Here is a 72,089-nt window from a genome sequence, read left to right as displayed (position 1 = left end):
TTAAAATCGATCGAGTTTTTGAAGCAACATATGCAACACATTTGATCGAAGAAGAGTTAATATTTACAATATCTATAACATCTTTATCTTGCATTTTCTTTTTCTTTTTTTCTTTTTAAAAAATAAGTCCGATTTTAAATAGGTCAACCTAATAATGAGTCAAAGTTGTTTTTCTGAAACCAATGGCGGATAAAATCCCACTAGACAAGATATTAGTACATCTTCCATGCTTATCTAAACGGGGTGGGGCTTCACATTTTTTTTAGTCCTAATAAATTTGTAGTTAAGAGCTCATAATATTTAAATTTCAACAAAATTATATAATTTGAATTAAAATTTATAATTGATTTAATTTAGTCAACCCTGTATCAAAACATATAGTTACCTCTAATAAAAAGTTTGCATGAGTAGTGCACCATTTGATAAGATTTATATTAGTTTTTTTTTTTTTTTTTTTTGACAAAAGAAGATTTATATTAGATTTAGGAGGATTAGTTTTGACATTATTGGAGGCTTAATAAAAATATATTAAATAATTAATTTATATCTCTTCTATAAAAAGTGTGTAGATAACGTAAATTTTTTATTTTAATGGTTTTTTTTATTTTTGTTCGCTAATTTTAATAGAATATTCTTATATTTAACAGAATATTATTATATTTAACAGTACATTGTAAACATGACTTAAAAATAAATGAATAAATAATTAAAAAAAATTAAAATATGATATTTTTTAGATATTTTACAATAATAATTATTTAAAACTAATAAAATCATACATTTTTAACTTAAATAAAATTTAATTAAACTTAAACTTAATATTATATTAAACATATAATATATCTTTTTTTGTCACTGTCAAATTAAAAAACTAGAACAAACATAAACTTAAACAAAAATAAATTAAATAATTAAAATATGATATTTTAAAGATATTTTATGATAATTTAAATAATTAAATCATATTTATTTAAAAATAATAATGACATACATATTATTATTTTATCTTATAAATTTGTGTCATAGTATGTATTTTATGAAGTGATTAGAGCTCTTTTTTTTCATCAAAGTACATTGCGGAATATATTAAAAACTAAAAATAGATGCATATATATTATTATCTATACTATGACTTTTTCTATTCCTATTTTATTTCTATTATTAATTTCTTTTTAAATATTATTGTATTTTATACATATGTCATGTAGTCATGTAAATATATATCTATGTCAATATTATATTTATATATCATATATGTAGAGATTATTTATATATACTATAGAACTATAATTTATTTTATCATAAATATTTTAAAAAAATAGTGAACCAGTATTTATTAAAATTATAGACAATGTTTACAATTTTAAAACTAAACAAGTACATTATTATTATTATTATTATTATTATTATTATTATATATATGCCTGCGTAAATATTTCAACTATATGGTTAATAATAGACACCGTTGAGCTCATCTATATACCATTATATATTGAGACATTTTATTTTAATTAAGTTTTACACTATAAGATATGAGAATTCTGCGTTTAAGTCGTTATTGGACACAACTTGCAAATGAAGTCCCACAAATTAATTTGACCTTTCTTATCCTTGTTTCACATTACTTAGCCTAATCAGACCGTTATTCATAAACTTGTACCTAATCTGACCGTTATTTATAAATTTGTTATATATAGCAATATATAAACAAATCAGTATATAAGAAAAAAAAGAAAGAAAATTGACATGGCAAGTTGGAAAATTATAATATTGTTCAACGAGTGTGCAGTAAAAGTCCAAATAATGTGTTTATTTTACATTATAAACAAATTCATGCATGCATCATTTTCCCAATCTGAAATTATTAAATAATCCAAAAAAATTACCAAAATTTGAAGAAAAATTAATTGCCAGACGTATAATTCCAAAAGTGTACCTTTCGTACGACGGCCCCTATAGGCGGTGGTATATATTTGGGCTCATGTTAAATTTATATATTTTAATGAAACGTTTTCAAGTTAATGTGTCAATCATTAGACATAATATGATTATTAATATACTGGATTTCACTCATAATTTTATATTATATTAAGTCAACTTGGTTAACTAATTTCCCTTGAAAAAGTTTGTTAACTAAGTTTATATGTATTTTAATTTATTTACATAAAAAAATATTTATGATATATTTTAACAAGAAAATTGAATTAATCTGATCAGTTTTTGAGTTAATCAAACATTGTGATTATATTATAGTCATTTTATTGTATTAGTATTTTTTTGTATTGATTTGTTAAATATATTTTAATAGTTTAGTATTTATTAAAGGAGAAATAAACTTTTATTGTAAATATGAAGATAGTAAAGTAGCATAATAAGTTCAATCAAATTTATAATACTATTAATTTTAAATAGGTGTGAAACTTTGGTAGAGCTGTGGCCTAATTCCACTAGAATAATGGTGTGTATATTTATGAGATTAGGGGATAAAAATAGAGAATGGGTTTAAATCTTTTTTTTTTAATAATAAATAACAAAACCTTATTTCCTCATTTACTCACTTTCTCTTCAAAATTAATCCTTTGGAATCTTAATTACTCTCTCTTCCAATTTCCTTAATCTCTCTTTCTCCCTTTAAGCCCTGTCACTATATTATTATATCTCTTCTATATAAAAAGTTTGTAGATAACGATTTTTTTTTTATTGTAACAGTTTTTTATTTTTTTCGTTAACTTTAACAGAATATTATTATATCTAACGGTAGATTGTAAACATAATTTAAACTTAAATAAAAGTAAACAAATTAAAATATGATATTTTTGAGATATTTTACAATTATAATTATTTAAAAATAATACACTATACGTTTTATAACCTAACTAAAATTCAATTAAACTTGGAAAAAGTTGAGAACTACCCACTTTTAGGAGTAGTTAAGTCAAAACTAGACACTAAATATATTTACTTGAACTTTATTATCATGAGACTTCCCAAATTACACTTATTTGAGCACATGGTTCTGAGTATTTTTTTAGTGTGTATTATATGTGTCATATTATAGTTAAATTAGAAATGCATTCTAATTATAGTATGTCATATAAATGTGTGACAGCTATATTTATAGGATTGTATTCAATCTATGAAAAATTATTCTTTAAAATGTAAAAATCAAGGCTTAAAATGTAAACCATAAATCTTAAAATGTAAACAACAATCATTTAAAATATAAACTTCAAGACATAAAATATAAACTACGACCATTTAAAAGTTTAACATCAAGGCTTAAAATCTAAATCACAACTCTTCAAAATGTAAATCACAAAACTTAAAATATAAATCATCACTCTTTAAAATTTAAACCACTAGCCTTAAAATTTAAAACTGTGACTTTTGAAAATTTAAATCATAAGGTTTAAAGTTAAACCACTAGACTTAAAATCTAAACCACGACCATATAAAATAGGGTTTATACCTTTTTGGACCCTGTGTTTTTTCTCATTACCTATTTGGACCTTGTGTTTTGACAAATTACTTTTTGGACCCTATGTTTTGTAAAATGGTTAAAATAGAACCCTAAATCCAATTTTGATAAATGTTTTTTCAACTAAAATCACAAATAATTCACCAAACTAACAATTCAGAACAAAAATAAAATCATTCTGCTTAAATACTGTGTTGTTATATTCAATTTTTTCTTCATCAAAATTGAGTTTAGGGTTCTATTTTAACTATTTTACAAAACATAGGGTCCAAAAAGTAATTTGTCAAAACACAGGGTCCAAACAAGTAATGGGAAAAAACACAGGATCCAAAAAGGTATAAACCCTATAAAATATAAATCATAATCCTTTAAAATCTAAGTCACGACTCTTTAAAATTTAAACCACATAGCTTAAAATTTAAACAATGTCTCTTTAAAATTTAAACCACAAAACTTAAAATTTAAATCACAACTCTTTAAAATTTAAACCACAGCTCTTTAAAATTTAAACCACGACTCTTTAAAATTTAAACCACAATGCTTAAAAGTTAAACTAATGGGCTTAAATATAAACCACGACCATATAAAATGTAAATCATGATTATTTAAAATCTAAATCACGACTCTTTAAAATTTAAACCACTAGTCTTTAAAATTTAAAGTACGACTCTTTAACTTAAATCTTAAACCACAAGGCTTAAAATTTAAACTACGACTCTTTAAAATTTTAAACCACGATGTTTGAATTTAAACTACGACTCTTTAAATTTTAAACCACAAGACTTAAAAGTTAAACTACTAGGCTTAAAATTTAAACCACAACTATATAACATATAAATCATGATCATTTAAAATCTAAATCACGACTCTTTAAAATTTAAACCACGACTCTTTAAAATTTAAACCACGACTTTTTTAAAATTAAACCACAATGCTTAAAAGTTAAACCACTAGGCTTAAAATCTAAACCATGATCGTATAAAATATAAAACATGACTTTTAAAATCTAAACCACGACTCTTTAAAATTTAAATCACTAAATTTAAACCACAAGACTTAAAATTTAAACTACGACTCTTTAAAATGTAAACCACAAGACTTAAAATTTAAATTACAACTCTTTAAAATGTAAACCACAAGACTTAAAATTTAAACCACGACTCTTTAAAATTTAAACCACAAGACTTAAAAGTTAAACTACACGATTAAAATCTAAATCGCGACCATATAAAATATAAATCATGATCCTTTAAAATCTAAGCCACTGCTCCTTAAAATTTAAACCACTAGTCTTTAAATTTTAAACTACAATACTTAAAATTTAAACCACAACTTTTTAAAATTTAAACCACAAGGCTTAAAATTTAAATCACGACTCTTTAAAATTTAAACTACTAGGCTTAACAAAATAAAATGTATAGATTTTTAGTTATTAATTTAACTTTATATTTGTTATGCTTATTTGCTATCAAGTATTATTCAAAGCTATTAATTAACAGTAAAAAGTGTTGGATATGATAGTTGTGTTGCTTCTTATGTTACCTTAAGGTCGTGTATTCGACCCTTGGGAGCAGTTTTCTTCAAAGACAAAGAGGATTATTTGTTTCTCTCTGCCGCCAAACACTATTTTGGTCCTCCATTGTTAAGATTATTTGTTGTATACCCTAATAATCTAGCTATTTCTTTTAAATTTAGTTTGTTTATGATTATTTGTGTGTATTTTGTATGTTATTATTGCAATGAGTTTGTTAAATTTTTTGTTGTTTTTTCAGATTGCAATGGAGTACTCTTTGGATATCATCTCTAGCTTTTGGGTATTGTTTCTAATTTTTTTTGTTTTTTTTTTGTTGTGATTATTGGTGTATTGATAAATAATGATAGTTAATTTGTATACATAAATAGTTTTTAAATTAAATTTGTATGTTTGTTAATTTTATAGTTAATTTGATATTAAGTTATGAAAAATTGTTAGGTTAGATTAATTTTATGTTTTCAATTGTATATATGTTAGGTTAAATAAAATTTGCGATTTGAATTATATATATGTTAGGTTAGATAAATAATATGTTGATTTGAGAATATGTTTATAATATGTTTTTATTGTTTATTTGTGAATTTAAATGATTGTATTAAATTTTATATATGTTCTGGGACTGATTTATATGTTTTTACTCAGTCAAAGTGGTTTAAACAAATTCAAGTGTGTTGAAAGTGTGCAAAAATGTGTTTAAAATATCACCGTATGTTGATATATCGCAGTTATAGGGGCCGATATATCGCCTATGATTGATACGGAAAACACGTCGACTTCGCACGAATGAAACCACGGACCCTCGGGGCATAGGTGGGAGCGATATATCGCCTACCCTAGGCGATATATCGGCTCCAGTAGCTATTTTTGAATTTTCATAGAATTCTGAACTAGAAACAACCCTCAACAACTTAGACTCATTCTTGAATGTCTTTGGCCGAGTTTTGGGCATCTGTTGAACAATTAATTCAAATTTTTTCAATTTTTAATCATTTATTTATTCATTTTAAAAGGAGTTAGTTTCACTCCTTGAACTCTATAAATAGGATCCTTCACTCAGCTATTCTATTCATAATTCAAGCACAGTGCAGAGCCTCCAAGCTGCTAAGTTCATTCTAGAGAGAAACACTAGAGTTTTGGGGTTAAAGTTTTCAAATCTAAAGCTTTTATAAACACTTGGGAAGTAAGTTTTTGTGTGATTTCCGTGTTCGAGGTATAGATTGAAGTTTTAAGCTATCTAAGGTATCGTTCATCTTCAGGTTTAGTCCATTTCCATCTTTTCTTATTCTTTCCTTTTCTTCAAATACTAATTCGTTATGATGACTTATGGTTAGATGTTTGAGTTTCTTGAAACTAAAGGTCTTCGGTTGTTATTATCTTGATGGTTTAGATTTTCTATTCATCTTCTTTTCTCTAGAGGACTTATGGTTTCTTATGTTTGGTTTTAGGAGTTTCCAATCCTGCTCTTGTCTTCAATATTTCGGTTTTTGGTAAGGAAAATTAGGTAGTTTAGTATTATGACCTAGTTTAAGTAGTTTATGATATAGTTTATATTTGTATGACCTAACATTTCAGGTACAATAAAGAGGTAAGTGTGTCTGGACCTAAGGTGCCCAATGATGTATGACGGACTTATGTCCGGTAGGCTCAGTTGCCAAAACTTTATGACGGACTGAAGTGATGTTATGACGGACTTATGTCCGGGGCTTAATTGCCACCCTTGTATAAACACTTATCTTTTTATTATATATGACTTGTTATTATGACCTATGACCTATAGTTATGATTATGACTTATTGTTAGGAAAAATAGTTTTGCCTCAATGGAAATGGTAAGATAATTTCAACTCTAAACAAAATATTACAAATAAATATTGATTAATTAAATAAAGTTACAACTCTATGACTGAAAATACAAATAAATAAAAGAAGAAGTGGAAGAAGAGAAATACAACTTTATGCAAAATAATACAAATAAAGTGAAGTGTTTGAAACAAAAAGAAAAGAAGATTACAACTCAAAACAAGAAATACAAATAAACAAAAGAGAATAATATGAAGATGAAGAGAAATAAAATAAAAAGAAAGAACAAGAAAACAAAATAGAAACAACTCTCACTCACACTACCAAAGTGAAGAGTGTTGGGGATCACCAACTTGAACAATGTTTAAAACATTTGTCCAAAAGCTTATTTCCCCCTAACTCAAGCACTAAGGGATCTCTCACTGATTTTTGGAAATGCTTTCTGGAATAATCAAGCCGCAAGGTGTTTCTAGCCAAGTGCTCTAATGGATATAAATGTTGTGTCTTACAAGTGAGCATTAGGCTTCTATTTATAGAGTTTTGAGACACCCTTTGAATTTCAAATTCCACCAACCCCCATGGCTATTACCAATGATTAATTGGATGTTTTATGGAATTAAAATAGAGATTTGGGAGTTATTTGGCTGTTGGAAACGTTCAAAATTGGATAAAACCGAAACTTGGAATATGCTGCCAGCCACTTGGGCCGAGGCCTGACAAACAGGCGACGCGGCCCTCAGAGCGATCCTGTCACTTAGGCCGCAGCCTGACAAACAGGCGTCGCGGCTCTAGGCCTTTTCCAACAACCAATTTTTCAATTTTTCCAAAACGTTCCAAATTTATTCCCAATTGATTTTGTAACTTCCATACACAATATGGGAGTTAAAATCACATCTCTATCAGCCATTTCTCATATGACTTTAAGAAATTCATCGCAATATTGTGTAACAACAAATCTACACAATAATGGGTGATATTTGGAAGTTACAAATTTGTAACACCAAATATGTTACATATTTGGATATATCTCATATATCTAAATATTGTAACTCTCTATTATATGCTACAATATGTGACACTCTTTGTCACATTTATTTAATCTAAAACATTATATTATAACATAATATAATATTACATTATATTATAAAATAATATAACATTCCCCCACTAGATTAAATAGTTATCTATTGTAACACTTATTTAATCAATCATTATATTTTAAAATATAACATATCCCCCACTTGATTAAATAAGAACTCTCTCTTATAGGAGTCATTGCATTAGTGCATAAAGTAAAGTATTTTTCAACTTGAACTTTACTATAGTGTAATTATCACAAAATTTGTCAAAAATTTGGTTGCACTGGGTTGAATCATCTTTTCATGATAACAAATCGGTGATAACACACACACATTTGCGATGTTCACTTGAGACCTCTATGTCTCGCTTTGCACCGTTAATGGCCATGTGCACTTTCCATTCATGGACGTTCTCGAGAATACTCCCAATTCTCATGAGAGGCGGCACCACCCCTAGGTCCATATAGGTAGAATTCTTACAGTATTTTGTTACAAAAAATACTTGTCTTCACAATACTGAATTATATTAAAAGACCTTTCGGTTTTAACCCTCAACTTGGTAACTCACTAGTACTCAATATCTCAGATGGGACTTGTTTTGAGTACAACTAATATTCACTTGATTGACTTGTTGTTACCTATTGAACCTAACACTAGTTGAATAAATAGTGTTAAGATAGGTTACCATCAATCGTGAATCTCTTTAGGGAGTTTAAGTCCCATCCCTCGAGATGATGTAGCCACTAAATCCCTCATTAGTGGCTTAGTGAAAGGATCCGCTAGATTTTCACTTGTTCTCACATAGGATATTGAGATGACTCCTCTTTGAATCAATTCTCTTACATATCCATGTCTTAGACTAATATGTCTAGACTTCCCATTATACACACCGTTGTATGCTCTAGCCAACATCGCTTGGCTATCACAATGTATCGATATTGTGGATACATTCTCTTTGATTAGGGGTATCTCTATCAGCAGATCCCTTAATCATTCGGCCTCTTTTCCGATGGCAGCTAGAGCTATAAACTCTCCTTCCATAGTGGAATGAGATATACAGGTTTGTTTCTTGGAACCCCAAGAAATTGCACCTCCACCAAGTGTAAATACCCAACCAATTATGAACAAGTTGTCCCCAAGATTGGATATCCAACTTGCATCTGTATATCCTTCTAAGATTGAAGGAAATTTGGAGTAGTGAAGGCTTAGTCCTTTGGTTTTCTTGAGATAACCTAGAACTCTTCCAATCGCCTTTCAGTGATCCACACTTGGATTACTTGTAAACCTACTAAGTTTACTCACCGCAAATTGTAATGCCCCGAAATCCCTAATGCAGTTTAATGGCTGGATTAGTAGGCCGAGAGGGCCATAACTGCTTAATTATGCCATTAAATGAATATATGCATGTTTATGTGAATTATATTATAATATGATGTTATATGCATGCATGTGGGTCCACATTTGAATATTAGGGTGTTTTGATAATTTGGCCCTTTAAGGGTATATTTGTATATTTGGGTGCATATTGTGATTTGTGAATGAGATTCCATTATTATGGAGACATATTCGAGCTATTCGACATGAGACAGTCCTATATAATGGATTAGTGGTTTTGTCATAACAAGGTCAATTATTGGGTAATAAGAATGTTTATTCGATGATAAATTGGGAGTTATTGAGATCAGGATGAAATTCTGGAAGTTTTGACTATAATACCCCCGGGAGTGTTTTTGGGACCCCGAGCACTAGGTTTTATTTGAGGTTACTTAAGCTTGAAGTAGCTTTTCAGATAGAACGTACGTTAGAAAACCTCTCGTTCTTTCCCATTAGTTCATTTTTACCGTTCGAAGCCTTTTCGAAGAAATCTCGAGTTCTAGCAGTCGGAATCAAGCGAGGATCGAGGCATAGCGATCCTAGGAAAAATGAGAAGCTTCTTAATCAAAGGATTTGACTAAAAACAACCCAATCGAAGGTAATATAAGTTTAAGTTTTGAGTTTTTAGAGTTTCTAAGCTTTGAATTGGATTTTGTGAATCGTTGAGTTTTTGGTTCGATTGAGCCTTGGGTTTTGATGGTTTTGGACCATTGGGAAACTTTGGAACTTTAATTTGATGATTTGGAAGTGTTAGGTATGTTTTTGGAGGGTTTGGAATGAAGAAAAACGAGTTTGGGCGTGTTCTGGGTTGGGGGTCGCGACCTTGTTCTTGGGGTGCTGCGACCCTAACTCAAAGAAGCAGATGGGAGGATTTGTGCTTGCTGGGCGTCGCGGCCCTTGCTTTAGGAATGGCTGGGGGTCATGGCACAAGGTGCCAGGGCCGCAGCCCTTGGGCAGGTTTGAGCCCGTTTGTGTGTTTTGACCCCGGGAACATAGTTTTAGGCCTCGGGATTGTTCCTACTACTTGGATTAGTTTGGATTGATGTCCCGGAGGCTAGATATTGGTTTGGAAACCTATGTTGATCATTCTTATTGATGATGTCCCGTATTTGGTTATGACTAGATGACCGCTAAAGGACTAAAAGTTGATCGTTCTCAAGGGTCGTTCTTTTATATATTCTAACTCGATTCTGAGGTAAGAAAATTGCACCCTGTGTATATATGACATGCGTGATAGTTATTGAGGCATGTTGATTGATAAATGTGGACATGGTTTGCATATTAAATGCTAGTGAATGTTGTTTACCTATATATGGTACTGACTAGTCAGGGACACTGACCTAAGAGTCAAAAACGACATAAGCATCCTGAACGCAGGGCCAGATGAAGATTAGATCTAATCGATATCAGCGTTGAATGGCCCTAAGGCATTAACATTGGACCGACCCTAAGGTCGATGAACCTATAAGCGCTTGGCTAGTCTAAGACTAGTAACTCAGAGTCAGGGCCTAAGGCCCAGGTGACCGTTTGTCACATGGCTAGGGAATGATGTTTCGGGGTTATGACTCTATGGTCATGAGGAAGGTTATGTTGGTGACCAGTCACCATGCACCTATCCTGTTTTAAGCTAGTGAAAGGTTGACTTATCTGTTAAGCCTCAGTGACCCTATCGTCACAAGGCTAAAGGGAGCTATACCCAACTTAGTGACTTTTGCGATTGCCACTTATCTGTTTTGGACTGATAGTCCTGAACGGTTATTATGATCATTGTTGACATTATATCATGCTATATTGTGTTTTCTTGCTGGGCCTTGGCTCATGAATGCTATGTGGTGCAGGTAAAGGGAAAGAAAAACTCACCCAGCCTTGAGTGGAGAGCTTAGATGGGGATGTGTACATATGCGGCCACTTGACCACCACGGCCAAGGAGTTCTCAGATGAACTAGGGGGTTTACCCTATTTTGCTGCTTAGGTCGGCGGGTTTGTAATTTGAACAGTAGTGATCATTTTGAGTTGTAAATATTTTGTGAATGTTTTGATAAGCTCATGAGCAGTTATATACTTAATAAAATATATCCTTTCCCCTTTGTTGGTTTTCCACTTTAACCTGTTAATAACACTTAGAGCACATTTTTAACCAAAGGACTCGGGTAGCGGGTCAAATTTCTGGTTCACCGTTCACCGTAACTGTTTTGGGGTAAATCAGGAGTTACAACTTGGTATCAGAGCATGCCAAGGTTAGGGTTCCTGCAGACTGGCTGGGTATGTACACACATCACTGAAGTCAAGCTCGACTCATGGTTTGGTAACTATTTATGTAGTTATATGTATAACTGCTTAAATATAGTATATATGCTTTACCTGTATGCATGAGACACCATGTTAAACCTGTGCCCTGAAATATTATATCCTGAGCAAATGTGTGCTAATTAGTACTGAGATTGCTGGAACATACTTATTAGTATGGTTGATTATGGATTATTATGTGATACATGCTAAGTTCTAAATGCTATAAACATGTATCTGCTTGTATAATTGTATGACTGTGGAGTATGATAATTGTCTGCTTGTTCTTGGACCGTAAGGTGGCAAGAGGTTTAGTTATTACTACCTGACTGGTCGTATTGATCATTATTTCATCAAGGTATAACAGATAAGAATGAATCCAGGGCAGATAGATACTTCAGTTGGCCAAAGTGATCAGGGCCAGAATAATAATAGTCAGGGTCAGGAAAATGACCAGTCGTAGATTCCACAGCCAGCTCCTGTAAACTGGCAGCGGATAATCAGTGATCTGCAGGCAACAATGTTAAGACAGGGAGAGGAGCTTCGTCTCCTGAAACAGCAGCAAGTGCCTGCAGTGGCCAGTGTATCAGAGGCACCTCCTGTGTCGGTGCCAGTAGCAGAGCATCTGCCTGAGGTTGGAAATAAATGGGAGCCTCTTTATGAAAGGTTCAGGAAGCAACAACCTCAAGTATTTGAGGGCAGTGTGGATCCTGCCAAGGCAGAGCAGTGGATGAGTATGATTACCACTATCCTTGATTTCATGAGGGTAACTGGTAATGAGAGGGTGGCTTGTGCCACTTATATGTTTTGGGAGAATGCCCGGATTTAGTGGGAGGTTATTACCCAGACCAAGAATGTAAATGCCTTGAGTTGGGAGGAGTTTCAAACTCTGTTTAACGAAAAATATTATAATGATGCTATCAGGGCGGCGAAGGCCGAGGAGTTCATTAGGATACTTCAGGGAAGTTTGTCAGTCACTGAGTATGCCTTAAAGTTTGATTGTTTGGCGAAATTTACCATGGAGCTGATGCCCACTGATGGGACCAGGAGAGAGAGATTCTTGCAAGGGATATAGCCCAGATTAGCCCGTGATGTACGTATCACCCCTGTGGCTGGGGTTACTACCTATGCGCAGGTGGTTGAGAAGGCACTCACAGCTGGGAGTGCAGAGAACAGGATCTGGCGTGACAGTGCAGCCAGAAAGGATTTCAGGAGGACAGGTCCTCCATTTGTGGGTTCTGGTAGGGGTATAGGCCACAGTGAGCAGAAGAGGAAGTTTCCTGACACCTTCCCAGTTCCAGGTCCTGATAGGCAGCCCCGTGGTATTTCTATGGGTCGTCCAGGTGGTAGTGAAGCCTGGAAGTCTTATCCTGAGTGCCCTAAATGCAAGAGGCATCACTTGGGAGAGTGTAGGGCAAGGGCCTACTTCTCATGTGGAGCAGTGGGTCATCTTAAAAAGGATTTCCCTAAGGCAAGGAAAGAAGAACCCAGAAAGAAGGACAGCTCGGCCCCAGCTCGAGTGTTCGCATTGACATAAGCAGAAGCTGAGGCTTCTCCCTCAGTTGTTACAGGTCAGCTTCTTAGTGCTGGAACCCCTTATAATGTGTTGATTGATTCTGGTGCTACACATTCTTTTGTTGCTAGTAGTATTATTGATAGAATGTGTAGACCTTTTGATTTCTATGCTGTGGGGTTTGGAACTTTGTTACCCACTAGAGAGTTAGTGGTATCCAGGAGATGGGTCAGATCTTTGCCAGTGACAGTGGAGGGCAGAGAGTTATCAGTGGATTTGATAGAGTTGGTTATGATTGACTTTGATATGATATTGGGTGTGGATTGGTTAGCAAAGTATGGGGCAACCATTGATTGCAGAAGGAAGAGAGTCACCTTTGAGCCTGAAGGTGAGGATCCTTTTGTGTTTGTTGGTACTGTGCATGGACCTCGTGTACCTATGATTTCTATATTGAGGGCTAGGGATTTATTGCAAGGAGGTTGCATTGGATTCTTAGCCAGTGTGATTAATACCACTCAGGTCGTGCCAATGAGACCAGACTTGTTTGTGAGTTTTTGGATGTGTTTCCAGAAGATTTGCCAGGGTTGCCATCGCACAAAGAAATTGAGTTCATTATAGAACTGGCACCAGGGACGGAGCCAGTGTCTAGAGCACCTTACAGAATGGCCCCAGCTGAGTTGAAAGAATTAAAAGTACAGTTGCAAGAGCTGTTGGATTTGGGTTTTATCAGACCTAGCTTCTCACCTTGGGGTGCGCCAGTTCTGTTTGTAAAGAAGAAAGATGGTTCTCTGAGGATGTGTATTGATTACAGAGAACTGAATAAGCTAGCAATTAAGAATAAGTATCATTTGCCAAGGATAGATGATATGTTTGATCAGTTACAAGGTAAGAAGGTATTCTCAAAGATCGACCTTCGTTCTAGTTATCATCAGTTGAGGGTCAAGGAGGGAGATATACCGAAGACTGCTTTTCGTACCAGGTATGGCCATTATGAGTTCCTAGTTATGTCATTTGGATTGACTAATGCCCCTACTGCTTTTATGGATCTGATGAACAGAGTGTTCAAGGATTATCTGGACTAGTTTGTGATCGTCTTCATCGATGATATTCTGGTATATTCTCAGATTGAGTCAGAGCATGAGCAGCATCTGAGGCTGGTTCTACAGAGACTGAGGGAACACAGACTGTTTGCAAAGTTCAAGAAATTTGAGTTATGGTTATCTCAGGTATCCTTTCTTGGGCACATTGTCAGTAAGGAGGGGATTAAAGTAGATCTGGTGAAGATTGAAGTGGTCAGAGATTGGCCAAGGCCAAAGAATGCTTCTGAGGTTAGAAGTTTCCTTGGATTGGCAGGTTATTATAGGCGTTTCGTGGAAGGGTTCTCAAAGATTGCTACTGCATTGACTGAGCTGACACACAAGAGCCAGAAATTTGTGTGGTCAGATAGATGTGAGAACAACTTCCAGGAACTGAAGCAGAGATTGATTACAGCTCCGATTTTGAGTCTTCCAACAGGTCAGGAGAAGTTTGTGATTTATTGCGATGCTTCTCATCAGGGTTTGGGTTGTGTTTTGATGCAATAAGAGAAGGAAATTTCTTATGCCTCTCGTCAGTTGAAGGAGTATGAAAAGAGATATCCCATTCATGATTTAGAGTTGGCGGCTGTGGTCTTTGCTTTAAAGATATGGATGTATTATCTCTATGGGGAGAAATGTGAGATCTATACAGACCACAAGAGCCTGAAATACTTCTTCACTCAGAAAGACTTAAATATGAGACAAAGGCGTTGGGTAAAGTTAGTAAAAGATTATGATTGTGAGATTTTGTATCATCCAGGAAAAGCCAACGTGGTAGCTGATGCTTTAAGCCGGAAGGGTCCGGGACAGATTTATGATATGAGGCTGATAGCCAGAGAGTTAGCAAATGATATGACCAGAGCTGGTATAGAGTTGCTAGTGGGCCAGTTGGCTAATATTACGCTGCAGTCTACGCTTTTGGAGAGAATCAAGGAGGGTCAGTTGAGTGATCCACAAATGATCAAGATTAGAGAGGATGTTCTGGCTGGAGCATCCAGAGATTATACAGTGTCTGAGTTAGGTTTGTTGAGATACAAGGGGCGGATATGTGTTCCGTTAGACACTGCTTTGAGGCGAGAGATTCTGGATGAATCTCATACTACACCTTACTCTTTGCATCCATGCACCACGAAGATGTATCAGGATGTGAGATCGTTGTATTGGTGGCCAGGGATGAAGAGAGATGTAGTAAAGTATGTGGCTAAGTGCTTGACATGTCAGCAGGTCAAGGCTGAGCATCAGAGGCCGGTGGGGTTATTGTAGCCTCTGGATATCCCAGAGTGGAAGTTGGAAGACATCACGATGGATTTCGTGGTGGGCTTACCCAGGACCGTTGGTCAACATGATTCTATTTGGGTGATAGTGGATCACTACGCCAAGTTAGCTCACTTTCTGCCAGTAAGGATTATTTATACAATTGACCAGTATGTATATCTCTATGCGAGAGAGATCGTGCGCCTCCCTGGAGCGCCTAGGTCGATCGTGTCAGATCGGGACCCTGCTTTTACTTCCAAGTTCTGGGGAAGTTTGTAGAAGGCCATGGGAACACAGTTGAAGTTCAGTACTGCTTATCATCCTCAGAAAGATGGGCAATCTGAGAGGATGATCCAGATATTAGAAGACATGCTGAGAGCATGTGTACTGGACTTTGGTGGATCTTGGAGTAAGTATCTACCTTTGGTAGAATTCTCCTACAACAACAGTTATCAGTCTACCATTAAAGTTGCACCTTATGAGATGCTGTATGGTAGGAAGTGCAGATCACCCATTCATTGGGATGAGATGGGTGAAAGGAGATACTTGGGTCCTGAGGCAGTTCAGAGGACCAGTGAGGCCATTAAGAAGATTAGAGCTCAGATGCTCGCTTCTCATAGTAGGAAGAAGAGCTATGCAGATCCCAAGTGTAGGAACGTGGAGTTCCAAGTGGGAGACTATGTCTTCCTTAGAGTCTCGCCATGGAAAGGGGTGAGAAGGTTTGGGAAGAAGGGCAAGCTGAGCCCTAGATTTGTAGGTCCATTTGAGATCCTGGAGAGGATTGGTTAGGTGGCTTACAGGTTGGCCATGCCTCCATTGTTGTCAGCCGTGCATAATGTGTTTCATGTTCCAGCTCTTCGGAGGTATGTATCTAATGCGAATCATATTTTGAGTTATGAATATCTGGAGCTTGAGCTAGATCTCTCCTTTGAGGAATAGCCAGTTCAGATACTTGAAAGAAAAGATAAGGTCCTTAGGAATAAGATGATACCTTTGGTTAAGGTATTGTGGAGGAACATCAAGGTCGAGGAAGCAACCTGGGAGCTGGAGTCAAATATGCAGAGTCAGTATCTCGAGCTGTTCAGGTAAATTTCGAGGACGAAATTTCTGTAAGGAGGGGATAGTTGTAATGCCCCGAAATCCCTAATGCGGTTTAATGGCTGGATTAGTAGGCCGGGAGGGCCATAACTACTTAATTATGTCATTAAATGAATATATGCATGTTTATGTGAATTATATTATAATATGATGTTATATGCATGCATGTGGGTCCACATTTGAATATTAGGGTGTTTTGATAATTTGTCCCGTTAAGGGTATATTTGTATATTTTGGTGCATATTGTGATTTGTGAATGAGATTCCATTATTATGGAGACATATTCGAGCTATTCGGCATGAGACGGTCCTATATAATGGATTAGCGGTTTTGTCATAACAAGGTCAACTATTGGGTAATAAGAATGTTTATTTGATGATAAATTCAGAGTTATAGAGATCATGATGAAATTCTGGAAGTTTTGACTATAATACCCCCGGGAGTGTTTTTGGGACCCCGAGCACTAGGTTTTATTTGAGGTTACTTAAGCTTGAAGTAACTTGTCAGATAGAACGTACGTTAGAAAACCTCTCGTTCTTTCCCATTAGTTCATTTTTACCGTTCGAAGCCTTTTCGAAGAAATCTCGAGTTCTAGCAGTCGGAATCAAGCGAGGATCGAGGCATAGCGATCCTAGGAAAAATTAGAAGTTTCTTAACCAAAGGATTTGACGGAAAACAACCCAATCAAAGGTAATCTAAGTTTAAGTTTTGAGTTTTTAGAGTTTCTAAGCTTTGAATTGGATTTTGTGAATTGTTGAGTTTTTGGTTCGATTGAGCCTTAGGTTTTGATGGTTTTGGACCATTGGGAAGCTTTGGAACTTTAATTTGATGATTTGGAAGTGTTAGGTATGCTTTTGGAGGGTTTGGAATGAAGAGAAACGAATTTGGGCGTGTGCTGGGTTGGGGGCCGCGGCCCTAACTCGAAGAAGCAGGTGGGAGGATTTGTGCTTGCTTGGCGCCGCGACCCTTGCTTCAGGAATGGCTGGGGGTCGCGGCACAAGGTGCCAGGGCTGCAGCCCTTGGGCAGGTTTGAGCCCGTTTGTGTGTTTTGACCTCGGGAACATAGTTTTAGGCCTCGGGATTGTTCCTACTACTTGGATTAGTTTGGATTGATGTCCCAGAGGCAAGATATTGGTTTGGAAACCTATGTTGATCATTCTTATTGATGATGTCCTGTATTTGGTTATGACTAGGTGACCGCTAAAGGACTAAAAGTTGATCGTTCTCAAGGGTCGTTCTTTTATTCATTCTAACTCGAATCTGAGGTAAGAAAATTATACCCTGTGTATATATGACATGTGTGATTGTTATTGAGGCATGTTGGTTGATAAATGTTGACATGGATTGCATTTTAAATGCTAGTGAATGTTTTTTACTTGTATATGGTACTGACTAGAGAGGGACACTAACCTAAGAGTCAGAAACGGCATAAGCGTCCTGAACGCAGGGTCGAACGAAGATTATATCTAATCGATATCAGCGTTGAATGGCCCTAAGGCATTAACGCTAGACTGACCCTAAGGTCGGTGAACCTATAAGCGCTTGGCTAGTCTAAGACTAGTTACTCAGAGTCAGGGCCTAAGGCCCAGGTGACTGTTTGTCACATGGCTAGGGAATGATGTTCCAAGGTTATGACTCTATGGTCATGAGGAAGGTTATGTTGGTGACCAGTCACCATGCACCTATCCTGTTTTAAGCTAGTGAAAGGTTGACTTATCTGTTAAGCCTCGGTGACCCTATCGTCACAAGGCTAAAGGGAGCTATACCCAACTTAGTGACTTTTGCGACTATCACCTATCTGTTTTGGACTGATAGTCCTGAATGATTATTATGATTATTTTTTACATTATATCATGCTATATTGTGTTTTCTTACTGGGCCTTGGCTCATGGGTGATATGTGGTGCAGGTAAAGGGAAAGAAAAGCTCACCCAACCTTGAGTGGAGAGCTTAGGTGGTGATGTGTATATATGCGGCCGCTTGACCACCATGGCCAAGGAGTTCTCAGAGGAACTAGGGGGTTTACCCTATTTTGTCGCTTAGGTCGGCGGGTTTGTAAATTTGAAACAGTAGTGACCATTTTGAGTTGTAAATATATTGTGAATGTTTTGATAAGCTCATGAGCAGTTATATACTTAATAAAATATATCATTTCCTCTTTGTTGGTTTTCCATCTTAACCTGTTAATAACACTTAGAGCACGTTTTTAACCAAAGGACTCGGGTAGCGGGTCAAATTTCTGGTTCACCGTTCACCGTAACTGTTCTGGGGTAACCAGGGCATTACACAAATGCTATATTAGGTCTAGTACATTGAGCAGCGTACATTAGACTCCCTATATCACTAGCGTATTCCAATTGAGCCATCGCTCTTCCTTCATTCTTTTCTAGTTTTACACTATGATCGAATGGAGTATTGGCATCTTTAACCTTGAGATGATTAAATTTGTTCAATACTTTCTCAACATAGTGGGCTTGACCCAACGCAAAACCCCTACTATGTTTCTTTACTTTGATACCAAGTATGGTGTCAACTTCTCCAAGATCTTTCATCTTGAAAGTTGATGATAGAAACCTCTTCGTTTCTTCTATCCCTTTCATGCTATCACTTAGAATAAGCATGTCATCCACATATAAGCAAACAATGATCACATATCCCTTACAAGTTTTGGAATACAAACACTTGTCTCCATTGTTATATCTAAATCCATTAGACATGATGGCTTGATCAAATTCTCATGCCATTGCTTAGGAGCTTGTTTCAATCCATATAAGGATTTTACAAGTCTACTTACTTTATGTTCATATTTTGGTAAGACAAACCCTTCGGGTTGTTCCATATAGACCTCCTCATTGAGGTCACCATTAAGGAATGTCGTTTTGACATCCATTTGATGAACATACAAGTTGTGTATAAAAGCTAAAGCGAACAAAATTCTTATAGAAGTTGTTCTTGCAATAGGCGCATAGGTATCAAAATAATTGATACCCTCTTTTTTCCTAAACCCTTTAGCTACTAATCTAGCTTTAAAGGTTTGGATAGTGCCGTCAGTGTGGTATTTTCTCCTAAATACCCACTTACACCCAATTGGTTTAGACCCCGGTGGGAGATCTACCAATTCCCAAGTGTTGTTGGAAAGAATGGAATCTATCTCATCATTGATGGCTTCTTTCCAAAATGCACTATCTCTTGATTGCATAGCTTCTCTATAAGTCTTAGGATCATCCTAAACGAAGTACAATAGGAATTTTTCTAATGACTTCCTCTCTATTTCCTTCTACCATGTAGAATGAAATTCGTTGAGAATCAATCTCATCCACTACTAGACTTTTATGATTTTTAAGCTTTTGACTTCTTCTAAGTTCAAAGGGTTGCTTTACATCCTTTTGAGAATTCTCCTCTTGAGAATCAACTTTGGATGTAGAAGCTTGAGAATTGTTCTCATATAACAAATTCTCCTTTAGAGATGTTGAAGCCTGAGAATTATTGTCACATAACATGTTCTCAAAGAATTCAACTTCTCTAGATTCAATCACAATATTAGACTCTAAGTCTAATAGCCTATAAGCTTTACTATTGTTGGCATAACCAACAAAAGCACACTTTATGGCTCTTGAACCTAACTTTGTTCTATTAGATTCATTTTTCTTGCAATATGCAAGACACCCCCACACTTTGAAGTACCATATGTTGGGTTTTCTTCCTTTCCATAACTCATATGGAGATATCTCATTTTTCTTCATCGGTATTCAATTAAGAATGTGACAAGCGATTAAAAGCGCTTCACCCCATAAGTTGAAGTTCAACTTAGAAAACACCAACATAGAATTTATCATCTCTAGATAAGTCCTATTTTTCCTTTTGGCAACACCATTGTGCTGTGGTGCATAAGGTGCAGTGCACTCATGAATTATACCATTTTCTTCACAAAATTTATTGAATTCATTAGAGAAGTACTCTCCTCCTCTATCACTTCTTAGCACCTTAATCTTTTTATTTAGTTGACTTTCAACTTCTAATTTATATAATTTAAAATCATAAAAAGTTTCATCTTTATGCTTTAAAAGAAACACATAGGTATATCTACTAAAATCATCTATAAAAGTAAGAAAATACATTTTACCACCTCTAGTTAAAACACCATTTAATTCACAAAGATCACTATGGATTAAATCTAGTAAATTAGATGATCTTTCTACACTAGGAAATGGTTTCTTAATCATTTTTTCCTTAACACATGTTTCACATTTACCATAGTTTTTAATATTGCATGCAATCATACCACATTTTACTACTCTTTTCATGGTTTAAAAACCTATATGCGATAGTCTAAGATGCCACAAATATAAAGAATCATACTCAACAATATAGGCGGAATTAACATTTTTATTGATAATATTGAAAGTTACATCATTGGTGCACATTTTAACCATACCCTCACAAGAGTACCATTTTCCCAAAAATATATTTTATTTGGTAAGTATAAGTTTACCGGACTCAAAAACAACTTTAATGTCGGGCTTGCCAAGCAAATCACCACTTACCAAGTTTCTACTCATTTTGGGAACATAAAGTACATTCACTAATGTAACTTTCTTGCCGGAGGTGAAAAAGACTTCAATGGTACATTTGCCAAGTACCTTGGATTTTCCCTCATTGCCCATATGAATCTCATGGTTGCCCTTTGACTCTTCAAAGTTCTTGAACAATGGTTTGTCATAGGTGACATGGACGATGGCATGTATCATACCACCACCCTTTCACCTTGCCTTAGACCGCATTCACCTTACTATGGGTAACAACTATGTTTTCCTCTTGAGTTGCATTTACCTTAGGTCCTTGTTGGTCTTTTCTATGCCTACACTCTCTAGCATAGTGACCCTTTTTCCCACACACAAAGCAAGGACCTTTCTCACCCTTAAACTTGTTTGGGTTGGTTTTTGGACCCAAAGGTTTCTCGTTACCCTTTTTCCCTTTGTTTTTGGGATGTTTTGGTTGTGGTACCACATTTTCTTTGGAAGTCTCTTCATTAGACCCCTCCACAAGTTTATCTCTACATATCGATTCCTCTTCGATTTGAATATGTTTTTGAATTTCCTCCAAAGAATAATCCTCATTTTTATGAAGGATTCCTTTCCTATAGCTCTTCCAAGTTGATGGTAATTTAGTCATTATAGCACCAACTTGAAAGGCCTCGGGAAGCTCAATCTTTAGCACATTTAATTTGTTAAAAATAATTTGCAATTCATGTATTTGAGGAAGCATGGGTTTATTACCAAAAAATTTGAAATCAAAATATTGTGATATCAAAAAAAATTTGGTACCTTCCTCTTCCGCCTTGAATTTTGTTTCAAGTGCATCTCATATCTCCTTTGCCGATTTGGTCTCGATGTAGGGGTCATAGAGCCTATTGGAAAGGGTGTGGAGGATATGACCCCTATAAAGGAGATTTTCCTCTCCCTCTTCCTTCTTTTTTCCACCACCTCAGGAGTGTCTTTGTCGGATGGTGTTGGGAGAGATTCTAGAGTGGATTCTAGAATGTAGGTGATTTTGAGAGTGGTTAAAAGAAACCTCACCTTATCTTGCCATCTAGTTAAAATGGACCCATCAAACCTATCCAATCTCACTAGGTCTTGATTCATAATAGTTTTGCCTCAATGGAAATGGTAAGATAATTACAACTCTAAACAAAATATTACAAATAAATATTGATTGATTAAATAAAGTTACAACTCTATGACTGAAAATACAAATAAATAAAAGAAGAAGTAGAATAAGAGAAATAGAGAAATACAACTCTATGCAAAATAATACAAATAAAGTGAAGTGTTTGAAACAAAAAGAAAAGAAGATTACAACTCAAAACAAGAAATAAAAATACACAAAAGAGAAGAATATGAAGATGAAGAGAAATAGAATAGAAAGAAAGAACAAGAAAATAAAATAGAAACAACTCTCACTCACACTACAAAAGTGAAGAGTGTTGGGGATCACCAACTTGAACAAAGTTTGAAACCTTTGTCCAAAAGCTTATTTCCCCTAACTCAAGCACTAAGGGATCTCTCACAGATTTTTGGAAATACTTTCTGGAATAATCAAGCCTCAAGGTGTTTCTAGCCAAGTGCTCTAATGGATAGAAATGTTGTGTCTTACAAGTGAGCATTAGGCTCCTATTTATAGAGTTTTGAGACACTTTTTGAATTTCAAATTCCACCAACCCCCATGGATGTTACCAATGATTAATTAGATGTTTTATGGAATTAAAATAGAGATTTGGGAGTTATTTGGCTGTTGGAAACGTTCAAATTAGATAAAACCGAAACTTGGAACATGCTACCAGCCATTTGGGCCGCGACCTGACAAGCAGGCGCCGTGACCCTCAGAGCGATCCGGCCACTTGGGCCACAGCCTGAAAAATAGGCTCCACGGCCCTAGGCCTTTTCCAGCAACCAATTTTTCAATTTTTCCAAAACATTCCAAATTTATTCCCAATTGATTTTGTAACTTCCATACACAATATGAGAGTTAAAATCACATCTCTACCAACCATTTCTCATATGGATTTAAGAAATTTATCTCAATATTGTGTAACAACAAATCTACACAATGATGGGTGATATTTGGAAGTTACAAATTTGTAACACCAAATATGTTACATATTTGGATATATCTAATATATCTAAATATTGTAACTCTCTATTATATGTTACAATATGTGACACTCTTTGTCACATTTATTTAATCTAAAATATTAAATTATAACATAATATAATATTACATTATATTATAAAATAATATAACACTTATGACTTATGACTTATGATTTATGATCTATGACTTATGATTTATGGCTATGACTTAGATTATGATTTAGGTTATGATATGACTTAGGTTATGATATGACTAGGGTTTATTGTTGTATGATTATTATTAATAAGTTTTGGTATGACTTTTGTGAAATTTATGATATGTTTGATTATATGACTAACTTTTATTTGTATTTTCCTTACTGGGCTTAGAAGCTCACTCCTTATGATGTTGTTATTTCAGGCAATTAAGGATAGAAAGGCCGGTGGCGAGTTGGACCTAGGAGCTTCGTGATGTACTCGTGGGGACCATATAGTCAAGGAAGATCAAGCGGGCCTATTTTTATTAAAGCATGTTTATTTTAAAAGTTTTATTTAAATGTTGCTCATTTTTATGTTAATGACAATTATTTTATTTTTGTAAAACCATGGATCCATGTATTTATTTTCAAGTTTCATTTCAATTAAAGAGCAATATTTATGAATTATGATCCAACGCTGTGTTCTCGGTAATCTATGAGAAATTAGGACGTTACATATATATATATATAAAGGAGAGTTTCAAGGAGATTATATGGCACTCTAAAATCTCTTCAAAATATTATTTCTATTTTCTCCTTTAATCTAATTTTTTAATTCATCTACAAAATCAAAACATATAAGGGCTTGTTTGGGATAACTTTTACTTTTACTTTTGGACACTAGAAGAAGAGAAGTAAAAGTTTGAGCTTTTGAATTAGTGTTTGGATTTATGTTTTAAAAGAGCTTTTTTTTCCATCAAAGAGCTTTTCAAAGTGTTTGGTAAGTACAATATAAAAGCTCTTAGAAAATAATATATGTTGATTTTGTCCATGAAAATAACAACAATAATTTTTTTTTTGCAATCATAAAAAATAAAAATAATAATATAAGCAAAATTAACCATGTGAATAAAACTAAATCTTTGATTTATTACATAATCATAAAAAAAAATTAATAATCATGTTTATCTAAGCATGAGTTCAGCTGCGATTTTATCACGAATAACTCCCATTTCACTCTCATCTCTTGCTAAGCTAATATTTGGTTCATCGTTATTTACAAAATCATCATTTGCATCACAAGATGGGAACTCTATGTCATTAATGGTCTCCCCCCTGATAAAATTATGCGAAGCCATTGAAGCGTTAACAATAGTTACTTGTTTATCAAACTTATAATTTAGCATTCAATGCAAAATTTCCCATCGTGCTTTCCATACACCAAAACAACGTTCGATAACACTACGCAATGATGAATGAGCTTGGTTAAATACTTCTTTAGAGCCACTAGGTTGACTACCTTGTTGAAATTGAGGAAGATGGTATCTTTGCCCTTTATATGGAGCTAAATAACCTTTCATATTTGGATATCCTGCATCAACTAAGTAATACTTACCTGCAATAAATTTTTTTTGTTATTTTAAAAAAAATTTAAATCATATTCACAAAAATAATATAAATGATTACATCATACCATTGGGTGGTTTAGGAAAATTAAGATGTGTAACTCTTTCTTCCAATGTATGGTATTTGTTTATCTACTAGAAGTGAAACTCGAACATGTGTTCCGTCTATTGCTCCAATACAATCCTATTAATAATAATTTGATAAAAATTATAAAATAAAAAAACTACATAGGGAGTTAATATATATATATATATATACATATGAAGATGACGTATTCATACCTTAAAGTATGACCAATATCTAGGATTGTTTCATATATAATATGGGACTTCGTCAAAATTTTCATGTAGTCTAATTTCATCCAAAGCAAGCATACTCATTTTTTCCAATACATTTGAAAATTGTCTACTAACAGTTTCACCTGAATGCTGAAAATGCTCTTGAATCATTCTATTTCCTGCACCATGTCCTAAAATCAACATAAACATACCAACTAATTGTTCTAGTCTCACACCTTTACTAGATTTTAGCCCATAACTTCTCATTCTATCACACAGTTTACAAAAAACATGTTTTTCCATTCTAAACATCTCATGACATCGTCGACCATTTCCATCAAGTATTTTTATCATAAATTTCCAGCCAGTGTGAGGTGAATTTCTACATGGTTCCTTAACCAAAAAATTATTATGATAATATACTGAGGTTCTTGCAACAACAATGAAAAGTTCATCAATTTTCATTTCTTCTGCTATAGCTTGTTGTATATATTCTTCATTCATGTCTTCTGAATTTGTGTCACTATCCATTCTGTATTTGAAAAAATGCACATAATTTTTATTTATAAGATAAATGAGTGTGATACACTTTAAAAAAGATAAATATTTAAACATATAATATAAAGTTGTATAATTGTGGATTATATCAAATAAAAAAAGATAATTAAACAAAATTTAAAAAAACATATCGTGTCTTTCATAAATATTAAATTCAAGAAACAAAACAAACCACATTGTTCAAGAAATAAACAAACCACAATGTTTGAAAAGAAAAAAAAAACAAATAAAATCTAACTTAGAAATCGAACTCTTGTTCTTTCAACCATTCAATTTGATATTCAGGTTCCTTCAAAGCTACAAAAATTTCCCTATTTGCTTTCTTTGTGAACAAAGAAGTACCAACTTTGAAAAGAGGGCTCATTGGTTCACAACTTGGAAGTGTAACTAACTTATCAATCACTTCTTGAACACTACATCCCGGTGGATCAGTACGTATGTATGAACTCCTATTTTTGATAGCCTCACAAATCTCATCAAGTTGTTTGGACAACTTTGATGTTGTAGAATTATTCTTTTTTCCCTTCTTAAATTGCTTCCTATTTGGACCAAGTAATTTAGTCTCTTTTCTCATTGGCTCACCCACTCTCTCTATATCATTATGATCCTCGGTGTATAAAGGAGGTAGTGAACCAGAGGTTGGTGCCCAAGCTCTAGCTCTTCTAGCAGTAACATCTCTAAACAACTCATCCAGCTTGAACGAATGTTTTAAACCTCTCACTCGAAATTTAGCATCATTCAAATATTTCTGTTGATGATTTATAATTAGGAAACAAAGTAATAAGATTATTAATTATAAAAAAAATCATAATTATAAGAGCTTTGTATAGAAACCTACTTGTAACTTTGCCTCCCACCATTCATCTGGAGCATCAACTATTTGCCTCTGTATGTCCCAAGCAAATCCAGTCTCTCCTCTAAGTAATGAATCCCATAGTTGCCACTTTTTTTAACATTATCCCAATGATTTTTTATTTGCTTTCGATCATAATTTCTTTTTGTTGTAAGATTAAATTTTTCAATAAAATTTTTCCAACCTAATTTGTTCAAATGTGATCTATTTCTATTATTTGCTCTCACTTGTTCTACAGCTAAATCAATCCATTTCTCATGTGTTGGTGGATCCCAAATTACTTTTGATTTTCCTTGTGTTACCTCATTCTCACTCACCATTCTATTTAAAAAAAAGTTTCATATGAGAAATACAGACTAACGAAAAATAATAATATACACACATAATATTTTGTTTTTTTCAAAAGGAGATACTTTCAATATGTGAATCAAATTTAATTATATCATTGTACTTTATTATTCAAACAATTTCATCATGAGCATGCATGCTTTCTCTTTTTCAAATACAATAATAAATAAAAGTCAATGGTTTAGGGTAGTTTTTTTTTTCATAATACATATAAAATAATAATAACAATAATTAATAAGAACATAAATGGTAGATTGGACCGAGAAAAAAAAGGTGTTAATACGAAATTTCAAAAGGCAATAATGATTTAGAATAATATACCATTTTCAATATATGTTTTCTCTCCTTGAATTACAATTGTTATATATATACACATATATGCCATATTTTATAAGAAGAAATAAATATCTAATTATAATATAACAAGATTTAAACAAAAATGAACAACCAAAATTTCAAATAAAATATTATAATACAAAAAAAATCTAAATATGGTTAGGGAATTAGTTTCTATTTATAAAATAAACAAAAAAAATAAACAAATAATAAAAGTTATTATTTGTTTGAAATTTAAACTTACAAAACTATTTGTTGCTCTAAGAAAAAAAAACTAAAGACGATTTGCAGAAAGAATTGAATATGTTGACACGGTTCTTCGCCAACAGGTAATTAAGAAATTAAGAGAAAGGGATTAGTGCTTAATAATGAACCGAAACAGATGAATTATCTTAAAATGGACTGATGACACAAACACGTTTTTAGGTGGTTCAAAGGTTAAAATCATTCTACTCTACCAGCCAATATTATTGCTATATTTCTGGTATTCTTTACAGGGTATTTCGTTACACAATAGAATCCAACCCTTTGCAACTCCTAGGGTCTCCATATTTATAGGAGAGGACACCTGGGAGTTGGCAAGGGGGGTCATCCCGTGACTTTCTGACCCATCATGTCACTTCTGTGACATTCATGATTAATTCCTAAAACCTGACAAATGAAGTGTGGTCTAATCAATAGGTAAGGGGGATAATGGGTCGCACGGCCCAACCCAGTCGTGGGTGCCTGAATACGCACGTTCCTGCTGCGTGGCCGAGAATTCAGGGATATATCAGACACGTGATGCCTGATATATGCACGTTTACATTGCGTGGTTGACTTTATAAGGAGTCACGGCTTCCCACTCCAGCTCGTACCTCGAGCTGGATGCCTTCTTGGCTTGCGGTCTTCATATCCCTGTCTCGGCCCTTAAATAATCTTGGTCAACCTTTGGTTACCTCGAGCTAAAGAGGTAGGACCTTACAACAGCAGCTCCGGCCACGTGTCATCCACGTGGCTGATATAATTATGCCACATCTCAGCTCGCTAATAGCCTGTGGAAAATTAGGGCATACAAAATACGATTAGCAGAAAAAATAAATAAAAAAATTACTGACCTTGAATTTTTGTCAATGAAAAAATGACAGAGTTTGTTTTGAAAATGGTTGCTACAAATGAAAAGTAGAAAAAATTATATTATATTCTTGATGAAGAAACTAGACAAAATAGATAAAAGAAATTACTAACCTTCAATTTTTTCTTGATGAAGAAATGACTACTGATTTCATTTTTTTTTTAATAAAAATGGCAGCTAGGTTTTTATTGTGAGATGAATGAAATATGTGTGTGATATATCGTAATATATAATTAAGGATAAGGATGTAATTTAAATTTTTTCTTTCATAAAAAAATGGGTAAAATAGGAATTATGAAAGTTTCATTAAAATAATAAAACAACTTCCTGTGTTTTTTTAGAAGCTCTTCCTAGAAAATCTGGTAAGTCATTACTTCTCTAGAAAACTCTTCTAAATTAAAGAAGCTTTTTTCATGTATCATTCAAACACACTTGAAAGTTACTTTGAGATCACAAAAGCTCTTTTAAAGTCATGCCAAACAGAACCACTAATAAACTAACAAAAATTTAAATAAGATATTTTTTGAATTTATATTTATATTTATTTTTAATTTTATTATTAGATTATCGATAGCTAGATTTATAAGATATTTTGATAAGATCTTTTTTAAGTTTATATTTATATTTATTTTAAATTATTTTTAATAATTTAAGATATTTAACAATGTAATAAATCTATATATATATATAAAGTTTTAATTTTATTATTAGATTATCGATAATTAGTTTTATAAGATATTTTTTGAGTTTATATTTATATTTATTTTTAATTATATTTAATAATTTAAGATATTTAGCAATTTAATAAATTTATATATATATAAAGGAGAGCTTCAAGGAGAATATGTGACACTCTAAAATCTCTTCAAAACAATATTTCTATTTTCTCCTTTAATCTAATTTTTTTAATTCATTTGCAAAATCAAAACATATACTAATAAACTAACAAAAATTTAAATATGAATTTTTTTGAGTTTATATTTATACTAGGTAGAAGCAACGTACAATACACGTTTGCTTAGTTTTAAAGTTGTAAACATTGCTAATAATTTTAATAAAAACTGGTTCATTATTTTTTTAAAATATATATTTATATAATAGAATGAATTATAGTTCTATAGTTTATATAAATATTTATATCAATAATTTCTACATATATGACATTTAAACACAATGTCGATACATATATATTTACATGATATATATAATACAATAATATTTAAAAATAAATTAATAATAAAAATAAAATAAGAATAGAAAAAGTCATAGTGTACTCAGTAGTATATGTGCATCAACTATTTTTAGTTTCTAATGTATCTCGTAATATTCTTTGGTAAATTTGATGAAGAAAAAAAGTCCAATCACTTGATAAAAAAATAAACTATCACACAAATTTATAAGATAAAAAAATAATATGTATACCTTTATTATTTTTAATTAAATATGATTTACTTTTTTAAATTATCATGAAATATCTTTAAAATATCATATATATTTTAATTAATTTTTGTTTAAGTTTATGTTTGTTATAATTTTTAAATTTGGTAGTGACAACAAAATTTTATATATTATATGTTTAATATAATATTAAGTTTAAGTTTAATTAAATTTTATTTAAGTTAAAAAATGTATGGTTTTTTATTTTTAAATAATTATCCTTGTAAAATATCTCAAAAATATCTTATTTTAATTTTTTTAATTATTTATTTATTTAAGTTTAAGTCATGTTTACAATCTACTGTTAAATATAAGAATATTCCGTTAAGTTAGCGAAAAAAAATAAAAAACTGTTAAAACCAAGAATTTTCGTTATCTACACACTTATTATATAGAAGAGATTTATTTTTAATTTTATTATTAGATTACAGATAGTTAGTTTTATAAGATATTTAAATAAGATATTTTTTGAGTTTATATTTATATTAATTTTAATTATATTTAATAATTTAATAAATATATATATGGATAACCATAATAAAGATCCAATTGTGGTACGAATGGTGCTAATTAATAATTTGATAATGCAATAATTAATTATATTTACGTAATCATGCATTAAGTGTATATATATACTGACTTATATATCACCGAAAAAAGCATGCATAAAAAATTATATTTTTAATTTTTGACCTCAATAGTTTATAATACGTTTGGTGCACGGTTGTGCAAAATTTTTTGCAACCCGCCTAACGCAAATAACCCGCCCAAACCAACTCGAAAAAACCAACAAAAAATTCAACCTTCATTTCAAACCACCCAATTATTATATTGGGCGAGTTGAAATTTTTCGCAACCCGCCCAATGTAACCCGACCGCTCAATTAATGATTTGTCTATTTTTAAAATTTTATATTTATTTAATTATTAATTATACATATATATAAAACTAAATTCAAATTTTTTTTTTTTTATAAAAAAAATCTCATATTTTAAAGTAACAATTATTTTAATTACTAATACAAACTAAAACTAGAGAAAATAATAATAAAAATTAGTGAAAATGATTTTTTTAGAAAAAAAAATAAAAAAAAGCTACGGCAGTTTGGGTGGGTTTACCCGCTCAAACCGATGGTCGGATTGAACTTCAATTTTTTTAATTGGATGAGTTACGGGTTGAAAAGTACCAACTTGATTATAAGTTTGGGTTTGTCAAAAATCACCAAACCTGCCCAAACCGACCAATAAGCCCAATTATATGGAAGTAAAAAGAATTATTATATTAGATTATTAGAATATACTGACTAACTTTTATATGGTGCATTATTATATTGGATAAATATATATTACGAAGCCAATGGGTTAGTGATTGAAAAAAAATATATCTTTAAAATGATTGATTCTAAAATAAGAATCTAAATTGTATGTATTAAAAATATTTTAAAATAACAAATAATTTAAGAATAACAATGAAAGATTCATATATAATTTAAGGAATACAATGAAATTTTACATAAGATGTGTAAGGACCAATATTTTGTATATGACAAATTAGGTCCAGTCGCGTCTGGAATGGACTTTTGTTATGTCTGGAGTTTATTCGTTTTTAGTTAGAGTCCACGTTAGCAAGTGTGTAAAGCAAGGCTATTAGTAAGTTATAGCTATTAGTTGGTTCGGGATTATACCTAATTGCAGCCAATGATATATATTGGGCTGGTTAATTAGTTACAACGAACTCTCTTCGTTCGATAGATTGGATTGGATATTTTTGCTCTGTTTTCTTTCTTTTTCTTTCACTGATTTTTGCAGGTGTTGGCAAGAAACTCCAGTGAAGATGGTCGAAGTTTTCTGTGCAAGCACTGGAATCAAGTTGTGATTGCTGAAGGTGTTCAGCTGGGTCTTGATGATATAGATCCGAAGGTTTTCGGGTTTGAGACATTGTTGAAGGGAGTTCAACATTGAAGCAAGGGGATCTTGCATTTATAACCAAGGGATTTGGTTGGTTAGGGTAAATAGCTTCACTGTATTTTGAGATAGTTTGTACAGTTTTACATATTGAATCTTGAATCGGTTTATGTAAAATTACTTCTGAATATAGTGATAGATTTTACCCTGGTTAAGGGAACCCAAGCACTAGTCGGCTGAAATGTGTTTTCAGTGCAGATGAAGCTTGGAATTTTTGTGTGTCAACTCTTATAATTGTGTAGTTAATATTCAAGCATAAATAAACATGAAGATTGTAAAACTGGAAAGATAGGCTAAAACTTAGGTTTTTCAATTGGTATCAGAGCCAGGTTATTCTAATTGTTTTTTTTCTTTCGATCCTCCTATCTTTTGTGTACTGAGATTGAGTTTTGATTTATCTTCGTGTAATTCGCAATTCTTGTTTTGTCTGGGTTCTCCAGTTGACACTGACCCCCTCTGAGTTCCGACTCTGGGAATATATTATTTTTTGCTTTTGTTCAATTGTTTGTACAGAATGGAGATGTTCAGAGAAGGAGGTTCTACATCTTTACCCCCAATGCTTGAAGGGGAAAATTATCCTTACTGGAAGACAATGATGCGTGCATTCTTGAGAGCTGTTGATGAACGGGTGTGGATGGCTGTTGAAGATGGATGGAAGTGTCCAACCGTTGTTGAAGATGAGGTTGTTAAGCCTAAACAAATGAGTCTATGGACTGCAGAAGAGATGGAAAGGGCCAATTTTAATTCAAAGGCTATGCATGCTCTCTTTAATGCAGTATCTACAAATCAGCTGAAAGTCATAGCCAACTGTGAAATTTCCAAAGAAGCTTGGGAGAAACTGAGAATAAAGAATGAAGGAACTGATGCTGTAAAGAAGTCAAGACTGAGGGCTTTGGCAAAACCATTTGAAAATCTGTCTATGGAGGAGGAAGAAACTGTAGCGAAGTTCCATGCAAAATTGTGCGATATCTCAAATGAATCTTATGCACTTGGAAAGACTTATTCAAACGCAAAACTGGTTCGCAAGGTGCTTGGAGTTCTTCCTCGGAAGTTCATGTCAAAGGTTACCTCTATAGAAGAAATGAGAAATGTCGAGGAACTTGATCTTGATGAGTTAATTGGGTCATTGCAGAACTATGAAATGAGTCTCACCCGGTGGAAGAAAGGAAAGAAGCTAAAAGATCCCAAAAAATAAAAAGCTGATAATAGTCTTGCATTTGTGCATGAGGAAAAGAAGTTGATCTCAGATGCATCTGAGGGTTTCACTGATGAGACTTTAGCGCTGCTGACCAAGAATTATGCAAAATTCTTGAAGAGGAATTACAAGAAAAACTATCCAAGAGGAAAAGAGAATGGTTTCAGAAGAAACTTTGGTGGAAACAATAAGCAAACTCAGTAGTTTGGTGACAAGAAAAACAGGGGAATACAGTGCCGAGAATGTGACGGATTTGGACATATTCAAGCTGAGTGTGCCAACACTCTTAAGAAGAAGAAAGCCTTAGCAGCTACATGGAGTGATAGTGATGAAGAAAAGAGCTCCAATTCAAGTGACAAGTCTGATGAAGAGAAACAGGTGGTGGCTTTTGTGGCAAAGAGTCATCAATCAATGTGTTCAGAGGAAGATGAAAACTCAAGCTCAACAGATGAGGACAGTGACGGGAGACAGCAAGCATATGAGGAGATGTTCGCTCAATGGGAGTATATGGCTAAACAAATCAAAGGTCTCACTAGTGCCAAACAAAAACTTGAATCTGAGAAGGATGGGTTGGAGGACACTGTTAAAAAGCTCACAAAACAGCTTGATGAGAAGGAAAGTGAGATTTACAAACTGACTGCAGATTTAATAAGGGCTAGACAATCTCTTGAGTTTATCCCTCCAAGAACTGCTGCAATTAACCACACCTTGCAGTTACAAAAACCATATGGCGATCGAACATCCATTGGGTACAAAATGCTTTACAAGAAAGGGGAGAATTTAGGAATTAATGATCCTTCTTCGTCCAAGAACAAGGAAGATAAGACTCATGGTGACGCAATGCACAATACTTTCAGTCTTGGTTTTCCAGATTCCACTAAACGGATCAGTGTCTCATCTGGACCCATCAAGTTGAATTTCGAAGGAAGGAAGACTATCCTGGATGGTCAGATTCACAAGGAGAGATTTGTTCCCATTTGTCATTTTTGTAACAAAAAAGGACATATTAGACCCAGATGCTACAAGTTGCAGGCGTATTTGAAAGCTATGATCGATCGTCTGAATAGCTTTCAACAATTGAATCGATTTACGGGAAAGTTGTAATCTAGTGAGTGGAAACCAAAATCTGATCTTAACCAGAATGTTGCATTAGTGGCCCACACCTCTCTTTCAGCTTTTCAAGAAGACCAATGGTACTTCGACAGTGGATGTTCCCGACATATGACTGGCAACAGAAATGTGCTAGTAAACTATAAAGAAGGAAAGGAGGGAGTTGTGACCTCTGGTGATGGGAACAAGGGTCAGATATTTGGAAAAGGTGATCTGGTGCTAAATGGAGTAGCTCCATTGACTGAGGTGTTGTACGTTAAAGGTCTCAAGGCAAATCTTATTAGCATCAGCCAACTCTGTGACAATGACTACACTGTAAGTTTCTCTAAAACTCATTGTCTTGTTGCAACTAATGGGTGCTCAGTCTTGACAGGTAATAGAACCAGCGACAATTGCTATGCACTAAGCAATCAAGTCTTATGCAACAAATCCTTTCTGGATAAGCCAGACTTGTGGCACTATAGACTGGGGCACTTGAACTTTAGAGACTTGAAGAGAATTGTGAAACTACAAGCTGTTCGAGGGATCCCAGAGATGAAGGTCACTAGAGATAGGTTATGTGGACCTTGCCAACTGGGAAAACAGACAAAAGCATTACATCCTCCTGTAAACGTGCTTCTCACCTCCCGTGTGCTGGAGTTGATTCATGTGGATTTAATGGGACCCATGCAGAATGAAAGTCTAAGTGGTAAACGATTTGTCATGGTTCTTGTTGACGATTACTCTAGGTACACTTGGGTAGATTTCCTCAAAGAAAAGCCAGATACTTTTGGACACTTTTTTCAGCCTTAGTTCTCAGACTCCAAAATGAAAAGGAATCTAAAATTGGGAAAGTCTATCGACTTCGAAGTGACCATGTAAAGGAGTTTGAAAACACTGTGCTCTTCAATTTCTGCGATCATTTAGGAATAAACACATGAGTTTTCAGCTCCAAAAACCCTTCAACAGAATGGGGTTGTTGAAAGGAAGAACAGGACCCTGCAAGAAATGGCTCGGGTAATGATGCATGCTAAGGACACTTCTAAGCGTTTTTGGGCTGAAGCAATTAATACAGCATGTTATACTGCAATCGGGTTCATCTGAGAACTGGCATGACACAGACCGCCTATGAGCTTTGGAAAGGAAGGACTCCTAATGTCAGTCATATGCACATTTTTGGGTGTGTGTGCTATGTCCTAAATGATCGAGAACATTTAGGAAAATTTGATCCAAGGAGTGATGAAGGAGTGTTTCTTGGGTATTCGCTTAACAGTCGTGCCTATCGTGTGTTCAACAAAAGAACTCGTTCAGTGGTTGAGTCCATCAATGTTCGCTTTGATGACTTGGAAAATTATGAAGAACCAGTGGCAGATGATGAAACTCCAGTTTTCACTACATCTGTTCCAGTCACAGCTAGCCAAAATCAAATGGTTCCTGACACTCCATCTGGGTCACTTCATACTGAACCAACTGCGTCAGAGGAACAAGAAGCCGGTCCTAGCGGCTCGCAGTGTGATGAGGAAGTTACCAGTGCTCAGCAAAAGGAATCTCAACATGCAAAACTTTATAAAAATGGACCCCCTTCCTGGATTCAGAAGGATCATCCCCCTGATATTGTTATTGGAAATCCAAATGCTACCATGGTCACCAGAAGAAAATTACAAAATCTGATTGCCTTCACCTGTTACTTATCTCAGATTGAGCCAAAAAGTGCCAAGGATGCTCTTTTAGATGAGTTATGGCTTGCTGCTATGCAAGATGAAATGTTCCAATTCAAACGAAATGATGTGTGGATCCTAGTACCCCTACCTAAAGGAGCTAATGTTGTTGGAACTAAATGGATTTTCAAGAATAAATAAGATGAGTTTGGCACTGTCATAAGGAATAAGGCAAGGTTAGTTGCACAAGGCTACAATCAGGTGGAAGGAGTGGACTTTGAAGAAACCTTTGCCCCAGTTGCACGGTTGGAATCTATTCGGTTACTTCTTGCAGTTGCATGCCATCTGAGAATCAAATTACATCAAATGGATGTCAAAAGTGCGTTTCTGAATGGTATTCTCCAAGAGGAAGTTTATGTGAAACAACCTCAAGGTTTTGAGGACCCTCAGTTCCCTGACCATGTATTCCAATTGAAAAAGGCCCTATATGGGTTAAAGCAAGCTCCTCGCGCATGGTATGATAGACTTACTGCCTGCCTTCTGTCAAATGGATTCACCCGTGGTAGTGCAGATAATACTCTCTTTATCAGGTATATCACTGATGGAATATTTGTTGCACAGATATATGTGGATGACATAATTTTTGGGTCAACTTGTGAGAGTGAGGTTACTAGGTTTGTGGATCTTATGCAAAGTGAGTTTGAGATGAGTCTAATAGGAGATCTATCTTATTTTTTAGGACTTCAGATTAAGCAATCAGATAAGGGAATTTTTATTTCTCAATCTAAGTATACCAAGTCCATGTTAGAAAAATTTGGTCTCACTCAGGTCAAACATGCGCGCACTCCTATAGGCACCACCTCTAAACTTAACAAAGATGAATCTGGGGACCCAGTAGATCCAACCCTGTACCGTAGCATGATAGGAAGCCTGTTGTATCTCACAGCTAGTCGTCCTGACATTTCCTTTAGTTTTGGTCTATGTGCCCGTTATCAAGCCAATCCTAAACAGTCTCATCTTACTGCTGTCAAACGTATTTTTAAATATCTTGCAGGGACTATCGAATTTGGTTTATGGTATTCATGTGATACAACTATGTCCCTGGTAGGTTATAGTGATTCTGATTGGGCAAGACGATGATAGGAAGAGTACTTCTGGGGGTTGTTTCTATATCGGGAACAATTTGGTCTATTGGTTTAGCAAGAAACAACATTCTATTTCACTCTCCACTGCTGAAGCAGAGTACATTGCGGCTGGCAGCTGTTGTACTCAGTTCATCTGGCTTAATAAGATGCTCACGGATTATGGCTATCCCCAAAAGTCATTGACCCTTTTTTGTGATAGCACAAGTGCCATTAACATTTCAAAAAACCCAATTCAACATTCAAGGACCAAACACATTGACATACGTTATCATTTCATTCGAAACATGGTTGAGTCTAAATTGCTAACAATTTCTCATGTTTCCACTAATGCCCAGTTAGCAGATTTGTTTACAAAAGCTCTTGATGCTCAAACTTATGCACATCTTCGAACCAGCATTGGTCTCTGTACCATCTGAGAGGTTCGGTGTTTCGTCTGGTCACATTTTTTTTCATGCTTTACCAAATTTTATTTTTCCCTAAGTCTGCGTGAATTACTTGTTTCTTGGTCACTGCTTCTTAATCACACTATTTTTTCCGAGATTTAGATTTGAGCTTTTATTTTCTCCAACTCAAAAGGCTACCATTATTGGATGCAATGGGAAGAGCTTCCTTTGTACCATCATATGCCCTGACGAGTTTGCTCCTCCTCTTGGTGTTTGATGAGCAAACTAAAAAGAATAGGAGACGGCTACATCTCTGATGATGAGTGAAAGCCAGTGTTGGGTATTTGGAAAACTCAGAGTGTTTGTTGTCAAAAGAGGATATATAAAAAAAAATTAAATAAAAAAAAGAAGTTTTTTTTCATGTTGAGTGAGTGGGCCACTTAATGATTTTGGTCCTCATGAGGTCTTTTTGCACACACAAATGAAAATAATGGCTCAAATCTCTTGTTAAGAAATTTTTTTGTGTTTAATTAGGAAGTGTTTTTCAGTGTGTATATTTCACAGACTTTTCCCATTTTATTTGGTAAACATGATGTGTTATTTTGATAAGATATTTTAATCCATGTTAAGCTTATCAGAGTTGTTGTTCCTAAATCTCTACTGCCATTCAAGTTTTTTTTCTTAATGTTGGCTGTTTGGATTCTATTCTTGTTTTTTTTTTTTTTTAAATGTCAAATTTGGTCTTTCATATATTAGTGTGGGTTATTTTTTAATGGGCTTTGTCATTCTTTTTGCACGGTCAATTTCTTGTAAGGGAATTTATAAGGTCTTTCTATAAATATAACATCCCTTGAGCTCGTGTGAGTTGTGTTTACAGTGGTCCAATTGCAGAAACCCTAAACAATTCGGCATTATGAAGCAAAGAGCCAATCGCCGTCGTTCCCGTCTCCGGTCTTCTCCTGTCGCCGATGTCCCGGTCTCTCCTTCTCCGGAGGTGGCTGTCTCATCCTCTGTGGATGCATCTGCGCCATCTGCAGTCGCCACATCACCCAGTCGAGTTGTGTCTCCTACTCCTGATCCTAGTGTGGCTATGGCTATTGTTTCGGTTTTTCCTACCGTCGCAGAGTCATCTCCATCGCCGTCCCTTCCCGAGGTGGTGACTGTGTCTGTTCCTACCGTCAGTCCCTCGGACAAAGTACTCCATGCCCGTCCACCTTCTTCTGTTGGTAAGTCCCCTAAACGCATTACTCGTTCCTCTGCTGAGTCTGCACCCTCCCCTGTTCCATCCTCTCCATTGCCGACCCCAACCACACCATCTATTCCTCCTCTTAAGTCGTCTGTTAAGCCGTCCTTAACCACAAACACCAAGACTCGGTCTGTCTCTAAACCCAAACCCAAACTCCCAGCCCCACCCAGACCAGCACCCCAACCCCAACTCACACCGGTACCTTAACCCCAATCCACACCAACACCCCAACCCACACCTCAACCCACACCAACACCCCAATCCAAACCTCAACCCACACCCACCCCCAAGCCCCATGTTCTTGTGCGGTCCAAAGGAAAAGCAAAAATGCATGAGTCCTCACCTCTCCCCAAACCATCGGCTCTAAAACGTAAGCCCAAGGACACTCCGGTTGCACCCTCTCCTAAAAAGTCCAAGCTTACCTATAGTTCTAAGGATTCTGTGTTGTTTTTTGATCCCTCATCTATTCAATACTTTGTTGATGCAACCAAGGCCTCGCACTATCAGAGATGGTTTGCTGTGCGCGACGTGTGGCCTGAATATACTGTTGTTTTAGAAGATTTTCTTGAGTTAGTTGAAATTTTACAGTCTAGGCATTGGGTTAATACCGTGTCTAAATTGGTGTCCCCTCATCCCATTCTCATTAGGGAATTTTATGCAAATTTAGATAGGTCTGTTGTCGATGGGAAAAATGAGGATTGTCTTACTGCATTTGTTCGGGGTAGTCGTATCAAATTTGCACCGTCCACTATATCTCGTGCACTAAAAGTTCCAAAAGTTCTTAAACCTGAATATAATAAGTCATATTGTCCAGATCAATCTACAATGGGTCATGTTTTAACTGGCCAGCCTGATTATGTGTGGGGGAATCATGAGATTCCTGTGACTAAATTGACTCCCTTCTATCGGGTTCTGCATCGTGTGGCCCTCTATAATTGGTTTCCTAATTCTCACCTTTCATCTATTACCCTTGAGATTGGGAAATTTTTATATGCTGTGGGTACAGGCGTGTCTATTGATTTGGCTGCGCTCATTTATGATCGTATTGTTGATGTCGCCTCCTCAACTGGTACTCGAAACAAGTTACCCTTTCCGAGCTTGATTCAGTAGATTATTCAGCCTGCCAAACCACCGCTGACTACTCATGATTTCTAGGTTCCCAATCCTATTTTATGTAAAGGATTTCTGGCCACTCTCAACAGGAAGGTCTCCTCTGCTGCTCCTTCTTCTTCACAACCGTCTAAGCCCCAAGCTCCTATGTTTAAAGGTCTGTCAGATTCTAGTTGGCAAGTCCAGTTGTATACTGAGTTCAAGGCATTTACTAAACGATACAAGAAAGATCAAAAGCGGCAAAAGGCTTTTGAAGCATCGTTGTACAAGCTTGTAGATGTGGTCAAGGCTCTGGTAGTTCAGACTGAATATGGCTCTCAGTTATCGCCATCTATAGATGTTTCTTCTCCACCGTTTCATCGGGATTCCTTCGGTGAATCTTCAGTGCCTCCTGCGTCTTCGGTTCCTGTTTAGGGGGAGTCCACTACTCCAGTTGCATCTCCTGTGCCTCCAGTCTCATCTCTAGTGCCTCCTGCCGTCACAGTGTTAGACTCCTCTGTTGCACCTACGCCTCCTGATGCCTCTCCTAAGGCTCCTGATTCAACTGCAACTCTCTAGGGGGAGCAATCAGCTGTCGCTATCAATTGATTGTACTGGAAGATTATGCTCAATGAAGGGGGAGATGACCCTCTATTACTTCTCTTGTCGCTTTGATCATGTGTTACTTTTTGTTATTTTGATCACTTAAAACTCTCTTTAGTGCTTTCACATACTCTTTTATATTTTGTTTGTATTTTGGCTGTTTAAGACTCTTTTATTGTTTGACCAGACTATTATTGATTGCATAGTTAATCTTTTGCTTTACATTTTTTTTGTCATTGACCATAATTTGTCAAGGGGGAGATTGTAAGGAACAATATTTTGTATATGAAAAATTAGGTCCAGTCGCGTCTGGAATGGACTTTTGTTATGTCTGGAGTTTATTCGTTTTTAGTTAGAGTCCACATCAGCAAGTGTGTAAAGCAAGGCTGTTAGTAAGTTACAGCTGTTAGTTGGTTCAGGATTATACCTAATTGCAGCCAATGATATATATTGGGCTGGTTAATTAGTTACAACGAACTCTCTTTTTTCGATAGATTGGATTGGATATTTTTGCTCTATTTTCTTTCTTTGTCTTTCACTGATTTTTGCAGGAGTTGGCAAGAAACTCCATTGAAGATGGTTGAAGTTTTCTGTGCAAGCACTGGAATCAAGTTGTGATTGCTGAAGGTGTTTAGCTGGGTCTTGATGATATAGATCCGAAGGTTTTCGGGTTTGAGACATTGTTGAAGGGAGTTCAACATTGAAGCAAGGGGATCTTGCATTTATAACAAAGGGATTTGGTTGGTTAGGGTAAATAGCTTCACTGTATTTTGAGATAGTTTGTACAGTTTTACATATTGAATCTTGAACTGGTTTATGTAAAATTACTTCTGAATATAGTGAGAGTTTTTACCCTGGTTCAGGGAACCCAAGCACTAGTCGGCTGAAATGTGTTTTCAGTGCAGATGAAGCGTGTAATTTTTGTGTGTCAACTCTTATAATTGTGTAGTTAATATTCAAGCATAAATCAACATGACGATTGTAAAACTGGAAAGATAGGCTAAAACTTATGTTTTTCAAGATGTATAGTTAATTTTAAGAATAATGTTCATATATAAATATAAACTATAATTTGTATATCAGATGTATAGTTGATTTTAAACGTTATTTGTTTTTAAAATACATAAATAAATATTTATATATGAATAACCATATCAGATGATAGTTTCATTTGATTCATTTTTTTATTCATTTGATTAACCATATACAATATGTTATTGTTGAGTCTAGTTTTTATTATGTTTTGGTGATGTTTTTAGTAGTCTTTTATTTTGTTTTTCCTTTATTTAGCGCGGGTTTATGCTTTGTTTGGTTGTTTTTGTGAATATCAGGAAAAATTGAGCATGTGGAAGAAAATGCCAAAGAAAGGGAAGAAATAACCGAGTTTTCCATCATATTTTGATCAAGAATGGTTCTCAACACAATTTGGAAGTGTTGGTGAAATTTTGGGATGAAAACTTGAAGAATTGAGATTTCCCTTAAGAGCCACGGCATGAGCAAAGTGGAGCCGCGGCTAGGTGGGAAGCAGAAGCATTGTTTTTTTAGGAAGTCCTCGGGCCGCGACATGGCTAGATAGAGCCGCGACATAGATGGGCACTCTGCCCAGAATTCGTTGATGCGGGCCGCGGCATGGCTTCAGAGAGCCGCGGCATTGAGAGGATCTTCTGCCCAAAAATTGTGATACGGGTCGCGGCATAGTGTATGCAGAGCCGCGGCCCGCCTCTCTAAAATCTGAAATCCTAGGTTTTAAAGGACGAAAAAGGAGAAGGAAAACGTACGTACGGACGAGGGAGAAGTTCTGGTTTTGGAGGCTGAAGCTTAGAGTATTTTTACATGTTTTTCTTTTCTTCTTGATGTTATCTTTAATTTCTGTTGTGATTAGCACTATGACTATAAACTAATTTTCTGTTTAGGATGTTCAATTGAATCTCTTGAATCTCTGTTATGACCTAATGCAATTTTAATTTCCTTCTTCTTCAATCTTCTTCAATTCCTTATAACCTGTTCTTATAGATTGATTATTGATTGGCCATCTTTAGTCATATATATATGTTTTTAAGTCAAAATCTGAGAAGTGAGATTTAATTATGTTGTGGTTATATTGGACATAATTTTGATTTAGAACGAAAGTATCTGAATTAATTGTGTAACTGTTATTAAGTTGTGGAAATTAATGCTACCTTTGTGGTTCAATTTACCATAGAAATATAGGAAATTGTCACCTAGGTTGAGTTTATAATACTTAGTATGATTATAGGCTGCTGTATCAACTTGTTAATTGAATTAGGTAAAAATAAGAAGAATTCACACTTTGCATTAGGGAATAATAGAGAGGATAGTTGATGAGATTGAATATCCTAATTGTTTCTCAGTGATTAAAGTAAAAGTTTTACTATTAGTTTTTATTCCATTTAATTTTCGATTATTATTTCTGCACTTTATTGTTACTTTTGCTGTATTTTACAAAAATCAAGAATTTCAATTCATCAAATAGAACAAGAAATTAATTGACTGGTAATTGATAACTCAGTCCTTGAGGACGATACTTGGTTTTACCATTTTATTACGAGTTTGCGACTGTGTGCACTTGCAAAGCAAAATTATCGCAACAGTTATAACCATATATTCATTTTTTACTATTTAATTATTATTTAAATTAATAATATTATATATAATTATCTCTTCATGATTTTATATATATTCTAAATCTTCTCTATAAATATATTTTTATGATTTTATATATATTCTAAACATTCTCTATAGTTCTCATATTTTCTTCTACTCTATTTTGTTCTCTTCTTCCCTCTAAACTCATTCAATTACAATTTTCGTAATGCAATATTCTTTTCTCTCCGGCTTAAACAATGATAGAGATGATTGAATGATAACGATTAAAGTTTGTAGACTGCGGGAGTCTCTCAACACTAAGAAAAATGGAGAATTAATTAGTATGGATATGATTTTTATAGATGAGAAGGTTGTATCAAAATTTCTTTATATTATCAATTATTTTATATTTAATTAATATAATGTGTGTTTTTGTAATAGGCTAATTTAATGCATGCAACAATTAGAAAAAATTTAGTGTCTAAGTTCAGGCACCTATTGAGTGAGGGTTCTTTATATAGTGTAAAGAATTTGAAAGTTGTTGCAAGCACATGGCAATATAGACCACTTTCAAATGACCATAAAATTATTTTTTTGGTTAAAACTAAGCTTAAGAGGCTAAAAGAAGGAATGATGAACTTTACAATCAATGAATTTCAATTCATATCTCCAATTGATTGATCCTCGTGTTAATGATAGCACAATCCTCTCAGGTTCTTCAATTATTAATGTTTGTTATTCTTTACAGTTTTAATTTTAAATCATTGATCTTATTATGAATTAAAAAGAATATTAGTAAAAATAAATAAATTAATTAATTCAAAAAATTTAAAATCGAATAAATCAGTTTCAAGTTATACATATTCATGTGCTTAAACAAATGACACCTCTAATTTATCATCGATGACGATAACAACAATAATAATAAATATAATAAATGTTTATTTAAATTATTTATGTTTTTTTAATTTAAATGTAATAGTTTTACAAAAATATATCTTAACAACATATATAATTTAAATTTAATTAATTTTAATTTGATTTATTTCAACGATATATATTTTGAATTTAAATTTGATTAGAAATTTAATTACCCCAACTATTTAATTAAATTATAAATATAAGTAAACATTATTTTTTCTCATTTTTTATTTTACTTTTCTAATTTATGACTATTAATTAATTAAGGAATTTTTTTATTTATTTTCTCTTTTTCCTCATTTTTATTTTAATAAAATTACTGTAGAAAAAAAATATCAATATATAATAATAATAATAAAATCTATCTATTTATATTTTAATTTTTTGACAAAACACAAGATTCAAATATTGTTTGTAACAATAAAAGATCAAAATGTGTAATCAACTAAATTATACATGGCTAAAATAATCTATCTTTATATTCATATTTTTAATCTTTGACAAAACATAAAGTACACAAATTAATTTTAAAAAATAAAATGTCTAAATGAGTAAATGACTAAAATACAAATTTTAAAATAGTGTGAACCCTTTAAGAAATTATAAATTACATATTTTAGGAATGTACATGGCTCACTTTAGAATACAAATCAACAAAGTTGCATTAATTAATAATAAGGGGTCCCATTAAAATGGTATACCACCTATTTTTCTAACATGTAACAAGGAGCATTATGTTTATTTTTTTAGAAAAGTAGGTGAGAAAAGTACATGGCCATGGAGGGATTTTTTCTTTTCTTTTGCTGTAGCATTCAGAGTCCCTGTAAACATAAGATAAGTCAATTAATCTTGTAATTCTTTCACTGGCGCAAGTAACAACAACTGGAAATAAACTCATTAAGCCAAGACTCTTCCTTCCTGTGGTGGATGTTGGCGCAATTGCTTTACATAAGCTCATGACATCATGTTGTTTAAGTCACGTGACTTCGACGACTTCCAACTTTTTTAATTGCCTAGATGAAAATTCAAGTCTACCATACAATAAATTAATAAATATTTTAAAAAAATAAACATTTACCATTTTGTTTTTAAAAAAATAAATATTTACCATTTTTTTTTTGTTTTTTGATTTTGCTAGGAATATATATTTTAGGGTAATGCTACGGTGAACCCACTAAAAATAGACATACCAGTCCACCTTTTCCTGTATTTTGATACTGAGATAATATTTTGCAAATTTTTTGTGACCATACATGTATATTATAATTATTTAGAGCATTTTATAATTTTTTGAAAATTTTTAAATAGTTTTAAGTGACAAAAATAATGTTAAAATAATCGGTTATACGTGTGACTATTTTTCTTATGCGCGTAGAAGATAATTTATTTGAACTATATTTTTAATATTATAAATTATTCAAAATTTCTTAAAATTTAGCAGAATATTCTAAATAATTATAATGTACACAATTATAAAAAAAAAGATGCTTTAAAAATTATTTCGGTACCAAAAACAAGAAAGAGCTGCAGCGGTGCTCCCAAAACATGCGGTGCATTGTAGAATTTTCCTCTATTTTAAAAGGAAAATAAATATATATACCTTAGCAGCGATAATAATAATAATATTTAAGATTATAATTATAATTTTCATATTATCTTAATATCTTCACCTAACCACTATATATATAACATACCGAACTAAGATAATTCTTCATCCCAGAAAACTCAGTTCACTAGTCTTCTCTCTCTCTCTCTCTCTCTCTTCAATAAATCATATAACAAAATGATAGAAACTATGGTAGGCGAGTTTAGCATTCCCCAATTATATCCCAATTTCTCATCAACCTCTACTGCTACAACAACAACTGATCTCATGTTCCCCTGTCTAACGGACCAGTGGGGAGACTTGCCGTTACAAGTTAACGATTCCGAGGACATGATCGTTTACAACTCACTCCGCGATGCCGTTAATTTAGGATGGTCTCCGTCAGATCATTATTTAACGGCGGCAGCTGCTGTTGTAAAAGCTGAGCCGCACGATCAATATTACTCGTTTGATCAGCGACCGCCTGCTCCATACGCTTCCGAATATTCACTCCCTAGAATTGAGCCGTGGAGTTTTCAGATGAACGGTCAAGATCAACTCTTTGATAACTCGGGAATGATTACTCCTACCGTGTTATTAAGTTTTGACAATACTAATTTGAATCGCGACGTGATGAGCAAGTGTTTTCCGAGCAATGATAATAATAATATTGGCTCGAATCGGAGATCGTCGGTGGCGAGAGGAAGGCATTATAGAGGTGTGAGGAAGCGGCCGTGGGGGAAATTCGCGGCTGAGATTCGAGATCCGGCGAGGAACGGCAGCAGAGTTTGGCTCGGAACATACGAGACGTCTGAGGAAGCGGCTTTGGCTTACGATCGAGCCGCTTTCAAGATGAGAGGGTCGAAAGCTTTGCTTAATTTTCCACATCGAATCAGCTCAGGCGAGCCACCTCCGGTTAGGATCACAGCTAAACGCCGAGAATCTGAGACTTCAACGACGACTGGGTCTGGTAGCTCGTCGAAGAAGACGAAGGTTGTGAGAAGTTTGGCGGAGAATAATGACGTGGAATCAAAGAAGGGATTCAGTACTTTGGAGGTGGGCTCCACTACAAGTTTTCTGCCACTTGGGGAAGAGTTATTAGTTAGTTAAACCAGAGAAAATTCTCGTTACTTGAAAAAACAAAAACAAGTTCGTTGGTGTGTGAATATCAAGCTGCAATGAATGTAGTAGCCTTGTATTAAATTCAGTTTAAAACTTCAAACAAAGTTTTCAAGGAGATCGATATATTATTTAATTTTGAGAAAGTGCTGAAAATTACTATTTTTTTTTAAAGTGATTTTGTATTCCGTCTTATTTTTGATAATTTTTTGTAAAAGAGTCTCGTTTTAAAATTAGATTAGTTGTCTAAATTTTTCAGCCAACTATCTAAAATTTTTGACCGACTGTATCTAAACTTTTTATTAGCTCTTTAAATTATGAGATACTATTTTGTAAAAAATTATTAAAACTATACTAAAATGCAAAATAATTTTAAAAATAAGTCATTTTGCCAAATAAACTTATAATTTTTTTGTTATTTTCTAATTATGATTTATCATAGTTATACGAAAGAGATGGATTAATAAAGAATGTGATGAGCACGAGAAAAATCAAGATTTTTATTATATGATTAATTTGAAATTGATTGGCATGGGAGGAAAAACAAATCATTGGTAAAGACTTTTCTTTCCAACTAATAATAAATTATGACATTCATATCATTTTCGGATAGTGCAAATATGCATTTACAAGTCACAGGTAATAGTTAATAATGGGGAAGTTTCCATTTATATATTTAGAATCTAATTCATTTATAAAAATACATTTAATTAAATACATCTTTGAAATCATGGTTTTAATTTTTTAGATTATATTGTATTGTCTTGTTGTCTAAGCTACTTGTACATTTTTTTTGGTAGTAACATTTGTGTTACTTTCAAAGATATATAAGAAACTAATATGTTACAATAAAATATAAGGATATACCATATAACTTATTAGCAAAATTAGTATAATTAATTTTGTTGGTAATGTGACTGATTTTATGATATTTAAGATATCATTTGATTTTCATAAGTATTTTTTAGAAACATATGAAAAGTGCTCTATAAAATAAGTTATATTAGAATATCATGAAGTTGGTTGATATATAAAATTTTGTTTATGTTTAAATCTGATTACTTGTGTATTAATAAACCATAAAAGAAAATAAAAGGTAGCTTTTGATTTTCGTTAGTACCTATTTTGGTGATGGCAAAATATATCGTTCTCATATATTAAAATAAATACATTGAAGAATAAATCGTAATAGTACTATTTGTCGCAATGATAATATTCTTGAGTCCAGTTTACTAATTTTGTTGACATAGAAAAAAAAAGAAAATAGAAAGAAAGCAACAAACCGTTTAGAAAAGAAAGGAAAAAGGTGGCTGGCTGCTGATGCATAGACCGAGAAAGAGAAGTTTATTTATTTTTTTTGCAATTCAATATTGTGAAAAATCAGTATATGTGTATGGATAAAATTGTACCGGTATTTTTGTAAATAAAATAGATTTTTGGTTGCTGAATTTGTATTATCCTGCGTAGAAGCAAGTTCTTAGAAATAACTGTCTCTTACCAACCAAAATTTACAGACAATATACTTTTTTCCTTTTGCCATTGATTACCGTTTGAGAAAATACTTTTTTTTTTTCCTTTTACATCTGTGATTCCCTTTGGATATTTTTGCACTATATTTTCCACCACTTTTGTAAAGATATTTTCTCTTTGCTTTAGTGTATATATCCTTTAATTCACGCACATATTGGCAAACTCCAATGAAACGAGTTCAACTCTTGACTATATATACACACGCAGACAAAAATTCCACACCTGATTATGAATATGTCTTCTATATCTATAACTGAGACATCACTATCTTGTTGGAAAAAAATGGGATAATACATAAATATCACTTCTTCACATTTAATACACATAATTATCTTCTATTTAAAAAAAATGAGATTTATTATTAAATGAAGATTTCAAATTTATATTTATTTTAAAGTAAAAAATACACATAAAAAATTACAAAACATTTTATTTTACATTTAAAAAAAAAGTAATTTAAAATGTAAGCAAAAATCAAGAACACTAATTTACCATTTCCTTAAAAATTCAAAAGTGTAAATAAATTGTTTACATTATATTTAAATTTGAAATAATAAATAGGTAGTTTACTGCTTATATTTAAGATAGTTTGAAATTGTAAGCAAATAATTTACGTTTATATTTTTGTTTATCATTTGAGTTTTTTTATTAGAATTTAATCACATTTATTGGAATAGAAATTAAAAAATATATACATATATATATTTATGTTTAAATTTGAAATTACAAATAAGTGTTTTCATTATCATTGATTCTATGCTTGTGGAGAAAATAATTTTTTATTTACTTACAACAAAATTGCAAACAACGAGTTTATAATTTTGTAAAGTAAGAATAAAATATCTTTGAGCGTATATCTTGTAGAGACAATACAAATTTTTATTTAACGAAAATATAATTAATGAGTTTATTATTTAATTATTTAAATGAAATTATTGTAAGTAATGAGTTTATTTTGCAATAATTTATTTAAAACTTTCTTAACATTATATTTAAAATTATTAGTATTAATTGATATAGCAAGTTTTTTATTATAATTTTTGGAAAAATTAAAGTTGAAGAACAATAATAATTTATATTTAAAAGTGTAAATAAATAAATTAGATTTATTTGAATAAGATATTAAGAGACTATGAGAGTCTATGGAATTGAGAAATTTAAAAAATAAAATAAAAATATAAGTGTGAGATTTTGAAACAATTAAATTATCCAAAAATGACATATAATTTGTGAATTTTACTATAAAAAAAGATATTTATAAGGAAAATAAAATAGTGGATAATTTTATGGAGTGATGTAAAAAAAGAGTCATTTGTGGCCATTTCTCACTACATATACAAATTATCTTACTTATATTTAGTAATACAATTTACAATAAAATGTGAATGTAATAAAAAATCTGACTAAGGGCATTCCCAATGGATAAGATAAAATATCTAATTATTTATAATATAGAGAAAAACAAAATTGTTATGGGTGATGTAAAGTTATATTTATTTACCTAAATTAATAGTATTTCTTTATATGTAGTGAAACACTATTTATGAAGCTATAAATATTTTATTATCTTTTTACAAACTTTTGTATATATATGAGTGTGACATTATTATATTTAATTATTTTATTTCTTAAAATGAATAAAATATTTTTAAAAAATATAATATTTAAATAATGTAGAGAAAAAATAGAGAAGCTGATGTATGATATAATGTAAAAGTTTTTGGTAAATTATATAAAAAAATATGTTTTGGTGATGTATTTTGTAATACACTTTCTCTATAATATTTAGCTAAAACTCACAAAAACATCTTTCATCAGCTCTTTTATACATATATTTATAATAACTATGCACAAATGCCAATTAATCTATATCTACATTTACATATCATTTATATAATATTTTAATATTATTATTTTTTGTATAAGCTTTCTCTCTTTCATTTAGTATATATATTTATTATTTCTTTTTTCTTTTTCAATTATTTTATTTTATTTTAATAAATAAAATATGTTTAAAGATATAATATTTAAATGATGTAGATAAATATCTAGAAAAGCTGATGTATGGTATAATGTAAAACTTAGAAGTAAACTAAAAAATATATATATTTTGGGGAGGTATTTTAAATGATGGAATAGAACATCCGTTGAGAATGCTCTATGAATTTTTAGTAGAAAAGATTACAATTCATTATGATTATTACTTTTTTTTACATGACACTTAGTGCATGTATATTGCCAATTCTATTTTATAAATTATAAAAAAAATGTAAATTACTTTATTTTTTATAAATATTTTCTTTTTTTTATATAATTTTTTTCTGCATACTTTTCTTTCTTTGCCAAGCATATTATCTTCTCTGTTTGAATCTTTAAACTGATGTGATATATTTCATTAATTTAATGAGAAAATAATTAAACGCGACGGTTTGAAACGTCTACACAGTCATGGTATGCCATAAATAAATATATATATATATATATATATATATATTTATATACTCACAGAATTCCACAAAAATATATGTTGAGAAAGGAGTAGCCCCCCATAGTATTGCTTGCATAGAAACCACAGCGATTCTTAATTATCATTTTCTCACAGATTCTATCAAAACCGCCCATAATTGTAATTATGTCATCCTCCAAGAAAATTTTAACGGTTTTCTTTAGTTTTTTTCTAATAATATTAGCGAAATATTTTTAAATTTAAAAGTAGATTTAAATAAAATAAATAAATAATTAAATAAATTAAAATAAGATGTTTTTAAGATATTTTATAATAATAATTATTTAAAAATAATAAAATTATATATTTAATAACTTAAATAAAATTTAATTAAACTTAATATTATATTAAATATATAATATATAATATTCTGTTGTCACTGTCAAATTAAAAAATTAGAACAAACATAAACTTAAACAAAAAAAATAATAATTAAAATAGAATATTTTAAATATATTTTATGATAATTTAAATAATTAAATTATATGTATTTAAAAATAATACATGTATATATATCATTTTTTTATCTTATAAATGTGTGTGATGGTTTGTTTTTTATCAAGTGATTGAAGTTTTTTTCAATATTAAATTCACAAAAGGTCATTGTGAGATACATTAGAAGCTAAAAGTAGTCGATGCATGTATACTATTGTCTACACTATAACTTTTTCTATTATTAATTTCTTTTTAAATATTATTGTATTTTATATATAAATTATGTAGTCATATAAATATATATGATAATGTTGTGTTTAGATGTCATATATGTAAAAATTATTGATATAAATATTTATATATACTATAAAATTATAATTTATTATATTATATTTATTTTATTTAAAAAATAATTAACAATTTTTTATTAAAATTATAAACAATATTTATAATTTTAAAACTAAACAAATTTAAAATGTGCTACTTTTATCTAGTATATATATATCCACGTAAGATTTAATATTCCACATTTTTTTCTCTTCAACATTACGCATTGGACACATGTCTCCACGGTGTGTCTCCATCGACAGAACTTTAGTACGAAGCTGCCTTCATTTTTTTTTCTTCTTTTTCTTGTAGTGTATACTCTCTCTGGTCATCATGTTATATTATTCCACGTTAATAATAAATGGGAAATTTGATAAATCATGCTTACATTAGCTTAATAATTAAAATTTGAACCAAAGTTAACCACCCTATGATACAAATGCTTATCTTTCATTTAATACCAAAAATACCCCTCTCATAACAAAATCCCATACCTTTCCTCTCTAAAATCTTGCAAAAAAGATACACATGGGTAAGTAATTTTCTTTGATTCTTGTTGTTGTTGGTTGTTTTTATGATTTAGATTGCTGTTTAGATGTTGGATCTGTAGTTTGTTGGTATTTTTTGCCGTTTTTTGGGTGAAAATCGTGGTCTGTGAAAATCTGCGTTTTTTTGGGTTCCTTGAATTTTTTTCTAAATGCCCGATAGTGTCCGATATAGGCCCGATGCAGGGACGATAGTTGTTGGGTTTCAAGGTTAGTGATGAGGTCCGATGGCCACCCGATGCTTGCCCGATATGTTTTGGTTACCCGATGGTCATTAAGGTTCGATGGCTACCCGATGGTTGCCCGATATTTATTTCATTCTACAAACCCTTTAAGTACGATAATGGATCGATACGAGTCCGATGCATGCCCGATAGTTGTTATTAAGTTAATGCAGACCTATTAGTACGATTGTACACGATGGTACCCGATAAGTGCCCGATGCTTGCCCAATAGTACGATGGTACACGATTTTACCCGATGGTACACGATAGTGATAAAAAAACTTAATAAAAACCGTACCTTTCGGCTTTTCCCCTGCCCATTTCCCGTTCCCTCCCAAATCCCAACTCTTCACTCCCACAAAACCATCGAGCAACATAAGTACTCACACCCGACGCTTCTCTCTCCCTCACCCACCATCACCCGACACTGCTCTCTCCCTCACCCGACGGTCGGAAAAACCCCCACCGGAGACGTAGAAAAACCAAGCCCCAACCCCCACTGGAGACGAAGAAAAACCAAGCCCCAACCCCCACCGGAGACGAAGAAAAACCAAGCTCCAACCCCTCACCGGAGAAGAAAAACCGACACCCCATTGCGCAAAAATGTCTAGGGTATGTGTTTTTTTTAATCTCTTCTCCATTAAAAAATGTTATAGTATGTATTGTTGAATTTGACTGTGTTAAATCTGACTGTGTGACATCTGATAAACCGTAAAATTTTGAAAAAAATTTCTGGGTTTTTTTAGAGGTACGATAAGGTACGATAGTGGGTCGATATGGGTACGATAGTATTTGTGTTTCTCATAACTTCAGGTTGAAGATGAGTGTACGATAGGGGTACGATAGTGGTTCGATGGTGGTACGATAGGTTGTGTTTTCTGATAACTTGAGGTTGAAGATGGAGGTACGATAGGGTACGATGTTGGGTACGATGTGTGCCCGATAGTGGGAACAAATTGTTGTGTATGTTATAATACGATGGTGTACGATGTGAGGTACGATTGTGCACGATAATGTTATAGTTCCAGTTTTCCATTGGTGTCCGATATGGTGCGATAGATTCCGATAGTTGCTCGATAGTATATTGCAGAATATAAAATTTGATGTTTTTTTTTGTTATTCTATTTAATTGGGTATTTATTTGTTTTATGCAGAACTTAAGACCTCCACAACTGATAGTTCCAGTAGAGGAACATTTTACGGGACGTATCACTTGGCGCGGCAGTTGGTACTTTCCAAAGATTAAAGCAAAATTTATACAGTGTGGTTTATTGGATAGGGTGAAGGAATCCCCTTTCAAACAGTTCTTCATGGCGGAACCATTAAATTTTTCTGGTGCCTTAGTCCATCAATTGTTGTTGCACAAATTCAGAGGGGAGAAGACTGACGAAGTCCAGTTTTATATTGGGAAAAAAAGATGTAGATTTAGCCAATTGGAGTTCGCTTTAGTTACTGGTTTAAATTTTGAGGCCGGACCGTCTGAAGCTGAGATTAAAGCGAAGACCACTTCGGATCGGTTAATTCTTGAGTACTTCAATGGTCATTCCCAAGTGAGCATAGGGCAACTGCGCAGAACTTTTGAGAGTTGTCAAATAGTTGATGATGTGTACAAGATGGGTTTGTGCTTATTAGTTGAGGGTGTTTTGAAAGGTCGTGAGGAGAAGTTGATGGTTTGGACTGACATGCTGAAGATGGTAGACGACGTTGACTTCTTTTTCCAGTACCCGTGGGGGAAGATATCATACCAGAAGTTGTTACAAATTTGTCAAAAAGACTTTGTTGAAATGAAGAAGCATTTACAGAAGAAGATTGAGAAAGGAAAGACTCAAAAGGAGGCCAAGTACTCTATTTATGGGTATGCTGCAGCATTGCAGTATTGGGCTTTTGAGTCCATCATTGAGTTGGGTCAGGATCATGCTGTGAGATTGGGCCAAGGCATACCAAGAATGATCAACTGGCAGAGCAAGGAGAAAGTAGAGATACACAAAGAGCAACTTATTAAGTTGTTTGCCAAAAAGGTGAGCTTTTACTTTACTTTTGAATGTTCTATATTTTTTTCTAGATATGCAATTTTATGGGTACTGCACGATAGGAATACGATAGAGTACGATTTGAGTACGATTATGGGGTTATTTTGTGGTTTTTTGTCAACTGTTTGAAAACTGACTAAGTGGTACAATTTGGTACGATGATGGTCCGATGGGGGTACGATATGTATTCTTTGTTAATGTAGTAGTAGTGGTACGATATTGGTACGATGTTGTACGATGATGGTACGATAGTTAGCAAGCAATTCTCACTTACGGGTACGATATTGTTATGTTATGGGTACGATATGGGTACGATAATTGCATGATATGGGTACGATATGGGTACGATTGGGGTACGATAGTTTACCATTTTTCAGAGATGACAATTACTTATTTTTTATATTGTTTTACTTTCCAATCTAAATATGCATTGTTTTTTGTGGCAGTTGACAGTATACCCCTACCTGTGTGCCCGACCTGCTGAAGAACAGTATGTGAGGACCCTTACAGACAATGAAGCCCCATTGTATGTGGACATGGGGTTAGAGGAACTAGAGGTGGGTCCCGATGGACAGCCTACACAGGAAGCCTTACAGAGCCAGGCTGAAAAGCTTGCTAAAAAGTTAGCTGAGCAAGTAGAAGCAGCAAATATTTTTAAGGAGGTTCCACCAGCTCAACCTGAGGCACCTGAGGTTCCCCCATCAACACCTCATGCCAGCACCTCCTCCCAAGCTGAGCAACCAGGCTACTCTATGATTTTGGCCAGGTTGGAAAAGGTTGAAGGGCAACAAAGTGCCCTTATTAAAGGTCAGTCCGAGATCTTGGGTCAATTGCAGAAGCTTATGACAATGATGGAAGATCTTAGTAGGCCAGTTCCAGATCCACACCCTCAGTCCACTGAAGAAGGCCCTCAGTCTCCTGTAGATGAAGACATTCTCCCTAACGATTACAGACCTGATGATGTAGATGATCACATTTTTCGCACACCAGAGGATATGCAAATTACTGTAATCGGAGATACTGAAGATTCTGAAGTACAATTCTTAAACATAGCTCCACCAGCACCGGAGAAGAGGAGAGAAAGAAAGAGGCCTAGGTGGTTCGATGAGTACACTGCAATGAGGAAAAGGAATAAGAAATCGAAGACAGCAGTGAATGTGGATCCATTGAGGGTTGTTGATGGTAAATTACTTATGACCTTTCACAAGTGGTTGCTTGGCACCATTGGGAATAAATATCCGAGGGAATGCTTCTCAGGGACACATGATGCTGCTTGGTTCCTGAAACTGCATACTCCGAGGACATGGCTTTCTGACTCTGTAAGTTTTCTATAACTTCATAATTAAATAATGTTGAAAATTTATTTAAATGTTTCTATATATAGTGGTACGATATGGGTACGATATGGTACGAATGTAGTACGATAATTATAAGTGTCAAATTATAAACTGTTTATATGTCAATGGTACGATGGTGGTACGACATTAGCACGATAGTGGTACGATATAATTTGTTAAGTAGTTACTATTACCATCATAATTTTAGAATTTGTAGTGGGACAATTTAGGTACGATGGTAGTACGATAATGTACGATGATGGTACGACAGTGGGACGCTAGTGGGTACGATGGTGTATAATACTAGTTTTTGCCATAAAGGTACGATGATGGTACGACATTAACACGATATTGGTACGATAGAAGGTTTTATTGTTACTATATTCATGTACGATTGGGGTACGATAATGGTACGATTGGGGTACGATAGTTACTATATTCATGTCTGATAGTTTTTTGTTTGTTTATTTTGGTACGATATTGTGGTTACTAACTTAATTTTCCTTTAATGTAGCATTTAGATGCAGCATTCCATCTCATGAGGAGGCGTCTAGAATTTTATCCTAACGTGTACCCTCAGAAATGTGTTGTTATGCCTACAATTTTTCCCGAATCATTGAAGGGTCGGTGGGACGCTTTTCCAGGTTCTGACTACTCTAGATTTAGTTGGGATGACAGTATATTGGACCTGGTTAGGGGTGATGCAGTCCAGTTCTTACCGAGTTGGCAGAACAAGGAGTTCATTTATTTTGCCCTCTTCTTGAAAGACCAAATGCATTGGGTAGCTGTAGAGGCAGACCTGAATGGGTGGATGCTCAACATCTTTGACTCCAGTATTGGATCAATTTCCGAAAACGATTTGATCAGCTTGATGGTTGACTGGTGTACCATTTTCCCGTCGGTCTTGCGACAGTCCGGTTTATTTGAGAACCATGACGTTATACTCGCGCCTCAGTTGACAGCATCAGAGAGTCAGGTCAGACCCTTCGATTGGAAACTCATTCCACGTGAATTCGTACCGCAAACAAAATCCAGGTGAACTTTATTAAATATCACATATTAATTATTATTTCTTAATTACAAAACTTTATTAAATTATTGTTTATTTTCTAATGCAGTGGCGATTGCGGATGTTACGTAATTGAGCATATTGAACATAAGCTTCTACAACTACCATTTGATAATGTAACTGACAATAATATGAAACTTTTTAGGCAAAGGTGGTGTGTAGACTTATTCTACCAAAACTTATGTTGAACGGTCTTAATTTTTTTGAATTGTATAATTTTTTTGATTGCTCTTTTTGTAATTACTACATTTTAATGTGCTTAATCTTTGCATCGTACTATCATCGATCACTATCGTACTCTATCGTACCCTCACTTGCCTCACAAATTTCACGAACAGTCCTGAAACCATACCATCGTACCATTATCGGACCAATATCGTACATTATCGTACCCTAATGTCGTACATTAACTATCGTACTACATCGAGCAACGTCGTACCATATTGTAAGATACATTTAAATAATCCTACAACAAACAATATCGTGCATTGTCGTACCGGCATCGTGCACTATCGAACCAACACTGGATTATTACATATTTAAGAGTTTCATAATGGAGAAAAAAACAGAAAAAAACCTGCAAAATCCAGCACATAACAAATATTACTAGTTCAAGCAGAAATAAAACATAATAGGTCAACTAGAATACAAACAAAACAAGTTAACCTCGGTACTTGCAAGACGCTTTGTTGTGCCCTTTACCACCACACTTGCTACAACATCGTTGTATCACAACCTTGTCTCCATTAGAAGGATATCGATTTTTCCTAATTCGTCCGACCTTTTGCTTCTTCGGTCGGCCTACAGGTTTCTTCTCAATCGGTACTCCAACTTGGATGTTCTTAATGTCTTCAGGCAATTCCCAATCATCCTCATCACCAACTGGCATAATTTTCCCCTCATATGTGCTCTTCCAACTCTCTCTTGTGTAATATTGAGAGCACAATGCGTACATGCTAATATTTCGTTCTTGAGCAGCAGCACATGCATGTGGACAAGGAATCTTCATGATTTGGAATAGGCCGCAACTGCATTGTCGTGCCTCCAAATCAACTATACCACCGCTCTGAACTGTTCCTCCGGGGTGGACATTAAATGTATAAGGTCCAGCTCTGTCGACGCTTAAGAACCGAGATTTCTCAAATTGACATGACAAGTCCCCCTCCATAACTGGTGATAGAGTCGTGCTACACTTTTCAGCGTTTTCCTTTCGAGTAGCAAACCATGTTTGAATAGTAAACCTGATGAATTCAACAAAAGCAGTGATCGGGAAGGCTCTTGCGTCCTTAGTTTTGCTGTTGAAACTTTCAGCCCAATTACTTGTCATTACATTGTAACGGTCCCCTGGAAAGTACGCACGAACCCATCTTTCAAATCCAATGCCCTCAAGATATAGTGCAACTCGAACATCCATTGCTTTTATCTTTTCAAATTCTCTTTCAAAATCTGTCTTCTTATACGAGTATGCACAACTGTAAATATGATCCGTGAAGCAATCAGTCTTGAACTTGCTAGCCACGTTCATAATAATGTGGTGGTAGCATGCGCCATGGGGTGCATCAGGGAAGACAAGTTCCAAAGCATGAACAATGCTTTGATGCCTATCCGATACGAATGCTAAGTTCTCAACATCACCAATCGCTTGTTTCAACTTCCTCATGAAATAGGTCCAAGAGTCGTGGTTCTCACTGTCAACCATTGCGAAAGCAATCGGAAATATGTGGCTGTCTGAATCCAATGCCACGACACACAACATTTGGCCACCATACCTAGTTTTCAAGAAGGACCCATCAATACATATAACAGGTCGACAAAACTTGAATCCCCGCCTACAAGCACCCAGAGAAAAAAAGCAATACTTGAAGCGACCCTCGTCTACCTTGAAATCAGTAATGGAATCGGGATTGTTCAACTGCAGCATGTGCAAGTACCCAGGTAACTTCGAATATGAAGCTTCAGGCGTACCCCTAACTATGTGGAGTGCTTTCTCTCTGCATCTCCAAGCCTTCTCATAACTCATTTCGATCCCGAAAGAATTCTTCATATCTTCTCTTATTTTGGAGGCTAAATAATCTGAACCGTTAACTGAGAATTTATCCTTGATCAGTTCGGCAACTACCAAAGGTGATGCTTGACGGTTATCTTTTTTTCGAACATCGAGGGAACATGTGTGTACATTTTCAAATGCTGTCACCTCGAACATGTTAGAAAGTTGCTTCTTCTTCCCTCTTAACCTCCACCCACAATCAGGATCCTTGCATGTAATATACCAAACATCAGTACCAGACTTCTTCACTATAAAGTCGAATCCCTTCTTCATTGCAAACAAGCCAGCAACCTTTTTTAAATGTTCCTTGTCTCTGAAAAACTTTCCTAAATGAATCTCCCCGCCCGATGTGCCACCCATAGATATATAGTGACTATTATCCTCAATGTCTTCTCTTGTAAACATCTGAGCTTTGAATTTACTATAATATGTCGAAGAAGAGAGTGGATCACTAAATTCTCTAGCATCATTTGTTCCGTCTGGACGACTACTACTAGTACCAGGTGTTTGGCGATCTTCTCTACGGGGTCTACTTCTACATGTTGTTTGCCTCGGTATTTGGTACGACAGTGGACTCAGGCTCAAAGCTTGAGAACGGACCTCTGTTTCTTGGTCGTCATTGCCCTCAAAATCATTTTCAGGGCCAGGACAATCAGGAAAATCATCATGAAATGGCATCTGTGCTACATGGTCAACTGTTGGTATGAAAGGGTTTGATTCAGGTATAGCAGTGGCTACCAGCACCTCCGGATTTGTTTCTGGAACATAAGTCCCAACCTCACTACGAGTATCCTTAACAGTACTTGGTGGAGGATTATGATCAACAATGATATTCTTCTCCACCAAAGTCACAAAAAGGGGAACAAATTCATCTGGCTTCTTCAAAAGCATTGACAAATATAAGCTTACACCCTTGTCATTCCTTATAAGTTCAGGCCGATACATTAACCCTTTCATGTACTTATAATTCACTTCTAATTTTAGGTCATACTGCACTTTGTCAACCTCCAGCTCTGAGTACAGAAGTTCAACAAGTTGTGAGTAAGTTATGTCCTTCTCCAACTCGAACGTTAAATTTTCGGCTCCATTAAAAACCCAATCTCTACCTTCACGCTCCCAAACACCATTATACATTAAGTACGCGAACAAAGTTGACCCTATCATGTACAAAGAAAAAAAATCAGTAAATGGCAACAAAATGTCGAAATTTAGTTCAAATGTTTGGGAATCGTACCAGTATCGGGCCATATCGGGCGGTATCGGGCAAAGTTTTATTTATGTTTTTTGATCACTTAAAACACTAATATCGGGCAAGTATCGGGTAACATCGAGTACCATCGTACTATTAGGTCAGCAGTAACTTAATAATAACTATCGGGCATATATCGGACTACTATCGATCCATTATCGTACTTAAAAGGATGTGTAGATTTAAAATAATAATCGGGGCAACCATCGGGTAGCCATCGTACCCTTATAACCATCGGGTAACCAAACTATCGGGCAACCATCGGGTTGCCATCGGACCTTCATCCCTAACCTTGAAACTCAACAACTATCGTGCCTGTATCGGGTCTCTATCGGACACTATCGGGCATTTAGAAAAAAAACTCAGGGAACCCAAGAAAACGCAGATTTTCACATAACACGATTTTCACCCAAAAAAACAGCAAAAAATACCAACAAACTATAGATCCAACATATAAACAGCATTATGAATCATAAAAGCAACCAACAACAACAAGAATCAAAGAAAATCACTTACCCATTTAATATCTTCACTATGAGCAAAAATAACACAAAGCTTGGTGTTTCTCCTCAAACAATCCACAATGTCCGAATGTGTATCTTTCTTGCAAGATTTTAGTATAAAAATCTTGTGTGTAAAACGTATGGTGAAGAGAGAGTGAGAGAGAATGTATGGTGAAGAGAGGTATGGTGAAGAGAGGTAGAGAGGAAGAGGGAGAATAGAGAGGAAAGGTGTTATGAGAGGGGTATTTTTGGTATTAAATGAAAGATGAGCATTGATATCATATGGTGGTTAACTTTGGTTCAAATTTTAATTATTAAGCTAATGTAAGTATGATTAATCAAATTTCCCTAATAAATTTAGCCTCAAAATAACTCATGTGATTCAAATAGGATTATTGGGAAGATCAGTAACTAAGGTCTACCAATGACTAAAAGTGCTATATCTAATTAGTGATCTCACAATTTATCAATATTAATCAAATTTTGCTATTAAATTTATATTTGTGATTGTCAGTATATACATATTTAGTGATAATGAATTAATTAGGATACATACTCGTTATTAATTTGGTACCCTTTATTTTAACAAAGTATAACTTTTGTACTGTATGTTCTCAATGATTTTATCTTATAATTTAAGAATCGGTATAAAATAGCACTTTAATGTTGTTCATAATATTCATCATGTACCCTACAATAAAATGGTACATGGCTATTCATGGGAATATACCCATTTGGTTTCCTATAGTTTGTGCTCTCACTACTAAAAAATACCCCTTATGGGTCTCATTTTTATGACACACACCTAAATACAAATCCTTAAAAAGTCTATAAAACTTTTAGAACACTCACTGTGAGTCCTTAAAAAATACATTTTAGGACGCGCAATGAGTGTTCTAATAAAATATGATTCCTAAAAAACCATGAGGAAAGAAAATTGGTTAGTGACTTTTAAGGGTTTGCAAAGCATGCCTTAAAAGAGTATTAAGGGCTTGTAAAGCGTGCCCTAAAAAATTTAATTAAAAAATGAATAAGAGACATATATATTTTCGAATTGGGACTTTTTTTTTCTAATGAGGAATTCAAATTGGGGCTTTTAGCTAAGGATTAGGGTTCTTTTTTTTTTAACACCACAAAGAAGAAGGAAAGGCGGAGGCGCAGGGGCTCGACTGGGTTCTTCTCGGTGACGGCGACGTTGGGGCTCGACGATGGCGATGCTGGAGCTTGAAGATGACGAAAGAGTAGCTCTTGGGTATTCCTATTGCTCAGCGACGGCTGCAAGGGGTTCTTGATGCTTGGACATTAACAGCGGCGCTTCTTGGCGACACTGCAAAGGTGGTCGGATCTAGCTGCATTCTCGGGATGGTGGTGTCGTAGTGGTGGTCTCGGATTGGGCATCGGCGACAGTAGGCATTTAAGTTTATTTTTTCTTTTTTTATTAATAATGATTTACATTTATTCAATATTCAAATGTTCTTTCTAAATTATGTATATTATCTTGAATTTTAGTTTGGGTATGTTTTTAGGGTTTAGATACTCATTTTCAGATTGCTTATTCTCTTATTTTTTCATATTAAGTGTGGATAAATTTTTAGATTTTATTGCTAAAAATCTAAAAAATTTAGTAATTGTATATACAATATAGATAATTATATATATGTAACATATTATTTAAATCTTTATTTTTATAATAGATAGTAATTGATTTAAAATATTTCTTTATTTTTTTCAACTAATTACAATCTTTATTTTTATACTATGAGTTATTATTATTATTATTATTATTTCCGATTGGTCTAATTCTAATAATATATGATATATATATATGATGATTCTTGAAAGAAAAATAGTTGTTACTAGTTTTATTTTCTCATTAAAATATGACACTAATTAACAAAAAAAATGAGAGTGTTAGCTAGCTTTTGAAACGTTTCCATCAAAACACCACTTGTAGATATTTTTAAATAGAACTTTTATTGTTGGGTTGATGAGAAGGGGTCAAAAAGTAAATACTAGATAAAAAGTAAATAGGATCCATGGAACACATGGTATAAGCTCTCTAGGAATCAACATGATTTACTATTTAAAATATATTTACGTCAAATTTTAAAAAATTAAACATCAACATTTAACATTTTTATTTTATTATAATGTTGATATTAATGTTTAGGCACTATTGGAAAAGAGGTCTACAACGACTTTTTTCGTCGCTGTAGATCAAGAAGTCATCGCCAAAACGACGTCGTTGTAGGTCCGTATGTGCAGCGTCCTATAGCGACGAAAAAATACAGTCGTCGTAGTAGGTTATTGCCACATCAACGATAGGTCGGTCGCATTAGGAAATCCATTTTATTGGTTGAACTGTTCTATGGCGACGATATGTCGTCACTATAAGTCATTGCAAAATTTGAAAATTTGAATTTAAAAAACTCTTACAGCGACCGCATGTCATCGCTGTAGATCCGTGAACCCCACCCTCTACAGAAACGATGTGTAGTCGCTATAGAGGGTGGGGGTTCATGGACCTACAACGACGACATGTGATCGCAGTAGGATCACGATCTCTCAACATTTTGTGTTCCGTGTGTACTCTACTGCGACGACATGACGTTGCTGCAAGTGATATTTTTTTAAATCATTTTAATATTAATATTAATAAACCCTAATTATAAAACCAATTATTAATATCAAATATAAATGAAACTAATTTATTAATTAAAATATAATTTAATATTAATAAAATAATATTTAATAGAAATTATATTAATATGAAATCAAAATCAAAATCAAAATATAATTTAGTTCAACTTAGTATAAAAGTAAGTAGTATAGTCTCCAAAATGTAAAAAACAAAAAACAAAATATTAATAAAGTTAAAAGCATAACATAACCAAACTAAATGTTATCTAAATCAATCCCAAATTTGTCATCATCCTTAAGCTGCTGTGGTGGCTATGGTGGAAATTGGCTCGAGCCTAGAAAATTTTCCATCATGGATTGTATCATATTCATATCCAAGTTCACATGTTGAAATTGTGGGGCTTGGATGTTCGGGTTGGAAGCTTGCATATATTGTTGCATTTGTAGAAAGTTGTTCTGAGTCATGATGACTTGACTGAAAGAGTACATAGGATGTGGTTTTAACAACTTGGTACCCTCTTCCTTGAGGTGCAACTCTTCTCGAATACCCCAATTTTTCAAGTCTACTCGTGCGTTGGTGATGTTTTTAGATTTCTCATTCATAAGAAAAGTACGGAGTAAACTGTCGCAAACATTTTTCTCCACATGCATAACATTTAATTTTGCTTCAGTTTAAGTTCGAATCAATAATCAAGTTCAAAGAAAATACTCTTTTTACTCCAATTAAGATCTTTTAGATCTTTCTTTCTTTTTAAACCTCCGAAACTGACATGTTTACTCGGCAAATGATCTGGATCATGTGCTAATTGTTGGAGTATATCTTGACTACTGAATTTTCTTGGATGACATCCTTTTTCATATTTCCTATCAAATAAACGACTCTTCCTCCACTTATGCGTAGTAGGTAAAAATCTTCTATGACCAACATAAGCCGTCTTCCTAATTACCCGACATGAAGGAGCGTCTTCGTTGCATGAAGGACATGCAATATATCATTGGCCACTCCAACCAGACAAACTACTTTGTGCCAAAAAAATCATTGATAGTTCATAATAGTGGTGCACACATTCTGAATACACTGTTCGTTGTGGTGTCTCTGGTTTAACCTCCTCATCAAACAACATTTTCAATTCGTCTACCACAAGCCTAAAAAAGACATCCATGTCCTTCCTAGATGATTTCGGGCCAGGAATCAATAATGTCAGCATGAATGAAGACTCTTTCATGCACAAGCAATGAGGAATATTGTATGTGCAGAATATTATCGACCACATGTTGTAAGATAGACTCATGTTACCAAATGGATTAAAACCATCAGTAGCCAAACCCAATCGAACGTTTCTGGGTTCTTTGCAAAATCTGGATATCTGGAATCAAATTGTTTCCAAGCAACCCCATCAATAGGATGGTGCATCACACCATCTTCTTTCGATCATCCTGTACTATGCCAGGTCATATCATTTGCTGTATGCCTTGAACCCTAAAGACGATTCAGCCTAGGAGTCAAAGGGTAGTACCGCAACACTTTTTGGGCGGCTTTTTTCCGCTTTGTGCCTTTGTCAACCCATTTGCTATCACCACATACAGAACAACTCTATTGTTTGGAATTCTCCTTCCAGTTCAAACAACAGTCGTACTTGCAAGCATGAATTGATTAATAATCTAACCCTAACTTCCTCATTTTTTTCTTAGACTCATAGTATGAAGTCGGAATCTTATTCTCCTTCGGGAATGCAACTTTCATAAACTTCATCAAATGAACTATTTGTCCATTTATTCATAACCTTCATGTGTAATATCTTCGCCAAGAAGTTCAAGGAAGACAACCAAGTACAACCCGTGTATAACTCAACTTCGACCTCTTGGAATTGGTCATCAAATTGATTCTCCCTACTATTGCCACCACCATTTGAAATTCCTTCATTTACATCTTCTTCGCTTGTGTCTTGTTCACCAATAACATCATTGATGATGTAAATCATCTCATCAGTCACTGGAGCCCCGTCATCCACCACTAGAGGAATATCAACTTCACCGTGGTAATTCCACTTCACAAATCGCTGCAGAAACTCATATCTGTGTATGTGAGCCTCCACCACTTCTAGTTTTTTACTCAACATATTCACACACTAATTGCATGGGCACCTCACTTCTCCCGAAGCATTCACATGATTCTTGCCCATTTGTATAAATACTTGAAGGCCATTTCAAAACTCATCAGAGTTACGCCGTCTATTGGTTATCCAACTCTTGTCAATCGTCATAACTGTTTCAAGTGGAAATTAAATTATCACAATGTGATAATAATAAAATACTACATTTGTTTGGTGATAATTTTTATCACCAAAACACTAATTTTTTTATGTAAATTATGATATCTTATTAAATCTTATGAATAAATTATTAAATTTTATGAATATATATTATCAAATTTTATGAATATATTATAAAATTCATTATATAAACAAATATTTAACTATAAATTTATTAATTTACCAATAATAATTATTATTAATTTATTTAATAATTATCAAATTATTATTTTAATTTCCACTTTATAATTTTGAATATTAATTTTTATTAATTGCTTTAAAATTAATTAAAAAAATAATCACACTAACTTTAAAACTATTTTGTAATGTTTAGTTTTTCTAAATCTACTAAAATTTCGACAGCCTAGCGTCTGTAATCTAACTTATTCCAAAATTTAAAATCTGCATAAAAACTAAAAACCAATCCCAAAACATACATATATTATAAACATCTAGTCATATTAATCTAACTTGCCACACAATTTAAAAATATAATTCACATTCACATTTATATACATATAAACATATTCACATTTATATACATATTTCTAACCTATCATACATTTTTTATAACATAACATTTGATTAAATAAAATTAACATAAAACAAAATTAAAAATCATAAATATAATTAAATTAGCAATACAAATCTCAAATGAAAAACAAAATTCAACACTATCTAAAATAACTAATTACATAATTAAAAACATAACTTAATCATTAATCAATCTCAAAATATTTTTTTTTAAAAAATTACCCAAGGCTCAGGCTGCGGGATTATCCAAAGGCAAAGGCTCAAGATGATGATCCAATACCCAAATCTGAAAAGTAAACAAAAAAAATGTCGAAAACTCATTTTCACCAAATACAAAATACACACATATATTGAGAAAAAAATACATATTAAAGGCTATAATAGCAAGATAGAGGGTTTAGACTACCGAAACTTGGGAGAAATTGGCAAAAATCGGGCTGGGACACGTTGGAGCAATGAGGGGCGGCAGACAAAGGCGGTTTACGTCTCTGGTTTTCAGAGAAAAACTCTAGAAAAATGAAGAAGAAGGCTTGGGTTGAGGGATATATCGCCTGATTCTATATGTCGTCACTATAGAGTATAATTGATCCATCACTGTACAATACATGCATCGTTTCAGTTACCATATGTGGACCCTATAGCGGCGACATGACGTCACTATAGACAAGAAAATAGTACACGCACTGTTTCAGTTATCAAGCACGGACCCTATAGCAACGACATGTCGTCGCTATAGAAAACAAAATTTGATAGATGATTGTTGGCGGTCAACTTTCCCTCCTTTTTTTTTCGAGGGGTCTATAGAGACGACCTGTCGTCACTATAAACAGTAACTGTAACATTTTCAATAAATTTTTGGGACCTTATAGATGACGAAAACTATAACACCCTAGATACCCCAAGACCGTTACGGTGAACAATGAACCATGAATTTAACTCGCCACCCGAGTTCTTTAGTTAAAAACGTGATTCTTGGTGTTATTAACAGGTTAAGGTGAAAACTACTAATCAAAAGGAAATGATATATTTTATTTAAAACATAAAACTGTTGATAGGCCCATAAAAACGTTGACAAGTTATTTACAACTCAAAATGGTCATTACTGTTTAAATTTACAACCCGCCGACCTAAGCGGCAAAAAAATAGGGTAAACCCCCTAGTTCCTCTAAGAACTCCATGGCCGTGGTGGTCAAGCGGCCGCATATGTACACAACACCACCTAAGCTCTCCACTCAAGGTTGGGTGAGCTTTTCTTTCCCTTTACCTGCACCACATAGCACCCATGAGCCAAGGCCAGCAAGAAAACACAACAATGTATGAATATAATATCAACAATGATCATAATAATCATTCAGGACCTTCAGTCCAAAATAGAGGAGTGACAATTAGAAAAGGTCACTAAAGTGGGTTCCGTTCCTATTAGTCATGTGACGATAGGGTCACCTGGGCTTTACAAATAAGTGATCCTTTCACTAGCTTATCAAGATAGGTGCTCGATGAACTAGTCACCAATATAACCTACTGCATGACCATAGAGTCACAACCATGGGATTTCGCTCCCTAGCCACGTGACAAGCAGTCACCTAGGTATTAAGCCCTGGCTCTGAGTAACTAGTCCTAGACTAGTAAAACGCTTATAAATTTCATCGGCCCTAGGGTCAGTCCAGCATTAATGCTCCTAGAGTCATTCAATTCTGTTATCGATTAGATCTAATCTTTTATCGGCCCTGCGTTCATGACGCTTATGCCGTTTCTGACTCTCAGGTCAGTAATACGCGACCAGTGTACCATACACAAGTAAACAACATCTGCTAGCATTTAGTATGCGATCCATGTCCACATTTAAACACTCAATAGGCCTAAACAATAGCCATGCATGTCATATATATAAGGTGCAGTTTTCTTACCTCTGGTTCGAGCGAGAAATAGAACAAGAATGACCCTCGAGAACGATCGACCTTTTGATTCCTTATCGGTTACCTAATCGTAACCAATTATAACCTCCATTAATGAAAATCAACAAGGAAAGGGTCTTGACCTAACCCCACTCTCGGGACCTCGAAACGTACCCACACGGTGAGTAGATTCGATTCTGGGCCTTAAGAATTGAAACCCCGAGCCAAAAACCCTTAAAAATACTTAAAACAGGATTCTGAAGGAACAAAGTAGTGCTACAACACTACTCACTAGCAGCCCAGCGCTCTTCTCAGAACCAAAAACCACCTAACACAACCCTGGGTAGCGTTGTAGCGCCCCCTTGTGGGCGCTGTAGCGCTACACCCAGCCTGATCAGCCCCTGAATCTTCTTCCTTCGACTCCTTCATTTCCAACTCGATTCCAATGCTTCCAAACTTCATTTTTGGTGCAAAATGAACCCAAAAACCATCCCCATAAGCCTTAAGCATCACAACCATAAGAACCCTAGCCAAAAACTCCCAACAAAACCAATCAACCAACCTAGAAATCCCAACTGAATTCCATAACAAAAACATAGCAAACTAGAGATTTAGTGGCTAGAAACTTACCTCAAGCTCAGATTATGATGCTCTTCAATGATGGAACACACTCCCAAGCCCTCAAGACTTATTTCCTAAGCTTGATTCCTCAACTTAAGCTAAAGAATCCAAGAAGAAAAAGAGAGAAAATAGGTATGGGAGAAGGTTTGTTCTATGCTCTGTTTTCTTCAGGTTTCTACAGCCTTCATGGCTTAATACTATCCTAGGAGTGAAAAGACCAAAATACCCCTAGGTCAAATAAAGGTTTCTAAAGGCTCCCAAGGGCAAAATTGACATTTTCCACCTATTTCGTTAATTATAATTAACGCTCTCCAATTTCTGCTAATCTTAAAATACTCAAACACCAATAATTCATATCCCGTTACCCTTTAATTCCCGGCAACGGTCTAATCATTAAAAGCACCTCAACACTTGAGCTTAAACCCGCTATAACTAAACTGCTAATTTATATTCAAAGATCGTCTCATGCCGAATAACTCGAACAAATCCACATTATAATGTGGCCTTAACAATTAATCGCAACATGCACCAAAATATACAAATATGCCATCACCGGGCCAAATTACCAAAACACCCCTGTAATGAAATGTGGACCCACATGCATGCATTTAACATCATATTATAATATAATTCACATAAACATGCATATAATCATTTAATGGAATAGTTAAACAATTATGGCCTTCCCGGCCTGCTAATCGAGTCATTAAACCGCATTAGGGATTTTGAGGCATTCCAAAAACTGACAGACAACCTTTGGCGTTCAACTTTCCCTTCGTTTTTTCGAGGGGTTTATAGCGACGACAAGTCGTCGGTATAGACCAGACATTTTGGAGGGCCAGTCCAATTTTCCCTCCTTTTTTTCCGACACTCTACAACATGTCATCGCTGTAGAGTGTTAGGAAATTGGAGAAACTGGACATTTCTTCGTTGATCATTATAGTAATGCCATGTCGTTGCTGTAGATCAATATTTTAATTAAATTTTAAAAAATTATTATTTGGTGGAATTTTCCTACTTTCAGTGACGACTTTTGTGTCGTCGCAATAGAGGTTGTCGATGTAGGGTGATTTTTTTGTAGTGAGGTTAATATTTCTTTTGGTCTTAAAGCATTGGATTGGTAGCTTATTGCAAGAGGTATATTGTATTTGATTTTTTTTTTTAATTTTCAATCTTTCACAATTTTGAATAAAAATTATATAATTTTAGTGGAGTATGGATATCTTAGATATTCATCCGTAGTGAAGTAAGTTCTGGGAGTTCTGTGTGCTGCGGTGATAACGGAAGGTTGGAAACTTGCATGTATTAGTGAAGTAGGTTATGAGAATTTTGTGTGCTGCAGTGATACATGGATGAAATTATGTGTGTTGTTTGATTTGTTTGTGTTGATTGTGACAGATGGCTAGACTAGTAAATTAGGGGATATACTGTTCGATTTTATGTATATTTTTTTATACTTAGTTTTGTTTTGTATGTTTATTTTATTTTCTTAATTTGTATTTTTTATTAAAACAAATAGGCACAATATGGAACAGGAATGAATGTCAATTGATAGGTTGTTCGTAGAATATATAAAAGGGGTCGATGCATTTTTGAAATTTAGTTTGGATCATGTCAAAGATCCAAACTATATTTGTTGTCCTTGTAGTAAGTGTGGAAATATGAAAAAGATGACTGCCATAATGATAAAAGAGCACTTATATTTCCACGGGATAGACAAAAGTTATAAATATGGTATTGGCATGGTGAAGAGCTTCATGTTACTTCGAGCCCTCCTAGGATTAATGAAGTCCGTAATTATAAGCAATTTGATAGTAAAGATAATTTAGATGAAATGATTGATGATGCATATCAAGAATCAGAAGTAGATCCCATTAAGTTCAAAAATCTTTTAAATGAAGCTAACAAGCTGATTTATCCTGGTTGCACTAAATTTACAAATTGGTCATCCCTTCTTAGAATGTACAATATGAAATCCAAAAATGCATGGAGTGATAGGAGTTTCATGGAATTGTTAGTTTTTTTTTTTTTTTAAGATTTATTGCTTGAAGAAAATGAGATGTCCGTGCATTTTATGAGGCTAGGAAAACTATGCGTTCATTAGGCTTGCAATATGAAAAAAATACATGTTTGTCCTAATGATTGTGTATTATATCAAAATAGTCTTGTAGATGTGAATTCGTGTCCTACTTGTGGTGTGTCCAAATGGAAAAAGAAAAGGAATTTAGAGGAAGTTAAGGAAGGAGTACCATCAAAAGTTCTGTGGTATATTGTGCCAATTCCTCATTTTATTCGGTTTTATCGAAATGTTGATCATGCTAAGAATTTGACTTGGCATGCAAATGAGAGAGTAAAGGACGGTAGACTTAGACATCCTGCTGACTCACCAGTGTGGAAGACAGTGGATTTTGCATGGCCTTCATTTGCCAATCAACCTAGAAATATTTGTCTAATTTCTACGGACGGAATTAATCCTCATACTTCTCTCAATAGTTGGTACAGTTGTTGGCTAGTTATGCTAGTTATATATAATTTACCGCCATGGTTATGTATGAAGAGGAAGTTTACCTCATTGACCTTGATGATATTAGGACCTAAACAATCTGGTAACGATATTCCTGTCTACTTAGCTTCCCTAATAGATGACTTGAAAACTTTATGGAATGAAGGGGTTGGAACTTATGACGCATACTAAAAAGAAGAGTTTACCCTTCGAGCGGTGTTGTTATGGACAATCTACGACTTCCCCGCTTATGAAAATTTATCTGGTTACAGTGTGAAAGGATACAAAGCTTGTCCGATTTGTGAGGAGAAGACTTTTTCTCAATATTTGAAACATTCCTGCGAGGTGTTCTATATGGGACATAGAAAATTCTTGCCCCGGAGACATTATTTTAGAACTTGGAAAAATGCATTTAATGGTGAACAAGAGTTTGGTTTGGCTCCGGAAACTTTGACTGGGAATCAAGTACTTAATAAAGTATTTTCAATTCAATTTAAGGTAGGAAAACCTATTGTTTTTCCAATTAAGAAGAGGAAGAGTCATGGAAAGGGTGTTGGCAAGGATAAGACTGAAGTTAGTATGACAAGTCCAGATGAGTCTACAAGTCCTTAGAAGAAAAAATCAATTTTCTTTGAGCTTGGATATTGGGAATACTTACTTTTGCGACATAATTTAGATGTTATGCACATCGAAAAAAATGTGTGTGATAGTCTAATATGAACTTTGTTAAATATTCCTAGTAGTATTATAGCTCGAAAAAACTTGGCTGTAACGAGCTTGCGAAAAAAGCTACATCCAAATCTGGCCCTAAGAGAACATTTTTACCGGTACCTTGTTACACACTCACTAAGGATGAGAAAATAGAACTTTGTGGTTGTTTATACAATATTAAAGTTCCAGAAGGGTATTCTTCAAACATAAGAATGTTGGTGGATATGAAGAATTTGAATTTAGTCGGCATGAAATCTCATGATTGTCATGTCCTATTCCAACACATTCTACCAGTGGCTATTCGTGGTGTGCTACCTAAAAAGGTTCGAGAGATAATCACATGGATGTGCTTATTTTTCAAGTTTTTGTGTTGTAAGACGATTGATGTGTCAATGTTGGACAACTTACAAGTGGAGATTGCTATAATCCTGTGTTACTTGGAGAGATTCTTCCCACTTTTTTTTTGACATAATGGTGCATCTTACAGTTCATTTAGTTAGAAAGATTAAACTATGCAGACCTGTTTATCTAAGATGGATGTATCCCTTTGAGCGATACATGAAGATTCTTAAGAGTTATGTTAGAAATAGAAGTAGACCTGAATGATGCATTGTTGAATGTTATATTGGATAAGAAGCTATTGAATTTTGTTCAGAATACTTGCATGGTGTGACAAACGTGGGTGATCAATCTACATTAGATAAAAGTAATAGTGGTTATGGTGGAAAATGTGGTGTTGTATGCTCAATAAGTCCAGATGAAAGACATGAAGCACACTGTCTTCTATTGCAAAACATTGATGAGATTCAACCTTACATCG

At 34.0% G+C, this 72,089-nt stretch overlaps 2 protein-coding genes across 2 annotated transcripts; both read left to right on the top strand.

Annotated features, from left to right (window-relative positions):
- Positions 1-37,994: 37,994 nt before the first annotated feature.
- Positions 37,995-38,534, top strand: LOC133795786 (vegetative cell wall protein gp1-like). The gene has a single exon (XM_062233246.1). It carries the CDS (start codon positions 37,995-37,997, stop codon positions 38,532-38,534), a length of 540 nt encoding a protein of 179 aa, XP_062089230.1.
- Positions 38,535-45,257: 6,723 nt separating this feature from the next.
- On the top strand, positions 45,258-46,387 carry LOC133798065 (ethylene-responsive transcription factor 2-like). Its single transcript, XM_062236250.1, has one exon. It carries the CDS (start codon positions 45,331-45,333, stop codon positions 46,240-46,242), a length of 912 nt encoding a protein of 303 aa, XP_062092234.1. The 5' UTR covers positions 45,258-45,330; the 3' UTR covers positions 46,243-46,387.
- The last annotated feature ends 25,702 nt before the right edge of the window (positions 46,388-72,089 follow it).

The sequence above is a fragment of the Humulus lupulus genome, chromosome 8, assembly GCF_963169125.1.
Source record: "Humulus lupulus chromosome 8, drHumLupu1.1, whole genome shotgun sequence".
Taxonomy (NCBI): Eukaryota; Viridiplantae; Streptophyta; class Magnoliopsida; order Rosales; family Cannabaceae; genus Humulus; species Humulus lupulus.
The sequence above is the reverse complement of the archived record's forward strand: the minus strand, read 5'-3'. Positions and strand labels throughout refer to the sequence as shown.

Bases quoted from the DNA above. Each gene is read 5' to 3' on its own strand.
- LOC133795786 (XM_062233246.1), top strand. From the start codon at position 37,995: ATGAAGCAAAGAGCCAATCGCCGTCGTTCCCGTCTCCGGTCTTCTCCT.
- LOC133798065 (XM_062236250.1), top strand. From the start codon at position 45,331: ATGATAGAAACTATGGTAGGCGAGTTTAGCATTCCCCAATTATATCCC.